The sequence below is a fragment of the Theobroma cacao genome, chromosome 5, assembly GCF_053813885.1.
Source record: "Theobroma cacao isolate CCN51 chromosome 5, ASM5381388v1, whole genome shotgun sequence".
Taxonomy (NCBI): Eukaryota; Viridiplantae; Streptophyta; class Magnoliopsida; order Malvales; family Malvaceae; genus Theobroma; species Theobroma cacao.
This window is the reverse complement of record NC_142643.1, coordinates 43,550,996-43,603,262: the sequence shown is the minus strand read 5'-3', so window position 1 is coordinate 43,603,262 and position 52,267 is coordinate 43,550,996. Positions and strand designations below refer to the sequence as shown.

The following is a 52,267-nucleotide window of genomic DNA, read 5'->3' as shown; positions in this document are numbered from 1 at the left end:
TTCCCCAAAACGACACCGTTTAGCTTTAAGCACTAATTATAAAACCCCCTTATTCTTTCTTTTCTTCCCATTTCTCTCTTTCATTTTCTCTCTCTACCTATAAACTCTCTGACTTCTCTCTACACTCTTCTTTCCGGCGACAGATCTGGTGGCGTCGATGGTCGGGGCCCCTTCTCGCGTCGGCGAACTCTTCCTTGCGGCGTGGGTCGAGTCGGCCCTCCCCAACCGGCGACAGATCTGGTGGCGCGACGGGTTCTCTTACGGTCGGCCTCCCCAACCGGTAGCGTCGCTCCTCGCCTGGGTCGGCTCTTCCTTCCGACGACAGATCTGGCGGCGTCGATGGTCGGGCTCCTTCTCGCGTCGGCGAACTCTTCCTTGCGGCGTGGGTCAAGTCGGCTCTCCCCAACCGGCGACAGATCTGGTGGCGTCGGGTTCTCTTATGGTCGGCCTCCCCAACCGGTGGTGTCGCTCCTCGCCTGGGTCGGCTCTTCCTTCCGGCGACAGATCTGGCGGCGTCGATCGGTCTTCTCTGGCCGGACTCCCTTTTTCCTTCTCCCTGCACACGCTTTCTTCTTTTCGGTTCTTTTTTCGGATATCTCTCTTCGATTTCTTTTGTGGAATTTTTGTGTGGCCGCTGGGAATTTTTTTTTTGCAGATTCCTGATTGTGGGTTTTTTGTTTTGGCTGTTAGACTAGGGATTTTCTTTGCAGGTGATCCCCCGAAATGCTACAGTGCCCCCTCTCCTTTATACCCGATTCTCGGGTTCTGGAGGGGGCACGCCCCATTGCCTTGTCCCTGGGCACCCAGGGGCAAGTTCCACTATCCTGCCAGACGCGAATTCTTCGCGTCTGGCAGGTGAGAGAGGTGCCTGGCAGGGTGCGTCCGCACCCTGTCAGTCGTACCTCTCTCCCCCTTTTTTTCATCATTTTTTGTTTATTATATTTTTAATTTAGTGTCTACACAAGTGTTGCATAAACTATCGAGTACTTAAGCAAAGAGGGCGTAGTTCGTGACAGCTAGGATCAGAGCATAGACGAGAAGTGCTGAGTGAAAGAGTAATCACAGTGACCACGTGAAGTTCACTAGAGGACCATTAGAGGATTGATGAGCTAGAGGCCACGAAAGCTCAGATGGCCTTGCTAGAGCGAATAGATGAAATGGAGATAACCTAGCAAAAACTGTGCGAGATGATTACTACCCTGAATGATGAGACCAAGGATGCGTTGCAAGCTTAGGTAAATCTTTTGGTTATTGCTGTAGGTAATACTAGTGCAAACATAGGAGATCGAGGTAAAAGGGTCAAAATGCTGGAGCCTAAGCAATACGAAGGGGCTAAAGATTCTAACGAGTTGAAGAACTTTTTTTTATATATAAAGTAGTATTTTTGAACTGTGCACGTAGAGTTGAATGAGGATAAAGTGGCAATGGCTTCAATATATCTTGCTAAATAAGCAAAGTTATGGTGGCATTCCAAATTCATTGATGGTTAATGTCGCATCAACACTTGGGCGGACCTCAAGCAAGAACTGAAGAACTAGTTTTTTCTGAGAATGTTGAGTACATGGAGCAATGGAAGCTACAGGAGTTGTCACAAACAGAATCAGTGCGAGAGTTCATAAAGAACTTATCTACTCTAATGCTAGATATCAAGGATACGACTGAACAGGATAGACTGCTCTATTTACTCGAGAGTTTGAAACCATGGGCGAGGACGGAGCTACAGCAACAAAAGGTATAGGATGTGACTTTTACTATAACGGCTATAAATAGCCTTATTGATTATAGTGAAAACTCTCCATCCATGACTAGTAGTTCTAGCTCAAACAGTAGGTCAAAATTTCTGAGAGTGAGTTGACCCACAAGTGGGGAAGGCGACAAGAGATCACTAACTAGAAACTCACCCCAATCGAAGACAAACAAACTGTGAAACTTTAAGCCATGACCATCGATACGTTGTTTTCTATGCAAGGAACCACACTAAGTAGCTGATTGTCCTCACCGAGCAGCTTTTAATGCGATATGCACTACCAATGTTGAGACACCAGCACCCCACACCATAGTCGAAGAAGCTGAGGAAGAATCGGTAGGAATAGGTTCCATTTGTTTCCTCAACGCCTTACAAGCATAATTAGAAAAAATGAAAAAAGATCCCCAATAGGTTCTAATGTATGTAGAGTCGTTGTTGAATGAAAAAAGAACCAAAGCCATGCTCAACACAAGGGCCTCAAACACCTATATCACCTCAGGAGAGGCAAAGAGGTGTGATCTAAAAGTTGAGAAAGACTTTGGACATGTGCAAGCAGTTAACTCACCAACCTCCGTTATTATGAGGACTTCTAAAAATGTGAAGATCAAGATCGACTCTTGGAAAAAGAGTGTAAATTTGACTATAGCTACTATAAATGACTTTGACAATCCTTGGTTTGGATTTCATGACAAAGGCACAAGCCATTCCATTTCTTACGGCTAGCTGCTTGATATTTTTTGGAGGACAACCATGTGTGGTACCAACTACAATTCTACTTAAGAGTGGGAAGAAGGTTATATCAGCCATTCAATTCAAAAAAGGTGATTAAAAGAAGAGAACTATCCTATGTGGCGGTGTCGATCTACAAAGGTGGAGAAAGCCATGATCCAGTACTTGTAGGAGTAAAGTTAGTTTTGGAAAAATTCAAAGATATGATGCCAGAACAATTACCTAAAACGCTACCACCTTGACTAGCAATTGATCATGGGATAAAACTACTTCCAAGAGTTAAGCCTCAGGCAAAGGGATCGTACAGGATGGCTCCCCCAGAGCTAGCAGAGCTAAGGAAGCAACTTGATGAGTTGACACAAACGGGATTTATTTGACCTTCAAAAGCACGTTTTAGGGCACTGGTACTATTTCAGAAGAAACAAAATGAAAGTTTACAATTGTACGTGGACTACTAGGCTCTGAACAAGGTCACAATACGAAACAAATATCCTATTCCTTTAACAGCAAATTTATTTGACAAGCTGAGTCATGTAAAGTATTTCTTCAAATTAGATCTTTAGTATAGCTATCATTAAGTTAGAATTACTGTTGGGGATGAACCAAACACCATTTGTGTCACACAGTATGGTGCATTTAAATTTCTTATTATGCCTTTCGGACTAACCAATTCTCTTGTCGTATTTTGTACATTGATGAATCAGGTCTTTCATGACTACTTAGATAAGTTTGTGGTAATCTACTTAGAAGACATCATAGTATATAGCTCAACACTGAAAGAGCATCAAAAACATTTGCGAAAGGTGTTTCAAAGGCTTCAAGACAATCAATTATATGTGAAGAAAGAGAAGTGTGCTTTTGCGCAAACCCAAATTCAATTTATAGGCCATATCGAGTACGGTCACATCTGAATAGACATGCAGAAGATGAAAGCCATTAAGAAGTGGGCAACCCTAAAGAATATGATTGAACTTCACTCATTCTTGGGGCTAGCTAATTATTATCAGAGATTTGTGAAAGGTTATTCAAAAAGGATTGTGGTACTCACAGAATTACTGAAGAGGGGGCAGAAGTGGAGTTAAACACCATAGTGCCAAGCAGTTTTCGAAGGCCTGAAAGAGGTAATGATGACAAACCTTGTTTTAGTCCTCCTAAAAATCAAAAAGCCTTTTGAGGTAAGATAGATGCATCAGACTTTACATTTAGAGGAGTATTGTTATAAGAAAGACACCTAGTTGCGTTTGAAAGTCAAAAACTAAACAAAGCTGAGAGTAAATACACGACACAAGAAAAAAAAACTACTAACAATGAATCATTGTCTATAGGCATGGCTTGTTAGGATCTCAATTCGTTGTTAAGACTGACAACACAGCTGTAAACCATTTTCTCACACAGCCAAAACTCATAGCTAAGCAAGTAAGATGGCAAGAGTTTCTAACTAAGTTTGATTTTTCCTTTGAGCACAAAACCAAAAGGACCAACTGTGTAGCAGATGCCCTCAGTAGAAAGGCTAAGTTCGTAACCCATAGAGTAATCACGCTAATGACAACTAGCAAAGTGACCACAAATATTTGTAATCTTATTGAAGAAAACTTGCATCGAAATCCCCAAGCAATCATCATTATGAAGTTGGTGGATAGTGGAAAGTCAAAATACTTTTGGGTGAAAAATGGACTCCTACTAATAAAAATACCACCCATATTAGTTTCAAGAGCGAGAGAGCTGAGATAAAAGTTGATGCGGGAATGTCACGACACCCCTTGGGCAGGACAGTCAGGTTAGTAGTAGACCATTGCACTACCAAAATAAGGTTACTATTGGCCTCATATATGGTAAGATTTGATGGATTACACTAAGACAAGCTTCATTTGCTAACAAGACAATGTGAACAGGCAAAAACTGACGAGAATGCTCGAACCTCTACCAATACCAACCAAACTGTGGGAAAGCATTTCTCTAGACTTCATAGTAGGTCTTCCTAAAGTAGGAGATATGACAGTGATCTTGGTAGTGGCAAATCGTTTCTCCAAGTACGCGACATTCATCCCAGTGCAAAAGTTTGGTTCCACAGAAGAAATGGCTCGTACAATTTTTAAACATGTGGTAAAATACTAGGGTGTTCCTATAAGCATTATCAGTGACAGGGATCCAAGATTTACTAGTTTCTTTTAGAGGAGCTTTTCAAGCTATTAGGGTCAGAAGTCAACATATCTTCCAGTTACCACCCGTAAACAGATGGCCAAACAAAATGCTTCAATGGGTTACTAGAAGAATATATGTTATACTTTATATAAGCGAAACAAAAGAATTGGCCCAACCTATTAAATATGGCCCAACTATGTTTCAATTCGCAAAAAAGCTCAACCACTAATAAAATCCCTTACGAAGTCATCACTAGATAGCAACCTAGACTTCCCCATACCTCAATGGAATCATATAACGGGAAGAGTCCTCAAGCGTTCAACTTTGCAAAGGATCAGAGATAAAATATTGAGATTGCCAAAGCTTATTTAGAGAAAGCCTTCAATCGCATGAATAAGTGGGTGGATAAAGGTTGAAGAGAGCAACACCTTAAGATGGGAGACTTAGTGCTAGTGAGGTTGGTACCTGAACAACTTCGATTCTTAAGGAAGAGAGACCGAAGACTAGTGCGCTAAAATGAAGTGTTAGGAATTTTGAAAATATGGTGCCCTAAAAAGCAAGTATATTCTCATGCTTAATTTCATTAAATTCATTTGTAATGAAAGTACATTTTGATAATAAGATGAAGAGTTTGTTTTAGTAAGCATTCATATCTAGTTATTAAGGTACCATGACTCTATTAAGATATTAAAATACATTTGTATAAAGAGTCATACATAGAAAACATATATTTTAATTGAATCTAAAAATTGTTCACAACTATATAATAAAACTAGTCACTTTATTGTGTTAAGGTTGTAGTGTCTATATTACTTCCAACGAAACGAATATGATTCATTTCAAGGGAATGATGAGTCTCAAATCATCGAAATGGTTGACTTTGAGTAATGACACTATAACATGAACTGGAATCATGTGAGAATCAAATTTAAGTTTTACCGTTACTTAAATCTTGATCTCACACTTATGCATTTGCTTATAGTAGAACCAAAATTCTGACAGATAGTGGACTCGTGTTTAATCTCCTTATAATATTAGATTTACCATGAGCATGATCATCATAAAGCTTTGATCAAGACTTCGTATTTTGAGATTATAATTGAGATGAACATCTAGGAACAGATATCCAAATAATAGAGTTCATAGTATTAACATCACTTCTAGTGATTTCAAGAAGATTGGTGATTAATCTAGACCCAGTAGATTGATGAATTAGTTACTCATCACATCTAGATACTCAAAAGATTAGATCTAAAGTATTAAATCACTAATTGGATGAAATTTGAGACAAGAGGACAAAGTTGACATAAAAGGTAAAATGGTAATTTCATCTTTTATCATTGGATGGTTATGAGGGTTCACAATTGGACAACTAATAATTAATATCAAGTATTGAATTGTTTCTTGTAATTATAGTTAATCCAAGAGTGCAACCATGAATCTATGGTGGAGCGATTTCATGGTTAATAAGCTTAAATTATTTTTAATGAGATTAAGAATAATTCTAAGTTTATTGGATCTTGGAATATCTATGTCCAAATAGATTCCCCACTTAACTTCGTAGAATTCAACTTGTTTAAGTTAGAATGCATGTTTTAATTTGATTAATTAAATTATATACAAAAATGGCAGTTTTAACATGTTTCTCTTAATTTAGACAATAAAACATGTTTAGTCTTAATTTAGACAAGAAAATATGTTTGTCTTAATTTAAGACAAGAAAAAAATTTTTATCTTAATCTAAACAAGAAAACATATTTGTCTCAATTTAAACAAGATAAAATATTTTTGTCTTAATTAAAGACAAGAGTTGTCTTAAATTAAGATAATGTTAGGAGGATTCTTGCAAAATGAATCTAGACATCCATGTTGTTAAAATGAGACTCCATGTTTGACTATGACTCTTTTATTTATTATTAATTCTTTTTAAATAAAGATAGGTAATAATAAAATAAGAGTTATTATTCAATAAAGAGTTTTATTTTATCAAGAACTTTAAATGATAATTAAAAAATTAAATTATTTATTTTTTAATTTTAATTTTGATAATTGTGGAGGATGTTTGATGCTTCCATAACTTTAAATGGATGGTCAAGATTGATTCAAAGGTGTTTCATTTTGATTAAACCTTTGAGGTAAGAATTTTAATAAAAAGAGAAAAGATTGAAAAAAAATAAAAAGAACATACTTTTTCTTTAAAAAGTTTCAGTTGTCACTTTTCTTCTCCCCCTTTAAATTTTTTGAAGAAAAGAGAGACAATTTCGGTTGCCATCTTGTAGTCATGCATTCCACACTTTGTCCACTCAAGGTTCAAGTTGAAAGTATTCTTGAAAAATAAGTGGTAAACTTGTTTGGTCGAAAAATCATTCATTGGTATGGTGGTGTCCAAAAATAAGAATCTCAAAATAAAAGGTATGGTTTTTCTTACTTAATAATTTCTTATTTTTTTTAAGATGTGAATATTTTACTTACAATAATAATTATGTGTGTTCCCGCTTGTGCAATTGGATTGCTTGCTTCATTTATAAAAGAAATTTTTAAAATTTATACTTTACACAATCACATTGATGTACTAAGATCCAACTCCAACATGAAGGCTTAGTACCAATTATGGCAAAAATAGGAAAGACTTCTTACAAGATTGATCCGCCCAAGTGGATGAAGGTACACCCAGTGTTTCACGTTAGCAACCTGAAGTCATTCCATGTAAATCCAACAAATGCAAGCAAAAGTCAAGCCACGAGAATCGCCATTAGAAACAAGCCACCATCACAGTTAGAGTAAAAGAGATTTTGGTAGGGAGGACAACGATAATGAACCGACGACTAACACAAGAGTTTCTAGTGAAATGGGAAGGTTTGGGGCCAGATGAAATCACTTGGGAAAATGAAGCCAACCTCTGTGCCTTCAAGCAAAAGATTAAAGAATTCTAAGCCACCCAGTCAATGAGGACATTGACAGATTGAGTGGGGGAGGATGTCATAAGCCAACTTTGTATAGGGCTATGACAAGGTAGAATTCCTTAAGAAAGTGAGTCTTTTGTACCTCTAAGGAAGATGTCCCCTTCTTTCAAATATTGTAATGGCTATTGGTGACATTTCTAGAAATACTTGTTAAGTCTTTAGAGAGTGAAACCCTTTAGGAAAGGAATGTCCCCATCTCAAGCATTATAATGGCTATAGTGAAATACTTGTAAAATCTTGTAAACTCTTTATAGGGGTAAGCAGTCAGTGAATTGTTGGAATGTCTCGCTAGTTTAAGTGCGTCTATGGCTAACCTTCTAAGGCTGCCTCTATGACTTGATGTTGGCCCATTCCTTCTGTTGGTCCCTTTGTACTTATTTGCAATATTAATAAAACATTTTCTTTTACATAACACCAATGGTTGCGTATATGGCATTCAGTATGCCCTTTGATTTTAATATTGCTTTCCATGACTTATCTTATGGTTATTATTTATGTTGGTTAGATATAATCGAGCAATTGGTTGGCTTGAGTGGAAGTGTCTACCCAAGTGTCGCATGGACTATCAAATACTTAAACGAAGGGTAGTTTGTGATACATGGCATCATCAAATCTAGTTGAAGGTCTCCCTAACATGATCAAGACAAGACAACTATGTGATACATGTAAGTATGGGAAACAAACCAAAAAAGCTTTTTCAAAACAGAGCACATGGAGAGCTGCTTACAAGTTGGAGTTAGTGCACTCAGATGTAGGACGTCCTTTCTTTGAGCAATCATTCAACGACAGTAAGTATTATCTCTCCTACATTGATGATAAATGTAGATTCAGCTGGGTTTATTTTCTTAAGCAAAAGTTTGAGGTGTTTAATTGCTTTATTAAGTTCATAGTGTTTAGTGAAAATCAAGCTGAAAAATCAATTAAGGCACATAAAACAGGCAATGAAAGTGAATACGTCTCTATTAAGTTTGAAAGATACTTTGTTAAGTGTGGCATAAACCACCAGCTCACAATTCCCTACAATCCACAACAAAATGGAGTTGCTGAAAGAAATAATAGGACTTTGTTTGAGATGGCTAGATGTTTAATTTTTCAAAAGAAACTACCAAAAATTTTCAAGGCAAAGGCAATTAACATTGTTAATGATCTATTAAATATCATTTGAACCAAAGCTCTTGCAAATGAGACTCCACATGAGTTGTTGTATGGTGTTAAACCATTGACGAGTAGTTGCAAGGTATTTAGATGTATAGCTTTCGCACATATTTCAAAATGAAAAAGATTAAAGCTTGATGACAAGTCTAGAGTCACCATCTATCTTAAACTCAGTGAATCAAGTAAAGGCTATCAACTCTTTGATGTAATAACAAGAAAAGTTTTTACTTGCAAAGATGAGGATTTTGCAGAAAACAAAATATGGAATTAGACCTCCAAGGAAATTAAGTTGTTAGATGACTTGAGAATTATTGATGAAAGTGAAACTGCTCCAACTAAATCAATAAAAGAAAAAGATGTGAATAACTTACCTGTTCGAGGAACAAGAAGCCTTCAAGAAATATATCAAAGATGTCATGTGGTCATGATGGAACCGTCATCATTTGACGAAGCCTTCAAATCTGATGATTGGAGAAAGGTAATGCGAATTGAGCAAAAGATGACAAAAAAGAATAGCACATGGCAACTTGCTTAAAAACCAACCACTCATAAAGTAATTAAGGTCAAGTAGGTCTTTAGGACCAAAGTAAATCCTGATGGCACTGTCAATAAGTTAAAGGTTCGATTAGTAGTTAAGGGCTTTGCTCAAGAGTATGGTGTTGATTATACTGATACTTTTGCCTTTATTGCAAGACATGACACTGTCAGATTATTAGTTGCACTCGCAGTTAAAGAAGGGTGGCAGCTATGGCACTTAGATGTTAAATCAGCTTTCTTAAATGGCATATTTGAAAAAGATGTTTATATTGAGCAACCGCAAGGCCTCACAGAACTCGAAAAGGAAGTCATGGTTTGTAAGTTAAACAAGGCACTCTATGGTTTGAAGCAAGCTTCTCGAGCTTGATATGGGTGAATCGATGCCTACTTGTGCAAAAAGGGTTTCATCCACAATGACAACGAACCAACATTGTACATAAGAGATTCTAGTTTCCAGTAGCAAATTGTAGTCTCCATTTATGTGGATGACGTACTTCTTATAGGCCCAGATAGCTCACTTATGGCCAGATTCAAACAAGAAATCATGAAAGAATTCAAGATGACAAATTTGAGGTTGATGACCTATTTTTTTAGAGTGGAAATTATTCAATCAAATGAGTGGATTTTTATCCATCAAAGGAAGCACACTTCCAATGTACTGAAGAAGTTCAGGATGAGTGAATGCAAGCTTGCATCCACTCCATTAGCTGCACATCCAAAGTTAACAAAATAAGATGGCTCAGGTGCTACAAATGCTACGTACTACAGAAGCATTATTGGTAGTTTACTATACTTAACAACTTTCAGGCCTAAAATAATGTTTAATGCTAGCTTAATGTCTAGATTCATGCAATCACCAACCATGAATCATCTATGTACAGCAAAAACGATAGTAAGGTACATCAAGGGAAGCATTGATTATTGAATCAATTTTTCCAAAACTTCAAGCAGTGAAATAAGAGGATATGTTGATAGTGACTGGGCAAGCAATATTGATAACTCAAAGAGCACCTCTGGTTTTGTATTCTCATTTGGAAGTGGAGTTTTTTCATGGCATTCTAAAAATTAAGAGGTGGTGGCACTATCATCTGCAAAAGCTAAGTCTATCTCGACATCATCAGTTGCCAGCCAAGCTATATGGTTAAGGAAGATACAACTTCATTTGGGAAAGCCACAACAAAATCCTACTGTTCTTTGGATTGACAATCAATCGACTATTGCATTAGCCAAAAATCCTATTCAGCATGCTCGCACTAAGCACATCAGAGTGAAATATCACTCAATCCAAGAAGTTGTGAAGAACTTGGATATTGAAGTCTACTACTACTGTTCAAATGAGAAATATGCTGATATCATGACTAAGAGTTTGTGTACGAGATCTAATTTAGGTACTACCAAATTAAATCTCAAGGAGGTGTGTTAGAATTAACTTGCATATTAGGAATACTTATTTAGGATTTTAAATTTGCATATAGTTATTGTTGGTTTTCTTTCTTTACATGTTGTTAGTGGCATTAGTTGTTAGTTTGAATTTCTTGTTCAATTATGGTTTTTCTCTCTTGTACTTGAGCTTTAAAAAGCCGAGATATCCTAAATGAAAAGATAACTCTATTAGCCTCTGTTTTGTTGATATTCTTATCCTAAGCCTTTCCTCAATTTTTATCCTTTTCTTTCTCAATTTGTTTACAAATCCAAAATTGAAAGACAAAGTTCCATGTCAAGGATGCAAGACAGATACCTTTTCTGGAGGGAAGAGAAACAGATTCTTTTTTCTTTTTTCCTTTTTTTTTTCTCCTTTTCCATTTTGATGTCCTTCTTCCCATGTGCTATTAAGTATTAATAGGGTACTGTAAAATAGACTGCCATCTGTATGGAAACAACTTATATTAATCAAATGGCTTCCTTATCAGGCAGCACCATCTATGTGGAATGTTTGTGAGAATTATAAGACATTAAATATGCAGAATGTCTCTCTCTAAAAGAAATTTTCTTTTGGATTATGGACATTCAATTTGGAAAACACCATATAAACCATCTACATAGACCCATAACCAAGCAATAATTAAGTTTTCATGACAGCCAAAAATATTGTAAAACTTGAGGACATGCAAATGAGTAATCAACATCTCAACTCCTTTACTGCTACTATATGAAATCAATGATATCAGCCTCCGGATTAACAGTAAGAAATTTTCGTTTGAGGAGTGCTGAAAAGACCGTTGATACTACTGAAGATTCTGATCTAAATATGTGCTTGGAGAATTGCACTGTTAGTCTACTGCACAAGGAACCAATTTTGTTGCTGATATTTGTGCTAGCTGCTGTAGTGACCAAGATTCTTTTACTATAATGCATCCTCAGGACTTCCCTTTCAAAGATGTCTGTATTGATTTAGAGTTGAGGGCTGGATTTGCTTCAGCTAATTTTTTATTCCTAATCTTAACTCATTGAAGATCTTATACTTTTCCAAGTTTGATAAGCTGTAATTGGAGTAGAAGAATGCTGATAATTTTAGATATAACAGTTTCACCCCTATCATCTTCTTTTGCCTCCTGTCCATCACGATCAGGTAGCAATATCCTATCAATCTTCTGATCATCTCTAGTTCCAGTCTGAACTACATTGGATCTTCAAAACAAAACATTGAAGCACTTAAAGACTTTCCTTTTTAAGTACTTTCTCAGAAACTTAGAACTAAAAGATCTGTGATCATTCAGGCAACAAAGAATAGATTTGGTTTCTTAAGCAGTGAGACACTTCTAAACAAGTATATATATTTTTGAAGAAGGATTACAGAATTTAATGACTTTATACAATATATTTCAAGAAGCCCACATAGGATATAATTCCAGAGGATGTGATAACTTCTGCCTCTTTGAGATCCACACTAGCTTGAAAACAAAGGTAAACTAACAATATAATCCCCTCCATCATTGAGATATTCACCAAAAATTGACAATTCTTAGTTCTACGTACTAAGGAAAAGAACTCTTTCTTCTTTCTGAATGAGATTTTGGATCTTCACTACCTCTCTGGACAGATAATCCCTATGTGCGCTTGATCACAAGGAGTGAAGCAGAACAATCACAGGGCTCTCCTCGATCACGACAGGTATGTGATGAATTAGCATGCCTAATTTTGATCTTTATTTTGTATTCAACACCACCCTTTACTCGTTTATATAACAACATATAAACAAGCATCCGATACCCTTGAAAACCAACATTGACCTGAAGTATATACGTCAAATTGAAATCAATTCCATGGACCTGGACTGGGGTGTTGCTGATGGACCAATCTCCTTCCCTGTTTTCTGCAGACAAAGAAATCATGAGAAGTTATCTACCATTTAACAGATAGAAGTTACATAAGCAGTAAATGCAAAAGTAATCAAACCATGTCAGCCACTGTGTTTTTCCAAGCCTTCTCCATCTCATCAAAAACAACATCAATTGTTGGCCTGCCTCTACTTGATTTGGCAACACAGAGAACTGCAATTTGTAGGATGGCTTCAAAATCTGTTCTATTGAGATTCCCACGTAGCCTTGGGTCTTCGAAATCTGTTAATGGACGTTTTCCCATGCTCACGTCCTTTGCCTACAGGAAAACTCAAATTAGTTACACAATGTTTTTACATTTTATTAATCAAATCTGAAGAATTGAGAAAAACTAAGTACTTTTCGTGTCAGTTGTTCACTGGCATCAAGATCCAGCTCAATAACTTTCTGTCCGGACAGAAGTTGCAAGGCAACAATTCCAAAGCTGTAGATATCACTGGCACAGGTCAGCTTTGCGTTGCTCATGTACTCTGGATCCATATAGCCTATAGTTCCTCTAACATCTGTGAATACTTTGCTCTCCTCCATTCCCAGCATCTTTGCCAACCCAAAATCCGAGAGCTTGGGCTCCAGCTCTTCAGTCAAGAGGATGTTTGTGAGCTATAGACAAACATTCAGTTGGAAAGAAAAAATTAAACAAGAATTAACTTTAAGAATTATAGACAAGGTCAATAGCATGTGATCTATGTTACCTTGATATCTCTATGAACAATGCATCCATCAATATAATTGTGAAGATACCTCAGCCCAAGTGCACAGTCTCTTAGGATTTTAACTCTTCTTTCCCATGGCAGGACGCAGTCTTTCCCTGCAAATGAAACATAGTATGCTGCTTAAAACAACTAGAATAGAAGATAAGGGGTGCTATTTTCATGCCCCAGGTGGCCAGGACACATCTCTGAACTGAAAAGTGAGCAACATGTAATGGCTCAGAAAAATTACTTAGGAGATGCTGAGAAAGATTTCCTGCAGAACAATATTCCAAGACCAAATACTGCTCGTCACCTTCAATACAGCAACCAAGCAGAGAAACAAGGTTTGGATGTCGAATCCTGGAAAGACCTGCAACTTCCCTGCTAAAAGAATCAGAGGAGTTGCCTTTATTTATCTGCTTGACGGCGACAACTTGTCCACTAGGCAGAACGCCTTGATAAACTTCACCAGCACTTCCTCTGCCTAAACTTTTTCTTTTATAGTTGACACTTATAGCATTCTCAATCTCAGCCTTGGAGAACCGGTAGAGACCGGACCATGTAGTGATGTCCTTGGATGGAATAGGTTTAGGAAGTTTTCTGTGGCTCTGGCTCTTTCGTAAGTTCCCAAATTTTACCAAGACAAGGATCAGAATTAGTACAATGATCACTACAAAGACAGCCAGTAGTGCATTTGCCAGGGGCCCTGATAAATGATTTCTGTGAGCATTTGAGGTTGTAAAGAAAAAAAAATGGAAAAGACAATAATTTTTCAATGGTAACATGCCTCAAACAGAATCAAATCAGCAGCAAGAGATGGAGATAAGCAATTCAACTTACTTTTCAGTTTGATGTAGTCTGAATCTGTTAGGCAAAGAAGAGAGATCAAGGTCAGGATAGGGAACCTGAACATAAGGCAGAAGAGGTTCTACTTAAGTTCTGGTCCTTACCAAAATCATCTAAAGAAGACATACAGCTAAACAAATTTGCACCAAAAGAGCTATCAGTAACATTTGCAGCTGCAACTGAAATAACAACTGCTAAATTACATATTGTTCTTTCAGTATCATTTTGTTGCCCTTGGATTAGCTGCAATAGATCCTCCACTACCATTGCTATGGCATCAGTGCAATTTTTGCAGGTATTCTCAAATGAAGAATTTAAGTTAGAACATAAGTCTGCTGCTTGTGGGTAAAATCGGTTGCGCTGAATTTGTGATAAAGATAGGCTTGAGCACTGGCTACTGCGAGAGTAGAACTGATCAAATCCACAAGAATGTATGGAAACTGATTCTTGGCTTGAAAAAGGAGAATCACATTTTCTCCAAGAATCTTGTTCAATGAAGATGCTACTCTCTTGTGTCTTCATAGCGCGAACTGCAAGAACTTCAGAGAAGGTATTGAGGGCGTTTTGACAGCAAAGAGTTGAGGGAATACTGCCCCATAAGTTGACCTTCCCGTTTCCATGAATGCAGTTGCCACTTGGTTGGTAAGGGTATGAAGTGAAATCCAAAACACAGTCTGCATCCAGAGGGGACTTTGTCAAAGCTAAGATAGAAACAATGGCTTTCACATAGTATGCAGAATTCAAAACGCAAAGCACTTTAATTCTCATTCTCTCAAATCATCTTAGTAAAACATTTGTCATTATCTTCAATTAATATTTGTTTGAGAAATAAAACCCATGTGTATAAAATGTCTAATTCAATCACAAGGTGCACTCAGGTGGGCCTAAACTATTATATAGAAGCTAGAGTGAAAGATAGCTCCAGAGTAAAAGAAAATGTGCACAACAGGCTCAAATCCAGGACTATAAGAAAAAGTGAATATTCATTTGAAACAAAAAGGACATGGATTAAATAGAATAGAAAAGAAAAAGGAACCTGCAGCATCTGGCGAAGGAGAACCAAAAACAAAGGCATAAAAAAAGAAGCTGCTAATGCAGAAGGCAGCAGGTTTCAGCCAAGGATCAAGTGTTTTCATGTCCTTTTCCTGCTATGCCAGACCCTATAAAGATTACGCCATGAAGAAGAAAGAGATATTTACAATCGTGAAAGCGAAAAGCTGAAATTTTCCGTTGGAGAAAACCCAACTGTTTATTTATAGAAATTGTTGTCCTTGTGTCTATCGTTTATAAAACTGGATATTCTTGTATGGTAGCTGGGTTCTTACAGCTAACTTAACAGCCTAGATATTGTCATCAATAAGTATTTTTTTGAGCATATATCTACAATGGCGTTCTTAACATACTTAAATAACAAGACAGCTGTGGTTTAAGGTGAAGTGATAACAAAATTTCCCTTGATATTCACTCCCATTTGAAGATTTTTATGTATGCAACACAGAGAATCCAATCCCTTGATATTCACTCCCATTTGAAGATTTTTATGTATGCAACACAGTGAATCCAATCATAGAATCTTAAATCACATCGCCGCATCCATTGATCAACCTGACGGTTATGGTACTACTTTATTATCAACTTCTTGAAATCCAAAAAACAAGGGTCCATAGTCAACATGATTTTACATAGTGTAGTAAAGTATTAATCCCTCATTCCTTAAACCTGATGTTTCAAAGATTGCAGCAAAAAATTGGCGTTTGCGAATTAAAGGCTTGTTAGTTAAAGGGATCATTGTGTATCACTTCAGGTTAGATATATATATATATATATATGGTTTTGGTTTGAATTGCTTATGCTGAGAATCAAATTCAGAAAATGTATAAATGCAAACACTTGTACATATTAAAACATTTTTTTATCATATATCTAACAATTAAATATAAAGATTTAAGAATTTCCTGGTAAAAGAAAAGGATCCGACTTCGTATTTTTTTCTTTTTTCTGATACGTATGATCTTAGACTATATAATGGAATCTAGCCGTCTCACATTTCATAAACCCCACCAGTCTCTCTAATTTTGTATATGTTGGATAATCTTGAAATCATGTACTTCTTCCTGCACTTGCTAGATTCATTTGTTTCAAAGATGGTAATGAGGCAATTGGAGGTTCTCTCTGTTTCTTTTTTTGACAGTTTAACGTTTGCTTATCTGACTTACTTTCTTTGACATCAACAAATGGAGGTATCAATAAGAATCTAGCATAACGAACCCAATGTGCTATTAATGTTTGAGTCCTTCCTGAATTGATTGCTCAAATTTTAAGTTCCATAAACAGAAAACAAACTGATCCCAGTAACAATCATCCCAGGCTGCATTTCAATGTCAAGACGTTGGGATATGGCATTCCTAGTTAATTTAATTCAGTAGAAATGATTGGACATCAGGGTTAACATGTTCAAATAGCGCAGAGACAATTGAAGGTGGTCTGGGTCTCTCTCTCTCTCTCTCTCTCTCTCTCTCTTTTATGTAGAGTTGTTTAGTAGTTAACAACATTAATTTCCATATTAATATCATTTATGTTCCCCCTTACTACTTCCATCTTTTTATTTTTTTGCTTTTCCCCTTTGAGTTTTCAAGGCAAAATCTAATGCAAATCCAACTCGATCCTCAAAGCTGATATGTCAAGCTGATATCATATCCAAAGATGCGGAGGTGGGTGTTTCTGATGAATGTACTCCATTCTTTGCTCCCTGCATATAATGGAAAACAGAACATTTCAAGCCTCTATGCAAGATACAATTATGTACAAATTTCAAAATTAAAAAAAAAAAAAAAGAGTGGCCCTTAGATGTGATAGTAACCAAACCATGTCAGCCAAAGTGTTTTGCCAAGCCCTTTCCATCTCTTCAAAGACAATATCAATGGTTGGCCGGCCTGTACTTGATTTAGCAATACAAAGGACTGCAATTTGCAAGATGGATTCAAAGTCCACCCTGTTGAGATTACCCTTTAGCCTGGGATCTTCAAAATCTTTTGATGGACGTTTTCCCATGCTCACATCTTTTGCCTACACAGAATCGACATCAGTTAGTAATAAATTCTTTTTGGTCAACTCTGAATAATTAGAAAATAGAAAGGCAAACGGCTGATGAGTACTTTTCTTGTGAGTTGATCACTGGCATCAAGATCCAATTCAAAGACCTTTTGTCCTGACAGAAGCTGCAAAGCCACAATACCAAAGCTGTAAATGTCACTGGCACAGGTTAGCTTGGCATTGGTCATGTATTCTGGATCCATGTAGCCTATGGTTCCTCTAACATCTGTAAACACTTGGCTCTCTTCTATTCCCAGCATCTTAGCCAGCCCAAAATCAGAGAGCTTGGGCTCAAAATCCTCAGTCAAGAGAATGTTAGTGAGCTGTGAAGCAAATATGCAGCATTGGAAGATTAAACAAGAATGGAGTTTATATACAGACATTCAATTGCTTTAATCTCTAATTTAAATAATCTATTTTTGATGTGTGTTCTTTGTCATGATATTAAATGAAGTATATGGTTTGCCAAAATTACAATAAGAAATTTTCTACTAGCACATCTATTCGCTCTTTCATAGGTTCATGAATGGTTCAAGAGTCATTGTACCTTAATATCTCTGTGAACAATGCATCCATCCATATAATGGTGGAGATACCTCAATGCAAAAGCACAGTCCCTTAGGATCTTAACTCGTTTTTCCCATGTCAAGCCACTGTCGTTTCCTGAACATGGATAAAATAAGTTGTTTTTCAAGACAATAAGAGAAGAAGGTAAAAAAGGAGCTATTTCTGCAAGCTGCACCCTAAATGTTTAGGGCTGCGCGCATCCTTTTCCCTAGTATGGTGAGGCTCACCATGTGTCAGGAGCGCAATCCTAGCCATCTGAGACATAGAAATGGCACTTTAACAATAGTCTAAGGCAATTAACCACTAGTGATCTTCTTGCAAACATGGGTTTTCACGCTTCTGAGAGGTAAAAGAATGATTCTAACCAAAAGTGTACAACAACTAATGATCAAGCAAGATTACTTAGGAGATGCTGAGCAAGATTCCCGGCAGGGCAATATTCCAACACCAGATACTGCTCATCATCTTCAATGCAGCAACCGAGCATAGAAACAAGGTTTGGATGTCGTATCCTCGAGAGACCTGCAACTTCCCGTTTAAAAGAATCAGGGGAATTCCTTTTGTTTATGTGCTTGACGGCCACAACCTGCCCACTAGGAAGAATGCCTTCAAAAACTTCACCAGCGCTTCCTTTGCCTAGACTCTTTCTTTTTCTGTTACAACTTATTGCATTCTCAATCTCAGCTTTGGAGAAACTGTAGAGGCCGGAACACCTATTAGACTCTTTTGATTTAATAGGTTTAGGAAGTTGTCTCTTGATCTTGCTCTTCCTCTTCTTCATGATCACGTATTTTACCAGAATAAGCATCAGCATTAGTATGATGATCACCATAACAACCGCGACTAGTGCTCTTGCCAGGGCATCTGACATATCATTTCTGTGAGTATTACAGGTTGTAAAGACTAAATAAAGAGAGTAACAAAGTCATATGTTTCAATTTGATTAATATGTCAAAAACAAATGCATATCAGTAGAACTAAATAGAGAAAAGTAGAGTCTGTACAGGTATATTAAAACTGTTAGATGTTCAAACCTCCGAAGAGAGAATGGGGTTTATGGAATGGAAAAGGGTTGTCTCCCACTATGTCAGGCCTAATAGGCCTCTATGTGTACTCAAAAATAAATGGGAGAAAAGTGGTTAAAACTTACATTTGAGTTTGATGTAGCCAAAATCTGTTAGGGAAAACAGAACAGTTTGCGGTCAGTAAAAAAAAGTTTAAAGAGCGGGGAGAAGAAATACTACCCGATTTCTGATTCTTACCTAAATCGTCTAAAGAAGACATACAGCTGAACAAATCAGCAACGAAAGAGTAATTATCAACTTTTGCAGCTGCAACTGAAATAACAACTGCTAATCCACATATTGCTCTTTCAGTATGATTTTTTTTCATTTGCAGCAGTTCCAATTGGTTCTCAACTGCATTTCCCATTGTATCAGTGCATATTTTGCATGAATCATCGAATGAGGAACCAAGATTTGTGCAAGCCTTTAATGCGTCTTGGTATGATGGCTCATTCTGAATCTTTGTCAGAGATAGACTTGAGCATTGGCTACTGCCGTAGTAAAAGTCATCAAAGCCACAGGAATGTATGGACACTGATTCTTGACTAAGAAAATGACCATCACATTTTCTCCATGCGCCTTGTTTGATAAAGATGTCACCATTTGTCCTATGTGCTTGCACTGCAAGGGCCTCGGCGAAGGCGGTGAGGGCATTTCGGCAGCAGAGAGTTGAAGAGATACTGCCCCAGAACTTGATCTTCTTGTTGTCGCCAATGCAGTCACCACTTGGTTGGTAAGGGTATGAAGTAAAGTTTAACAGACAGGCTGCAACCACTGGAACTTGTCAAGGCCAAGGTAAAATGACAAACCGCTTCCACATACTATGCTGAATTTAAACTGCTAAGCATTTTAATTCTCATGTCACTATAATGCATCTATCAAAAGTTGTTGAATATTTTGTGAAGAGCGCTGATACATGTGCGCTATGCATGGAAAGCATTCGAGTTCCGCTTTATGCATTGAGAGAAAAAACTTGGTAGGGTCTACTAGTGTACCTATTTTGTAGAACAACCATTATAATAAACTTGAATGTTGAATTCTTGCAATTTCAATGCTAATGCATACATCTAGAAAAAGAAAGAAAAAGGAACCTGATGGATCATCTGGAGAAGGAGAACCAAAAGAGAAGGCATAGATGAAGCAGCAGCCAAAGCAAAATAATGCAAGTTTCAACCAAGAATAAAGGGTTCTCATGTTCCTTTCTTGTAACACGTACTTATCCCTAGAAAGATTGTTGCATGAGCATGAACAAATGGATATATTCGGTAATGTGATGGTGAGAAATTAAACTGAAGATACTTTCATGGGAAACCACAATCCAACCAAAAATATATTTATAGACCATGGTTCCCTAGTGACTATCGATTAAAAACAGGATAAGATCGTTGAAACGGTCAAGGGTTTTCATGAATTTATAGGGTTTTAGGACCCGATTCATTTGGTGTTAAAAAATAACAGGAAAATTTGTCTTTTGAGAAAAGGACCCAAATCCTTTTCTCAACGTCTAGTCCCTTCAGCATTTACTCTACAACTTTGAAGATGTCGAGGCATGTTAAAAGCATGTCCATACCTTTGCTCCCATGAATTTGCATGGTTTTCAAGACCAGGTTAATTAGCTTTTTAGATATTCCAAAGATTATACTGAAAGACTTAAGAGCATGGATCTAATCGCCACCTTGTACATTTAGCATAGTAAGCTGTCCCATCATTCGATTTTGGAATTACAATCGAAAAGCAAAAGTGACAAACTAATAGAAAATGGTTAATGATCTTTTTCTGTAACTTAGATTGCATTAGGAAATGATGCAAGCCAAACTTTTTGATATTATTTTTTCTTGATGATTGAGATTAAAACATTTAATTTTGAATGATTCGACTTTTTTTATTTATCTGTAAAATTAAGAATTTGAATCTAATTTTTTCGATTAATGAACCATGTATTAGTCAATATAAATATTTTGGGTTATAACACATTAAAACATTTAGCAAATTAGAATTTGTTTTGGTGAAATGGGTGTTAGGTTTTTTATTTAAGGAGGAAAAGCAAGAAAAGCAAAGATATATATGGCGAAACGTAGGATACGTAAAAGGTCTAGTTTCCACACGTTGTCTTATCCTAAGTTCACTTACAGACGAACTTGCTCGCACATGCTGTTGGCTTGTTGCCGCTCTTTTCCTCCTTCTGTTTAGTTAGCAGCATCCCCTGCATCTCTTTCTTATAACCATAACTAACATTAAAATAACCAGAACCCACCATTTCTTTTTTCTGCTCCAATTGATTAAGGTCAGTTCTCTTCTCTCTTTCTCTTCAACAAAGTCACCTTTTTTTTATTTTTATTTGTATTTTTATTTTTGTTGTTGTATATATAGCTGTGGATTAATTAACTGTAAAAATCTTTATGTGCATTGTAAAAGTATTATCATTTTCTAGTTGTAAAATGCTGCAATGGTTCTTGCTGAATTGTATGAGGTCATTGCTTGGTAGAAGCTGGATAATTGACTTTTGAAAGTGCTAGCAGTTGGGTTACCTTTTCTTTTTACAGTTTTGCTCTTCCTTAGTTGTTATATGTGGTTCATACCTTGAAATGGATTAGTGCTTCCTCAATTTTCTTATGGAATTTGTTTGGTAGGAAAGTGGGTTCAGATTTCTTAGTTGATTATTTGTTTCAAATACGGTAAATTAGGCAATTGTGTGCTTTTCTTTTGACTGTTTTGCTCCTTGTGTTCATTCCTTTTTGTGATCCAGTGGAGTTAGCAGAGTGAGTCTAGTGTGGTTGTTGTGAACAAGTGTTAGTGGATGATTGTTCCTTTTAAATGCTCAAAAAGAAATTATTGCTGGAATTGGAAGTGCTTTTCAGATGCTTTTGTATGCTTTAGTAAAAACAGTTGGTTGCTTAAAGTGCATCTCAGTGGTATATTGTACAGAAAACTCATATTATTTCATCTCTTCCAATTGCTACATCCATGCCATGATTTAATTTGGAAATTCGTTAATCCGTGAGGCTTATAGCTGCAAGTAATAATAGATATGATGAAAAAATTATTTGGACTATTTGGATCAATCAGGCATCTTCATAGATGAAAAGTTGGATTCTACATGTCTACTGAAAGAAAGAACTATTTCTTTGATTACTGCTCAAATTATCAGAAGTACAACATACTGATTCTTTTGTCATAACCAGGTTGTATGTGGGAGTTGAGATACTGAAATATGGCACAAGCTGCACGTTCATTATGTTTTTCCCATGATAAAAGTGTCCAAGTTCCATGTAGAACATCAGGTCTTACTAGTAATGAAAGATTTCACAGGAGGCAAGTAGCACATTTTCATGGCATAATGCTAGTGAAAATTCAATCCAGTGGCAGAAAGGCAAGGTACTCCCAGTTAAATAAGTCAAATCCGAATTATTCTGCATCAGATTTAAGATGTTCAAATCAGCTGTCAAGAAGGAAAGATAGGAATTTCTCATCCTGTAGCTGCAATAGAAGAAGACCTAAGGTAGTATTGGTTATGCAGAGTTTCTTAGTAGTTAACAACATTCTTTGTCATGTTAATATTCATATTTTTCTACTTTTAATCTTCTTCTTCCTTTTCCCTTTTGTGTCATCTTTAAGGCAGAAGAGGCATTTGCATTTCTGGTGCCAACCATATCAAATGTCTTAAAAGAATGGAGCCAGTCAAAAATTGTGAAAGTAGTTGGACTGCTTGCATGTGCATACTTGGTGATTCCATCAGCTAGTGCTGTTGATGCTCTAAAAACATGCACTTGCTTATTGAAGGAGTGCAGGTATTAAATCAAACTAAGTGAAACTGTTTTCAAATTTAGGTAGTCGGTGTCTTACAGTTAACTGCACTAAAGTCCTGCTAATAGTGTTTCCGATGTACTTATTTCTACCCTGTCAAAAGCATTGGAAAGGAATAGCTTAGATATTGTCTTTATTGCATCAATTGTTTGCAGAAGTCTAAGTTATTTTTCTTAGTTCCTTTATTTTTGTTTCTTCTCTTTCTATTGGTTGGCTGTTGCTCCAGTTCATCTGATATGGTTCCCCACACTTTTACTTCCATTGTATTGTGATTGTAATCTATCCAACCAAACAATAGAGTGTGCAAACCACTGATTAGTAAGGAGATCTAACCTTAAACCACCCGCAGTGAGTGTAACTCCCAATGTTCATTATCTGCTGTTCATTATCTAACCTTATAGAACCGTACAACAGAATCCAATTTTTTCTTCATATCTGCTTTCTGCTTCATGGTGACCTCCTACATACCTGATTTCTGTAGACTCCAATTCTAAGTCTTTAAAAATAGAAGTTGTCTCTCATCTGACTTGACACATGATATTATTCTTATCAGGATAGAACTTGCTAAGTGCATTGCCAACCCATCATGTGCTGCAAATATTGCTTGCCTCCAGACCTGCAATGATCGGCCAGATGAGACTGAATGCCAGGTTAGTTCTGTATATTTCTTGCAAATCATTCATGGCTCACGATGCAGCATTTTACTCCTAAGGCATATATATTATGCTTTAAGGACTTCTTTGTGTCCACACTATTGCAGATTAAATGTGGGGACCTCTTTGAAAACAGTGTTGTAGATGAATTCAACGAGTGTGCTGTCTCACGCAAGAAGTGTGTACCTCAGAAATCTGATATAGGGGAATTTCCTGTCCCCAGCCCTGCTGTTCTTGTCAAAAACTTCAATATTGCTGATTTCAGCGGGAAATGGTTCATAAGTAGTGGCTTAAATCCTACCTTTGACACTTTTGACTGTCAATTACACGAATTTCATACAGAAGCTGGCAAACTCGTGGGGAATTTGTCTTGGAGAATAGGAACACCAGATGGTGGCTTTTTCACTCGATCTACTTTGCAGAGATTTGTGCAAGATCCAAACTACCCTGGGATTCTTTACAATCATGACAATGAGTACCTTCACTACCAAGATGACTGGTAAAGTCCGTACCTCTACCGTTTAAGTTAGTGCCATATCCTAAACTAGTAATCAAAATTTTCTTAAAGGGCACAAAGCTTGACCTCCTGGCTTGTAACTACTAACATCCACTAGTTAAGCATATCCCAAATATAGTTATGCAGTCATATATGAGGATAATATTTGAATCAAATATTAAGCACAAATGCTTGATTTGGACTGGTATCGCATTCATGCTCATGTGGGTCAATGTTTCTTGTTTTGATACCAGAAAATATTTCACATTTATGTCTACCCATTTGATGCCTCTGACACTATTGGATGACACCAAGGGAGAAGTTGATTGCAAGATTAAAAGATTAAATACTAACTTGACTGTGAAATTTTATTGAAGGATTTCTTTTCCTTTTGGGAACAATAAGCAGTGTCAGATGAATTGAGGACTAACTTTCACAATATTGATACTCAAAGGAAAACTGGAACTATGAACCGCAAGCATCATGTATTTGCAAAAGTCTCCTAGCCCTTTTCTATATTGTTGCTAAATAAAGAGGATGTGAAACACATGCTTAAAGTTATAATCTGATGTTATCAGATGGCAAAATATTTTTCATTAGAAAAAATGGCATAATGTGTCTGCTAGCTTGTTTTTTCTGAATTGCTAGGGGACATCAATATTTTACTTTGAAGAAAACAAAAATGATAAAGCAAGATGTTCAAATCATATTTTCTGGATTAAAGTATATAGAAAAAATGATTGGAGGACAAATTTGATGACAGCAAGAAAGGTCAGTGTTAACAAAGGCAGGATAGATGAGACAAATTATCAGCTTAGCAGTTTAATTTGGTCACTATGTCCTTATGTTTGCCCCTTAAGAGACAGATGCAGCACGAGATGCAGGTTTCATGCTTTCTAGTAGAGGATTTCTGCTGTTTTTTGTACATATAGTTGAGTGCTTATGGCAGCATTTATGGGGCTTACCTGATTCTTTGTATGTAAAGCTTATGTGCATAATATTAGCATTGTGCTTTTACTACAAGTAATAACTTGCAAAGGAGCCAATCCACTTTAGAATCTTAGCCTTTCATAGCTTCATTAACAGTAAAACCTTGTGTCAATTGGCTCTTCAGTCACATAAAAGTATATCAATACAGATTGAAATATCTTGAGCACCTCTGGCTGTGGTAACAGCCCTCTATGCACTGTGGTTTGCTCACAGTTGATTTAGCTTTTTTCATAACAACATTGCTTCTGAACTCACCATTTAAATTCAATATGCAGGTATATTATATCATCCAAAATAGAGAACAAACAGGATGATTATATATTTGTATATTACCAGGGTAGGAATGATGCATGGGATGGATATGGCGGTGCTGTTGTCTACACAAGAAGTGCCGTTTTGCCTGAAAGCATTGTACCTGAACTTGAAAAGGCAGCTAAAAACGTAGGGCGAGACTTCAACAAATTTATCAGAACAGATAATACTTGTGGGCCAGAGCCTCCCCTTGTAGAAAGACTTGAAAAGAAAGTAGAGGAAGGGGAGCAGACCCTCATAAGGGAAGTCAAAGAGATAGAAGGGGAGGTAGAGAAGGAGGTAAAGAGGGTTGAGAAGACTGAGATGACCTTGTTCCAGAAGTTGGCAGAAGGTTTCAAAGAGCTACAACAAGATGAAGAAAACTTCTTAAGAGGGCTAAGTAAAGAAGAGATGGGTCTGTTGAACGAGTTAAAAATGGAAGCAAGCGAGGTAGAGAAACTCTTCGGTGAAGCACTACCACTTAGGAAACTGAGATAGGTTTCACAAGTTCAACAGTTAGATTACAATTTTTGGGAAACTGTAAAGCTTATTTCGCAATAATTCACATGGATGCTGGTCGAGTTGAACAGAATATTTCTTTCAGCTTTTCTATTTCAACAATCACTTCTTTTTCGGCTGCAGATGTAATGTAAAGTCCTCTTTACGTTGTATGTCGTGTTTTCCTTTTATCTTTTATTTTCAGATATATGCAAAAACTAGGAGGGGATATTTTTTCATAGTGACTTGAGAGGATACCAAGAACTGAATCTGTCAGCTAGAAATTCCCTTTTGTTTTCCCCTTTTGGGGGTAGGGGATTTATTTTTTAAATGAAATTTGTTATGCTTTAACCATCCTCAAATTCTGCAACAAAAAGATAAAAGCAAAGAAGATTTGAAATTGAGGAACGCAATTGCAACAGCTATTAACTTTGGTAGACTTCCATTGCACATTGAATTTTAAGAATCTCAACAATAAAAGAATGAGAAAAAAAAAATCTCAACACTCCATCTAGCCAGTCCCAAACATAAGGACAGCAACTTGTGCAAACTCCAAATCTTACATTTTTCAAAGTGAAAAGAAACCAGAAGGAATAACTGGACATTAAATCCTCTGTAACAACATCCATTTCAGGAACTGCTTAAGCTAGTGGCAATTGGAATGATAATCACAAGAACGATCAGCAACAGAAGAATGATCCCAATACACATCCACTTCCTGCTGCTCCTCTGGTACTGCTTTGCTGTGTTGAGCTCTTTGGATCCATCCTTCACATAATGGCTTGCATTCATCACATGGTGCTCAATATCATCCATTTGCTCCCCTTGTGCCTCCACCATAACCGCCATGTCCAAAAACACCTGGTGCAGCTCCAATAAACTCTTCTCAATCTCTTGAGCAGCGTCATGCCTGTCCTGAATCTCAACCACCGTCTCTAACACCTTCCCTCGACCATGCTCTTGTATTGCACGCGTTAAGAACTCTTCGCCCCCATTACCATCAGAAATGATCTTCTCAATGATTTCCTCATCAGGGTTCTCTCCAGTCACTGTATAATACCTTCGCCCCACAGTTTCCTTGTACTCTGTCATCATCTTCTGCCTCAAACCTTGAAAATCCATCATGAGCTCCTTCAACTTATTGCGCAAGCCATTGGTGACAGCAATCCTAGTCCTGTAAGCAAGGGTGCCTTCCTTGCACCCTGAAAGGCGCTTATTAGCTGCATTGGCACGGTCCATTTCTTCAAGCTGTGACTTGATGGTCCTGGCCTTCTTTTGCACAGTGACAATGTCATTGTTGATTTTGTTCCGCAAAGCCTTCAAGGACTCCTGTTTGTGGAGTGACTTGCTTTCTTCATTGGATTCTTGGAGCTTGCCTAAGAGTTCGCGGATTACTGCCATCTCTTGCTTCACTTTCTCAGCTTCTTCAAGGAATAGGCCAAGGTTTTGGTCCATGGTGTTTGCTGTGGAGGACATTTCTAGATCATAGTCAGGTCCAGCTTCAAGATCTTTCATTGCCTCTTTCTTGAGGTCTACATAGCTCATAAAGGACTTGGTCATCAGATCATTCATCTTTGCTCTCTTGGAATTTTCCTTCAGGCCTAAAAAACCAACCAAAGGAGAAAAACAATCAGATAAATACATGAAATTGAACTCAAAGGGGAAGGGAATTAGATTTCCTTTGCAGTTAAAAATGTCACATGAGCGCTGCATCTAAGAATCTTTGATCATGTATTCACTACAAATGAACCCTAATTCATCAGAGAAGGGCATAAATTTTTGCAATTTGATGAAATGGGTTTTCTCAAAATGAACCCAAAAAAAAAAAAGGGTCAGCATCTCTTCTACAGAATCTAACAAAAACAAAATTGAACTGATGAAATAGGTGTTTCCATACCCTGAAATGTTGCAGCTGCTAGCTTCTTAGTATTAGCAGGCTCTAAAGGGAAAGATATATGGAAAGAATTTGATTAATGAGACTTTGACTATGAAAAATTGGAAAGAAATCTGAGATCTCAGGCGTTTGAATTTGATTGAGAGCTTGGAGACAGTACTTAAATGGAAGGGAAAAATCTCTCAGGAAAGAAAAGAAAAAAAAAATAGCCGTTACAGCTCTGAGCTCCAATGTCCCAACGGCTATAATTTGGATGCCCGTTGTTTCAATTTTTTATTTTTCCGTTTTAAAATTGGGGCAAATTTATAATTTGTTGGTTTTTGGTGACCGTCTAAGCAAATGTTGGACCCACGTCCTCAGATCCGAGGAAAATTATCTTTTTTATCGGGCCGGGTGAGGTCCGTTTGGCTTGATAAAAAAACGCAATGGGAAAAGGAGGAATGGATGCTTAGCTATTCAATAAACTTTGTTTGGACTTATTGAAAAAAGATGTTGGTAGAGTTTTTTAATTTCATGTTCGAGTTTATTTAATAATTAAATATTTTTAAATAAATATATATTTATTTTTTTAATTTATTTACAAATTCAAAAAAAATTTAGGCTCACCTTTATATCACAAGTTTGAAATTTTAACCAAGTTTCGAGCAGGGCTGTAATCTCATGTTCGTAAAATTAAGCAAGCCTAAACAAGGTTTATTGATGATTGGCGTAAAAACGTAAAGTCAGCAAATATGAAGAAAGAGATTGGAGCGAATAAATAAATATTTAAATACAAAGTAAATTGCTTGATTCGACAAATTTGATTTGATTGTCTTACAATAACTCCAAATGGTGCTATTTATAATAACCTACTTAATCTAAACTTGATGAGTAAGTAAAAGTAAATATAAAACTATCTAACCTAAATTAGAGAAGTAAAGTCTTAAAATTATACCTCCTAGATGAGTAAGTAATTAACAAGGAAAACTTTACTTTTAAAAGTATTCTAGTTGCCTTAGAATACTTTGTTTGGCTGCCAAGGCAACAGCTAATGGACCTCTGCATGTGGACAGATTTGTGAACCATGACACTTAACTTTTAGTCATAATTTTATATAAGTCTATTAGTTTTCAAAATGAACAGTCCACCTTAAAAGAATATTTTTTATAATTCACCGTTAATATTTTCGTTAGTTTAATAACCTGACAATATTTAAAAGATAATTTTACCTTTTATCAATTTTAAAAATTATCACACTATATAAATTATAATTTTTATTTTTTTATTATAATTTTAAAAGGATCGATTAGTAGTTTTTTTTCAAAAGAAAATATGTTTAAATTAAAAAAATAATATAAAAGATATTTATATCTTAAAACATTAATGTAATATTAGGTTTACTTTTTTTAACTGTTGACTAAGACTAACGGTATTAGCAATCAAGGATAAAAACAACATTTTGAAATAAGATAGACCAGAGTATCTTTATAAAATATTTTGAGGAAGTTTTTTTAATTTTATCCTCATTTTCTTTTAAATCATATCTAATATTTATATTTTTCGAAAAAAGTCAATCACGCAATAAATCCAATTATGATTCAAACTTTTAATTTACCATTAAACTGTTTAATTATTATTTATTCAAAAAAAAGATAAAATTCAACTTTTAAATAAGTAAAAACTCTTTAATTATTTTGTATGGTAAATATTTTTAATAAAAATTAAAGTAGGAGGTGATTGATGAATGTGTTTTAATTCGTTCCTTCAAGTTATATTATTTAATTTTAAAAATAATATATATAAATATGACGAAATTCATATAAAATAAATCTAATCAATTTCGGTATTTTCCTTTTAAAACTTTATTATAAAAAATAATGAAAACATATCCATATAGTGGGTGTCAAAATCAAGTAATAGTTTAAATTATCTCTTATTATCACAAATGAAAAAACAGTCGTAAACTTCGAATCCAGGCAACATATAAATGGAGTGTGATTATTTGATCCAATTCATTTGTAAGTATATGATTGGACTATGCTGCTCAATTATGAAAACCAATCAAGAGCATTTTTTTTACAAATTTGTAATTATTCAATTACAATAAAATATTATATAAGAGTACATCACCTATTAATTAATATAGATTTCATATAATATTTTGATTAGACTTTACACGATTTCTGATTATGAGTGATTAATTGTAATGTAATAATTGATGTTTAATTAATTTTAAAGGGTTTAAAGTAGCAATTCAAATAAAACAAATTGTCTTAACTTAGGTGGTAGAGTGTTCGGTATTGTTAAGAGGTTGTAGGTTTAATTTCCACAAATTGCATATTTTTTGGTAATTTAAAGTTCAGTTAATTGAAAAAAAAATCAAAATTAAAATCGACCGAATTAATCGATTTTGTATTTTTAGGTTTTGTTAAAGTTATATAAGATTATTAAGATTGTGTTGTCAAGTATACCGTGTACTCTGGACATGATTTTAAATTGAAAGCGGGAAAAGAATTTGGGGATAATGTTTCACAATTATTCTCATTTTGGGGTTAATATCACTCTTAATATTTATGATAAATATTATTACGAGGCATTATTTTAATTTAATGATTTCTATTGAGAAAATGAATCCTAAAACAAATCCTTTAATTTGGAGAAGGATAAAATAAAAGATTTTGCAACTATCCCATATCTCAGTTTTAAGTTGCCTAAATCCTATGGATAAAATGAAAATCTATGATTTGGCTGTTTTTTTTAAATATAAAAGAAAAAAAGTTTTTTAATATAATTATTTATTACCTTTTTCTTTTTCAAAATGAACAATCCATTACCTTATAAACGGCACTATAAAAAATACCTTATTTATAGATGCATTTAATGTATGTTTAGGGATGATAATGAGTATTTTATATTTTTTTTTATAATTAGGAGAGGGAATTCGAATTTTACTCTTTAGACAGAGAAATAATATACAAACTAATGAGTCAAATGCTCGAGTGCAATGAGTACTTTATAATTATATATCTTGCATTATAAGATTTGATTAAATAAGATTAAGGTATTTTATAATTGGGTTTGGATAAAATTTAGATATTACAATTTCCATAAATATAGGGTACTCACAATCCAAATTTGAAATAATAATTTTTAATATTAAAATTTATTTTTTGTTTGTAATATTTATGGAAATTGATTAATTATTTTAAATATGATTAAACTTTAATTTACTTTTAATTAGTAATCTTTATGAATAATATACATAAAAATTGATTTTATATTTTTTATTTTGACTTAAGGTTTGGGTTAGAATTTTTTGTGAGTATTAATAATCGGATTTAATGATTAAGTTTTGATTTTTACTAAAGTTTAAATAAGATATGAGTAACTAAATTTTAATCGAATGCGAGTTTAAATATATCAAAATTAAGGTGTATCCTTCCTTCAATCATTCTTATGTATGCTTACCGAGGACCATTACTAAAAGAAGCTCTTCTGATATAAAACTCCATATAAAATCTTATTAATTATATATATATATATGTTATAATATATAAAGGTTGTAAATCATATTAATTAATATATGAATTTAGCTTGAGACTGTGAAAGTGGACAATTATTTAATCTCAAAATGATTACATAGGAAACAGATAAGGGAAAATAAAGTAGTATCTAAAAAAAATTAAATCATTTTTTGCTTGTACATTTTGCAAATTTTACACCCTACAAATAAATTAATATGATTATTAAATGAATGTATGATAATCATATAAAACACCTTCATGTATTCAAAAAATTTCAATAATTTCAAAACCTTTGGATGATCAAAACATAAAGTTTTAATCTTAAATTTAAATTTCAAGAAGGTAGTTGAAACATGAAATTTAAAATATTTAACAGAATTATCTCTTAATAACGTAATTAAAGTTTGAAAAATATTTAGCAAAAACAAAAGAGCTTGTTGGCAAAAATATTTGTTGAGATTGTTTTGAGTTGTATTTGAATTAGTTTTAATTATTATTACTATTATTAATCAAATAACTGGAAAGCATTTGGGCTTAAGTGAGATCTAGAAAATGGATAATTAATTAGGATAAAGACAAATACTGAGCTGACTCACCAGGTATGGGCTGGAGGGCAGTAAAAGTTTAGAAGAAAAGAATAGAAAAGAAAACTACTTTACTAGCAACTGCGAAAGATTTGGAGACATCCGCCGGCATTGGCCAAAAAAATCCCAATCCTATCTCAACTCTACTTCTCCCCTCCGCAGAAACGAAAAAAGGTAAAACAACACATCAATCATTCTTTTGTAGCACGGCCCAATCCCCTTCCTCCTTCTATCTGCTTGTGGCTACAAAATTCTCAGAAAAGAACCCAGCAGAGCAAATACAAATTCTTCACCATGGGTCCGATAAAGATGGCAATCTGGGACATGTTGATTACTTTCATGTGGGTTTTTTTTGCATCGACGTTCGGTTTACTAACTTCCTTGATAGCCACTGCCATTGGTGTCCAAACCGTAACGTGGGCTCCTATTGTTATCACCACTGTCATCATTTTCGTTTTCGTTTTCATCTTTAATATTATCGGTGGATATCTTGGTGGGGCTAGCTTTAATCCCACTGGTACAGCCTCCTTCTACGCCGCCGGGGTCGGTGACGATAGCCTTATCTCCATGGCGCTCCGGTTCCCAGCTCAGGTAAAAATCAATTTGTCATCTTTTTGTGTTTTTCTATGTGGGGTTTTGGTTTTCTGATGGAATTCTATTTTATTCGACCTGGATTCTTCTGTTCTTTTTTTTTTCTTTTTACTTACATGTTTTCATTTTTTTTAAAACTTTTGGATCAAATCATATGATTCTTTTTATTTTGTTTGGGTTTAATCTTCTTTATCTTTTAAGCGTTTGATAGGTATTACTTAGTTGATTGATTCTGTAGTCATTTTTGTTCTTTGCTGGTCATGTCGAATATGCTTTTAAAAAAATAGGTTTATTCCAACGATTTGCCTTACCTGACACCACAGTAATTTACTAGTTCAATCGATTTTCTTTGTTTTACTTTCAAATATTCGGTATTTTTATTATTTTGTTGATTTTTTTGTGTGTGTGCCTTTTGCTCACATGGGTTTAACATTCCTTTTCTTCTTTTTTTCTTCCACTTTTGTTTTGTTTTTTCATTTGCATTTTTAAGTGCCTTTTAAACTTTATTGCTCTACAAAGCTGTAAATGTGAGATGTTTCCCTGTCTATTTCCTTTTCTCTTAAAGGTTTCTTCCCCCTCATTAAAGGAAATTTGAGTGTGCCAGGAAAAAAAGAATTGAAAGTCCAAATAAACAACGCAAATTTAGACTGCCCATTTGTACCACAAAGGTGGTTTCTGAACAGAATGATGCACTGCAAAGAAGGAATTATGTTAAAATTTTTGCCTTGTTTTTCCCCTTTAGCAGGGGAGAATAATGGCATCTTAAGCTGTTGAAAAACATACTGAACAATAATTTTATGTTATGATACATTACCAAAAATAAAATGTCTCACTGGCAGGCAGCTGGTGCCGTGGGCGGTGCCCTGGCAATCATGGAGGTGATACCGGAACAGTACAAGCACATGATAGGGGGACCATCTTTGCAAGTAGATACACACACTGGAGCCATTGCTGAGGGGGTGTTGACTTTTCTAATTACCTTTGCTGTTCTTCTAATCATTCTTAGAGGTCCACACAGTGAAATGTTCAAGGCATGGTTGCTTGCCATTGCAACTGTAGCATTAGTTCTGGCCGGTACCTCTTACACCGGACCTTCCATGAATCCTGCCAATGTAAGTCGCTGGTACTTTCTCTTTACCTATTCTACTTCCGTATGTTGTTCGGTTTTGAATTTTGTCAAAGCCAAGTAGTGCCGTGATAATACTAAGGTTTTTATACTTTTTTGTCTCATTGTTTCCTTTATGTAGTGTAAATAAATTGCTACTTAAGAGTTTATTCCTTTTTGAAGCACCTGAAGTATATGCAGTTGTTTAACTACTCTCCTGATTTGGGTTATGTCTGGCTTGCTTGTTACTGCTTCTTTGATTTGGAATATGATTGTAGCCTGCTTCTCCCTCTTTTTGTGATGCTTTTGTAATATTTGTTGGTATTGGACTGTCCTGGTGTGTATGTAGACTTAGTTTCTGCTATTTTCTGGTCATAGTGATTTAAGGTCCTTGTAACATTGATATTTGGCTTAAGTATATAGCAATTGCAATTGTTAATATGCTTTTTTGATCATTAGGATTAATGCATGCCAGTCTATTCGATGCAATTGCATGTTCTGGTCTATTTCCATAGAAGCAAGTAGCTTAGTGAAGAGTGAAGCAAGAACTCTTTTTGTTTCTTCCTTTAATGTTTAATTCTTTTTGTTGACCTTTTTCTGTTTCTTTCTTATTGCAATGTTTTCCTTGATTCCTGATTACACCTTCTATTCAATAAAGTTATTCTCTATGTAATTATATATCTTAGTAAGTATGTACTTCTTTTCTTTTTAATTCACTCCTTAAAAGTTCATAAGTTCGTAACTTTTGATTTCCTACTTTTCTTTTTGAAAAAGTTACCAGTTTTGACCGGTAAGGACGTTACTTAAAGCCTAAGAATTGCGTTACTAATCGTGAATCATCTTGCAGGCCTTTGGTTGGGCATATGTGAACAGCTGGCACAACACATGGGATCAGTTTTATGTTTATTGGATCTGTCCATTCATTGGAGCTATATTAGCTGCCTGGGTCTTCCGACTTTTCTTCCCTCCGTCACCGGTGAAGGTGAAGAAGGCCTAAGGTGACTTTATAAAGTTCGTGTTGCCATCAACAACAATAGATAAGCTCAATGTTTATGTAATAAGCAGTTCGTTTTTCAAATTTTCTAGTCAACTATTAATTTCTCCATCATTTGTGGATAATATGAATGAAACATTCATGCTGCGTGGCACCTTTTTCCGCCTTCTCTTGTTTGGTTTGCTTCAAATGTCGTGCGTATCTTACTGATATACTGCCTCGACTCTTTAATTTTATCGATATACTCATGTCAGACACATATCTGATATCGCGAAGATTGCGAAAAGACTTGAACATGCTTGAACCAGATGGTTACTCGTGTTTGTCATTTGCTGGCCTAGCAATGCAGGATGCAAGAAAACGGGGCTCAGCTTACACAAAATTTACCAGTTTTGCATGCATGAATTCAGTGGAGAATTCTCTTACATAAGTAGTAGTATGGCAAGTTTGAAGTGGTAAAAGTTTGATCTCTTCTGAATTACTGTGTTCTGTTTGAATGCTTAAAAGAAATGAATGTTCCCATCACTTAGGTTTTGTTGACTTCAATATTGGATTCAGCAGACATTGTCAAGAGTCAAGACCAAAGCAAAAAACGAATTCCAGTAAATAATTTGATAACATAAAACCATATCTACAAGAGAAGAATATGTATAAAGTCAGACTCTGTTTTGTTTCCAACTTTTGAAAGGAAAAATAATAAACTGTATTTATTAAATAAATATCATATTCACCATCACATATTAATTTTAACTAATATCGTTGATTTATTTTAAAATATAAAATATAAAATCTTAATTGAACATAATAAATTTAATTCTAACTATATTATAATTTTATAAAATATTTTAATGATGTTTATGTAAACAAAGCAAGCCCTTGCTTGGTAATTATCACCAAATCCTATTTTATATCCTCCGAAAAGACAATTTTTTTTGTAGGAAAAAACAATACTAATCGACTAATCGTTTCTCACCCAAAAAAAAAAAAGAGAAAACTTTCAATTTTCCAGTTTCCCTTTTTTCCTAAAAAAAGAAAAAAAATACGTTAAAAATTAGAACTTCAAGGAATTATAAATGCTCCACTTTACGTACAGTATAAAAAGAAATGAGAGAAAAAAAAAGAAAAAAAATGAATTTTCTCCCTCCCTAATCTAAGAACCCATCCTTTTCTCCCAAAATCCCTCCACATTCTTTTTATATGTACAGCACTTATTCCACTGCGTTTCTCTCTTTCTCTTCTTTTCTTTTTCACTCCCTTTCTCTTTATCGCATGATCAACATTTCCCTTCCTCTCCCAATCCTTTCAATATCACTTAATTTCACCATTTAGTTTCTCTTTTTTTTTTTTTTTTCATTAAGGTTACGTTTCCTATAAATTCGAAAATTCCGAAATTAAAAAACCTGGAAGATCTGGAGCCATTACCGACTACCACCGGCAACGGCCAGATCCGGTACCGAACGCCATCCTCAGCCGAGCTTCTCGAGTCTGGTCCAACCGGAGGCGCACAATCCCCCACCGGAAACGGCACCACCGATCACATTGAAAAGATGATGAAGCGGTCAATGGCGAGGCACGAGTCCATCTCTGACAAGATCCACAAGTACCGAGGCGTTTTACTGGTGATCTCCATCCCTATCGTGCTCATAACGTTCGTATTGTACGTGATGCCGGGGAAATCGGCGTCCAATGAGGCCGTGGTGCAGGGGGTCGAGTTAAATATTAGGAAAGTAGGGGCAAATTCGAGAGGGAATAGGAATTATGCTGTGATTTTCGATGCGGGGAGTTCCGGGAGTCGAGTTCATGTTTTTTGTTTTGATCAGAATTTGGATCTTGTTCCAATTGGCTCTGAATTAGAGCTTTTTGAACAGGTAAATTCTTTTTTACAATTTTTTAGTAATTCTTTCAGAGGCGAAATTTATATTTGCTTGGAATGTAGCTTTCAAATCGATTATTTGATTGGTAATTTAATAGTATATTTAGATAGATTTGCTACGAATTAGAGCTTTTAAAACAGGTAATTTTTTTATGTTCTTAATAACTTTTTGTTGATTTTTTAGAAGCGATATATATATATATATATAGCAGTATAATTTTTTTCCCAATTTTTATATTATGTCAGTGGCGTTTATTAGATATTTTCTTTTATTTTTTCCCTGATTTTTGTTGATTTTTAGAGGTAAAATTTAGATTGGTAGGAATTTGAATTTGAGGATATACTTGTAGTTTCAAATCTGGACTTTGTGTGAGAATTATGATTTAAAATGATAGTTTAAGTGGTAATTTTGTAAATCTTTGTCTTTTTTTTCCATCTTATTAAAACGAAAAGCTATATTAGTGGCCTTTATTTGATATTTGTGGCATGGTTTGGTTGAACTATTTTAAAGTAAGATTTTACTTTGAATGCTCTAAAAGAGAAGTTTACTTGAATTTGAACAAAAAGAGAAGGTTCTACCATCAATTGGCTGGTATTTTTTCAAGGTGCCATTTTATTTGCATACTGTGGAAGAAATTTTTACTTGAATTTGATGTGATTGTATTCCATGTATTAATTGGTTTTATGTGGTTTGTTTTGTTGTAGATCAAACCAGGTTTGAGCTTCTATGCTAAAGACCCACAGGCTGCAGCAAATTCATTACGTACTCTTCTTGACAAGGCAGAAAGTGTTGTGCCGCTAGATTTGCGATCAAAGACTCCTGTGAGAGTTGGGGTATGTATATCTAGATGCATTGGGCATACTTGTTTGTGAATTTTGAGTCTCTTAAATTTCTGAAGAATTGGACTTTGAATGTTTTGTAGGCAACTGCTGGTCTGAGGGCATTAGAAGGTGATGCATCTGATAGAATTTTGCATGCGGTAATTCTATTTTCGAAAGCATGTTGGTTTTGTTCACAGGCTCTATTTTGCCATTTTCTCATGCTAACGGTTTTTTTAATGAACTTATTTAGGTTAGTGAACTTCTGAAAGATAGAAGCACCCTCAAATATGAGGCAAATGGGGTCAGAATTCTGGATGGCTCTCAAGAAGGTGCTTATGAGTGGGTATGTTAAACTGAATTTCATGTACTTTTATACTATGCTTTTATTTTGGGCCTAAAGTGATCTTCCTTTTCAAGCTTGGTTATAGGGAAACTATGTCAAGCCTACAGCGGAACGCATTTTAATGCATTCTTCATCAGGGTCCTTTCGTTGTGGTAGATTGTCTTCAAATTTTACATTTTTCTTAAGATTCTGTACCTTGAGGACACTCTTTACATGCTGTAGCCAGTCAGCTTGATCAGTCTTACTCAAGATGATTTCAGGTTGATGGTCAATTGAAATGGGAAATCTTTGGGTCTTCTCTGGGGTAATGAAGGGAAATATTCTAAAGCTAGGGTCATATAGATAGACATATTTTGCCACAGAAGCAAGTATTTACATTTTGCAGTGAAGTTAACTTGGCTGCATTTATAGGGAGTAAAAGATACTGTCAAACACCAGGACCCATTCCAAGTTTTCCTACTGATTGGTCTAGTGGACCTAATTTGGATCTTTCTTAAATGCCATCTTGTTTTGCAGGTGACAATAAACTACCTATTAGGAAATTTGGGAAGGACATATGCAGACACAGTTGGCATAGTCGATCTTGGTGGTGGATCTGTTCAAATGGCATATGCCATCTCCGAGAATGCTGCTGCAAAGGCTCCAAGTGTACCAGCTGGAGAGGACAATTTTGTAAATGAAATGAATCTGATGGGATCAAAATATCACCTCTATGTTCACAGGTTTCCCTCTTTGATTTTGACAAATTGATTTTATGATTCTATTAGATATTAGAAATGGACCAAAAAGAGAAATTTTATGGCTTGTGATTCCTTCAGAAGTCAATTTTGTCAGAAGTGTCTATATTCAGTCATATGTTATAACTCTGTGGTCTCATGAAAATCCATCTATATTTATAATCATACGTTTTAGTTAATATACTTTCTTTTGCGTGCAGTTATTTGCACTATGGCTTACTGGCAGCTAGAGCTGAAATTTTGAAGGTCTCTGAAGATTCTGGCAACCCTTGCATCTTAGAGGGTTTTGATGGTATGTTTGGATTTGTTTGATAGCAACTTTTAACTCTTCAAAGTTGATTTTCTTTTGATAATTTGCGCAGCATATGACAATTTGCTTGACAGATTCAGTAGCTAAGGTTTTTTAATGCTCTGATCACTGAAAATGTGATCTTTGGCAGTACAGGCAATCAGCCTCCCACTGAAAATTGTAGTTTAATTCTCTAATTCATAATCTTTGAATTCTTGAATAATGGAATTATTTGAGTAGTTACAACATCCTTTGTTCTGTCTTTGGTTGGCAGAATTCGCCATTTAAGTACTTACATATTCCACATTTTATCTTTTTAAGGTACTTACAAATATGGAGGAGAAGAATTTAAAGCGTCAGCTTCTTCATCAGGCACAAGCATGGAAGAATGCAGGAGGGTGACTCTCAAGGCTCTTAAAATAAATGAAACATGTACACATATGAAGTGCACATTTGGTGGTGTATGGAACGGTGGAGGTGGAGATGGACAGAAGAATCTGTTTGTTGCTTCGTTTTTCTTTGACAGGGCTGCCGAGGTATTTCTCACCCAGAATTGTGTTGCATGAAATAAACTACAGAAGAAACTGATTAGCCATGCTAACTATATTGTTTATTCATGCAGGCCGGTTTTATTAAAGCCACTGATCCAGTTGCAAAAGTTCAGCCTCAATATTTTGCAGATGCTGCTAAGCGTGCTTGCGAAACTAAGTATGCGAATGCTAAAGCAACATATGAACATGTGGAGGAGAGTAACCTGGCATATGTATGCATGGATCTAGTTTACCAGTATACCCTGCTCGTCGATGGATTTGGTAAGCCTAAACTTTTATGGTTAATTTGGTTATGTAACTTCATAGCTTCAGATCGTATTCAAGAGGCGTAATAGGATTCTGAATCCACCCCCATTGTCTTCTTCCTGGACAGGCCTTGATCCCTACCAAGATATTACATTGGTAAAGCAAGTGAAATACCAAAATTCCCTTGTGGAAGCTGCTTGGCCACTGGGCAGTGCCATTGAAGCCGTATCATCATGAAGTAACCAAGTCATGCGGCTTTGATCACTCACCGGAAAATTTTACGTGGCTCGTGGTTCTTAAGCATCGGCGTTTCTTAATTAAATCCACAGTCAATAACGAGCAAGTAAGCATCAGCATGTGGTGCTGGAAATCAGATTTTGGTGGGAATAATCGAAGACTAGAGTCTCATTTTATCTTCATTTGTAATTACATTATTATTACCAGGTGTCCCCATTTTTTTATATAATTTTTGTGAGAGATTTAATTGAATTAGTGCATTTAGTTTGCCCTTTTGGAACAAACAGATTATGATACGATATTACCAATGTGTTCGTGTCCTTAATGTTTTTAATTTTTTGCTAGAAAAAAGCAATTTTCTCTAAATTTTCATCTCTGCGTATTTTGTTTGAGCCCCCTTTGTCTTTCTCCTCATTTAAGCTGGAGTTCACTACTTTTTTTGAAAAAAAATATTTTTTTGCATATAAAAAAACGTATTCAGAAAAGAGTAGGAAATATATTACTAATTAAATGGGAGGATAGACACTACTTAATAATAAATAAAGCTTGATTAATTGTCTTCTCCAAATAAAAAAAACACTTGTTTAATTGATTCAAGCCACGTGCGGGACATAAGAAGCACGGGGCTGTTTGGGAATTGGGAAAATTATCTCCCTCCTGTGTCCTGAGACTATATAAAGCACAGAGAGAAGAAAAACGAATGTGGCGGGCTTAGAAAAGCAAAGAAAGCTTGATTCAAAGCAAGAGAGCTTTATTCCACTCTCGAAGTTAAATGATCGAAACAGTAAGTATAAAACTATTGCTCTCCTCTTATAATCGCTTACTCGGCAGTTTTCTCTTTAGTCAGTCATTCTCTCAAACACTTTCTATACAATTGACATATGTGGGGAATCAGGTTTACAAGATCGAAAGTTTATGTTTTTTCAGTTTTTGCAAATACCCATTTAAGAACAATTCATTTAAAACCTACCCAGTATCGAAATCCCATCTTTGAAACAGTAGGAACAAGAAGAACAGTAGCTAATATCTACCCCATGAATTTTTGCTTCCCGTTTCAGTTATTTTCGTTTTGTACTTCAAATATTGGCTTCCCGAGTGGACCAAAGATTGAAACTTTTGATGAACATAGTGATAATGATAATGATGATGGTGAAGATAGTGAGAATTTTGATGGCAATAGTGTAAATGGATCAAGTTTAAGCGATGAGGCTGTTCAGGATGGGAAGGCAATTATGGACATAATCCGTGAAACAGGTAGTAATTATGTTGAAATGAAGAATAAGCTTGAGCACTGTAGAATAAGGGTTTCCTCTGAGTTGGTGGTGGAGATTCTCTCTCGAATTCGGAATGATTGGGAAGTAGCTTTTACGTTCTTTTTATGGGCTGGGAAACAGCCGGGTTATGCACATTCGCTGCGTGAATGCCATTCAATGATTTCTATTCTAGGGAAGATGAGGAAGTTTGATACTGCATGGGCATTGATTGATGAAATGAGAGGGGGGCGAGCAGGCCCTTGTCTTGTAACACCGCAGACTCTCTTGATCATGATAAGGCGTTACTGTGCTGTGCACGATGTGGGGAGGGCTATAAATACTTTTTATGCATATAAAAAGTTTAAATTTGATGTGGGGATTGAGGAGTTTCAAAGTCTGTTGTCTGCTCTTTGTCGATACAAAAATGTGCAGGATGCTGAGCATCTGATGTTTTGTAACAAGGATGTCTTCCCATTTAATATTAAGAGTTTTAATATTATACTGAACGGATGGTGTAATGCAATTGGTAGTCCACGTCAGGCAGAGAGGGTTTGGAGGGAGATGAGCAAGAGAGGTGTTCAACATGATGTTGTGTCATATGCAAGTGTCATGTCCTGCTACTCTAAAGCCTGTAATCTTCACAAGGTACTTAAGCTCTTCAGCCAGATGAAAAGAATGGGGATTGAACCAGATAGGAAGGTTTACAATGCAGTCATCCATGCTCTTGCAAAGGCTAGGCATGTAAAAGAGGCTATCAATCTTCTGAAAACTATGGAAGAAAAGGGTATTGCTCCAAATGTTGTTACTTATAATTCACTGATCAAGCCTTTATGCAAAGCCCAGAAGATAGATGAGGCTAGACAGGTCTTTGATGAGATGTTGCAAAGGGACCTCTCACCTACAATTCGGACCTACCATGCTTTCTTTCGTATTCTAAGAAATGGGGAAGAAGTGTTTGAGCTCTTGGAGAAGATGAGAAAAATGGGCTGTCAACCAACCAATGATACTTATATCATGCTGATAAGAAAGTTTAGTCGATGGTGCCAGTTTGATAATGTCTTCAAGCTGTGGAATGAGATGACTGAAGACGGGGTTGGTCATGACCGTAGCTCATATATTGTGTTGATTCATGGGCTATTTTTAAATGGAAAGCTGGATGAAGCATACAAATATTATACAGAGATGAAGGACAAGCAGTTATTGCCAGAACCAAAGATAGATGAGATGCTTCAGGCGTGGGTTTCTGGGAAGCAATTTGCAGAGCGCCAAATGGCTGATCTGAAGAATAATCAATTACTAGATAATCAGTTGGACGAACAGGTCAGAGTTGAGTCGAAGAAAATTGATCAGGAGAAAGATTTTCTCAGGCTACCTGAAACCAGAAGAGTTATCAGAGAAAGGGGCTTTTCATTTTGGGAGCAATCGGTTTCCATGTAACCATAAAACTTCACGATATGTGCTTTTTGTATGAGACTTTAGGCTTCAACACTGAGTTTCCTTTGGATACCATTCAGTGCTTGACATTCTCCATCACCAACATCAATTCAGGGTGCCTCATTGCCTTGCAACTATTTGATAATACTGTCTAATATTGTGGTTGAGAACTATTATTTTCGAATCATGAATAACTGGCTCTAAACATGCCCTGATTCAAATTAATTGGGTCTTACCCCATGAAGGGCATCTGTTTGTCTACATCAAATGCACATGATATGCTTTTGTGGATGGTAAGATGTTGCATGTTATTTTGCTGCTCATCATAACTGTTTCTGGATCTAAAAACTGTAGTTGGCCTGATTTGAACTATGATTTTTTATGAAGCTAACATACAAATTGTGGCTACTTAGTCTTATGGGCCTTGAGCAAGAGTGCTAGCACAACTTTTGGTCCTGGCAAAAGAAGAAATGGATACTGTTGGATAGATATCTATAACTCTACTTTTGCAATATCTTAGCCATGAATACCAAGTTTCTGGATTGTTGGCAGTTTCGTCGTTGCGAGCTCATCACTGTCTGTCATGCTGATCATACTGCTTCTAGTAGTACAACTTTCTGTAAGACATCCTTGGCACTAATTTTGAGTTGCATTCGTAAAATTTATTTTTGATGAGATACCATGATACAGTGAACTAAACCTTGTTTCATTGTGTCATCTTTTTGGCCTTGAAAGAAAATGTTTCAGAAAGCATTGGAAATGTGGAAATTAATTAGAATTGCTTCGAAACCCTAGGAAATACAATGAAAGGTTGCACAGCTATTTTAACTTGGATTTATGAATCATATAAACAATCTCCAGAACTCATGAAATGCTTTTGATACAAAGGTTTGCATAGTAGCCACTCCTTAGGATCACTGAGAAAACTACCATACATGCTTCAGTATTTCTGCAACATCTTTGGATAAATAAAGTTTCTGGCTTATTCCAGAAAAAGGGAAAATAGATGAAGAAACCTTTGTCAATGTGTAGAAATTGCTAATAGATGAGCTATTTAATGTTTAGTGGACCCTGTTGCCTTATGCATGATGTGCTAATCACACTAAGATTCATTTTTTAAGTGTAGAAGCAGTCATTACCAGAACATACCTAAATGTTCTCAAAACAAATGCTGTTTATACAAGACCTGGCTGAAACTTATGAAACAGTGATTCTATATTAGCTAATAGCTTTTCCATTAAAAGCTAGATACATGTCATCTTAACTTTACCAATCATTAGTGAGCCTTGATAGAAGTGAAAATTAAGATGACATGTTAAAAGAATGATCGTGTGTCAAATTTTGAATGGAAGTGATATTTACTAACGTAATACTCTCTCTTAATTTGGCACCTCAATTTGCATCTCATGTCTCTTGATTTTACTGAGTGTTTAAATATACCCTTTAAAAAGTCCATGGTAGCAGCATTGTAGGAGTAGGACATAGGAATAGACACTTGAAAGGAGATGCACGGACAGTGGTGATGAAAATTTTAAAAAATACTACAACATTTTTGTATCACCTGATTGACTTCTTGCTGGTTCTTGGTTTCTTTTTTGAATAAAGTGTCCTCGTCTCTTGCTTAACTACTTTAAAAAATTTGTAATTGAGTACCACTATCATGCTTTTGCTGAAGATGTTGCATTATGCTTAAGAAATTAAATATTTTTGGCCTGTGTCATTCTTTGCTGTTTATTCTGCATCTTGTTGCCAGGAAAGACTAATTTTAGTTTTTCTCATTCCTTTATTCCTCTTCTGGCTTTGACCTAGCATCATGTGTGTCATTTTGAAGTCTGAAATTTCCCAAGCTTTTTCATGTGTCTTACTATAAATCAGATTGTGCTTCTCTTCCCTCAACTACTCACTGCATTGAAGGAAAAATGATAGTGGTTGCACCCAATGTCCTCCAGCTCACTTTGCATCTCTACATTTAAGTAGTTGATTTAATGGAGAGTAAGGTTGAGATTGGTCTGTTAAAATCTTATTAACTAACTTGTACTTTCTTATGTGTGTATATACAGATGTATAATTCTACATATTGAGACAATAGTCATTATGCATATTCTCACACCATTGACTTTACTCAATATTGTCTCACAGCCCAATTTCTTCACATCCCGTTCAGACTTGTGTTTGCTCCTTCAGGGTCTCCATTTTCTTAATTTATCCACTTGCATTTTCTAAATGTGTTGTTTCTTGACTACAAGCATTCTTATACTGTAATAGCCACTGACCTTCTAGCCATTTAATCCTTAGTTTGAAAGGTCTTTCATCCAGCAAGGCATGTGCTAATGAAACTGATTAGTCAACCTTAATACTGTTTAATGCGTCATTATGTGTCATCCTAGTCTAAGCTGGCAGTCCCTCTTCTGTTATTGGGAATTTCCTTGAAATCTGGTCTGACAATGGATAGATTAAAAGTATGGATGTTGAAGTTTGATTTGAAATTAAGCTCTCAAGCAGCCTGTTGAGATCAAGTTGATCCAAGAAGCACTTGCTTTTGGTTTGTACTGCTGTTGAGCTTGGTAGTGAAATTAAATGCTCATCAAAGCTACTTTTGACATCTTTGTAGCTTCATCAACGGCAGAGTTACTTAGTTTTCCCTACATTCTTTCAGTTCAAAGTAAGTAATCTTTTCTTTTTCTAGTTTTCTTTGTCTTCTCAATTCCAGCAGCACATAAATTTAACTAGTGAATGTGAACAGGAGTGTGGATGAAGCAGCATCCCATGCTGCAAGGAAAATGGAAAAAATGAGAATGAAAAGTTGAAGAAGAAAACTCTAGATAGGATGTTTTTAATATTTAACATTATAGAAAACCGAAAACATTTATTCTGGTGAGGTACTTATGGCTGTGAGAGAGTAGATGATGGTCTGTGAGTTCTTGACTTTAGATTTTAGTTACAAGTTAGGCCTAACTCATTATGTGGTGCGGTGCCTCAGATGGGAAAGGCTGGTGCATTTCCATTTGACATGAGATAACTACTAGCCTGTAGATTAGGTGAACTACACGTGGAAAACTACAGGGGGTCATTTTCATGACTTTTTTCACACTTGGAACTTAGCTAGCTGATGCGTATACTTACATGCCATCCATGCCTTTGACTAGTCTAACTTGTATGTTTGTATGATTATCCCATTCTTAGTCAAAGATCCCTAACAACTTGATGTGATGACAGATTGCACGTTCATCTGGGGTAGGAATTAAAGCTACCCTGGGCCTATGTTAAGCTAAGGATGAACTTTGAAAAGGAGGGGATAACCATGTGATTGCTCATCTTCTTTTCCACCATTTGGTTGGTCTTAAATTTTTCCTCTCCCTACATGTAAATCAAAAGTCAAGGTTCTCACAACTAAGTAAAGAGATGCTATTGACCGTATTTATCAGCAATCAAGGAGGTAACACATTTGGTTTCTCATATTGGCTTGACTTAAAGTTTCCTACTTTTTATTTGATGTCTATCTGCAAGCTGAGAAAATAGAAACTTTGAAGAAAACCATTGGCTACATAATCAAGGGACGATATATATAATATATTCATTGACATTTTGACATGTGAGTATTTGAATTTCAGCTGAACAAGTTACCTAGTACATGGAGACTAAAGGAAGTTGAGGGCAAGAAAGCTTGAATTCCCAGGTACTTTTGTTTTACATCATATATGACATAAGATTCAAAGCATGAATCCTATTCTTTGCATGAGAACATACTGAACGTAAAGCTCATTAGCCAAACAAAAGCATCTTTGAAGGATAAATATCAGAGTCTCCAAAAAAAAAAAATTTGTGGATAATCATAAACTCCTTTTGTCATGCTTATTATTCTTTAGCATATGCTCCTATACCCCATCTCTCTTTCTCTTGTTTGTCTTATTCGTCCTCCTTTTGTCCCAATTTGGCACCGCTCCATTGAAGACCAACAACCTTTTGGCGTCATTATATCATAGAACCCTGCAAGTCTTCTCCCCAGACATAGGAAATTTTTTTTTGTTTTGTTGTTATATGTTCTTAGAACCCTGCCGTGCTAGGTTTGATTGCCAAGAAGTCTTAAGGAATAATTAATAGCGAGAGACCACCGTTCTATTATTAAAACCTTCTCCCAGGTCTTCTTTAGTAATCAAACAAAATAGATATACTTGTTTTTTAAACTTAGCCCCCTATAAAATTTTATTGCAGTTATTTCCTTAGTCCACAAATTACGCTATGTTTCCTCCTTTTGACATTAAAATTTCAGCTGGTTTGCATCGGGCAAGCAAAATGCTATAAGGCTACCTTATTAAGAAATGAGATTAGGTCCTACATAAGGAAACTATCCTAGGCTTTTGGAGCACGTGATTAACAAGAAACCACGTAATTTATTGAGTTTTCCACGTAAACGTTGTTTCATGTGTTCTTAGTGATGAATCTTCTGGTTAAAAAATACGTACGTGCTTAGATAATACACTGGTATACGACCGCCTTGTCCGGACTGAAGGAGTCATAACTTGCTATGACCTCTGCTAAATTTATCTGGTTAAGGACATTTGAAAATCTTGAGTTAGGGGGGGATTCTTGTTTGGTTTATGAAATTTGTGACTAAATCAAAAACTCACCCACCAAATTGTACGTCGTTTGCATCTCACGTGTGTAGGTAGATTATTCAAGGATTGACTTGGCTAATCTTTCTTTGTTTTTTCATTTTAAGTCATTGTCAATTTTAATTTATTGGATTTCCCTTTGATAAATATATAAATATGATGATCATGCTGTCACATTGTATAGGAAGAAAGATTGGACAACATAAGAAGAAAAACCAAGGTAGACTTAGCTATATATTGGTTGAAAATATTTGATGTCACAGAGAGATAACCCGTGCATGCCACACGCATTAATCACTAATTAACTCTGATTAAAAGCGTGCGCACCACAGGCTTAAATCACTAATTAACCTTGATTAGGATTTTGCTGACATAGCATTAAGAGAAAAAAGAGAATAAAAACAAGATAGGCTAAGCTTTTAGATATGGTCCAAGATTAGATATTTAAACAATAAATAAAACTAGTGGATACCGGTAGCCTTTGGGGAGCAAATTCTTTGGTAATTGCATCCTACAAATGAAGCATTGGGAATCATTAAAATAATCAGTGGAAGGGCCGGACGTCTCAATTGAGTTGCTATTTAAGCTCACAAAGGAATGCTTACATTTTTTTTAAGGATTTTTTTTTCTTTAAACATATCTACATGCATCCATTAACTTGACAGAGAATAAGCTGGAATGTCTCTTCGGATACATAATCCTCTCATGTTAATGCTTAAAAAGGTGTTGTGAAATTCAGTTCACTCATTATCCCAGTTTGGAAAAGCAATTTTTACTTTAAGAAAATCGAATCCAAATTGGGATTTTTCCTATTTATTTCATATGTGTGATATGTCACCTGTTACATATCTCTCAATAAACAAAGATTTCCCTAAATCCTCCATCAAAGAATCTGGGCCAGGGTGCATGCAGTTTCCTTCTTAGGGCATAGTCTATAAGTAGCGAATTAAATCTTGCATTGGGTTAATTTTATTATACTTATTAAATATAGGAGAGGCATGGTTGTGGATAAACATTGAAAAGTACTCTCTTATTCACCGGTTCATCTTCCAATCATTGCAAACGTATTAAACACTCAAATTCAATGGTCCATGCACCATTGAATTTTCAGTTCAACCAAAAGAAAGTTTTGTGATTAAGAAATGGTCTTTTGTTTCCTTTTGCTTTTACCAATAGTTTGTTTTCTTTTTTCCCTTTGATACATGAATTTACATGTATGATAATAAAAGATATCTGAATCAAGAATTTTTCAAAGTTGAGCTTTATTTTACTTGAATGTTTGATTCAATGGTACGACGTACATGTTTTATAGAAAAAATTGAATTTAAATTTTCTCTTATCGTGAATAAAATAAAATTTTTAATTGTTTTCTTAATTGAAAAAACAAGACTTTTGATTCACATGGGTGGGTTAATCATCTTTCCAAGATTATATTAGTATAAATTTACAAAACAAAATTCTTGCTCCAGAAACAACGCCTTGATGCCTTTTGTCTCTTAGGGAGCAGAGCTGGCCCGTATTAGCTAAGTAACAAACCAGCACTTAACTCATCAAAGTGACACTGTAAGCCACTAAACCCCATTTTTGACCAATCCTATCATCTCCAACTATCCCTTCCGACCCTTGTCTCTCTCTTTCTTTCTTTCCCCCACTGCCTTATCTCCAAACCTCTTTTTGTTTTTACCTTTCTTTGAAGCCCATGGAGGCCCCCCTTCCGGTCCTCACCAGCCAGCATACAAGGCATGCAAATTCCTTAAAAACAGAAAATGAAAGAAGAGGTCAAGAGGTCCACATATTTACGGCAGTGATGACTAGGACTGCCACAACGACAATTTTTTTCACTATGTATGAGAAATCATTACGCAAACGCGTATTAGATCAATGGAAATACGACAGATGATTAAGATTTTATCGAATCAGCGTATAAATAAATTTATATCTTTTATTGACGTAATAAAATTAGGGATATGAAATCTTAATGTATGATAACAGAAATTGGAGATATTTGGGATTCGGATTAGTTGGAGGGAGAGTGATGGGAAGGGAAGAGTGTAGTATGGAATACTTTGATGTCACACATAAAAGGCCAAAACATTGGAAAGGATGACACGTGGCAAGGGCATTCATGAAAGGACAAATGATGTCATTAGATTAAGCTCATCCATAGTTCAGCCGCCCGCCATCTTTTCCCATACGTGGGAGAAGGTGAAGACAAATTGAAAGAAACCAATAATCTCCAAAGGCCCCTCGCCCCCTACAGCTGGCACTCTGGGTGGGACCCTTTTGAAAACCAAAGTATGCAACTGATTTCTTCCTCCTTCGGCCTAATCCCCTCCTTTTTTATGTTTTTTTTTCTTCGGTTTTGTTTTTGAATTTCCACATAACGACAAAAATCCCACATCCATAAAATGCCTTCCCTTCCTCCCCTCCCAAAAATTTCAATCTTCTTCTCTCTTTGATTTGGTTTTGCTTCCAAAGCCAAACTTGGAGAGCTCTTACCCTTTCTTTTCCCTTTTCAAAGCTCTTTCTTCTTTTCTTTGTTATAGTTAACAACTTTGTTCAGCTTGAACCAAAAATCTTAATCCCCCAAGTCTTACTTAAGTTAGGTGCAAGTTAGTTTAGCGAAAACATGAAGCACCCACAATCAAGTTTGCCCCCAGGGTTTAGGTTCCACCCCACAGATGAAGAACTCATCCTTCATTACCTAAAGAAGAAACTGAGTTCCTCACCCTTCCCTGTTTCCATCATCGCCGATGTCGATATCTACAAGTTTGATCCCTGGGAATTACCAGGTGAGGCTTTTTCTTTAACAACCCTTTTTCCATGTTATCATCTTCGGGATCACATGGAGCATAGCTTCGTAGGGTCTTTTTTTTTTTTTTTTTTTTGTGTTTTTATGGTTATGTTTAAGGGTTGTTTTAACGTGGAAATGTTATGTTTTGTGTTGTTTCTGGATCAGCTAAAGCTGCCTTTGGTGAGAAAGAATGGTACTTTTTCAGTCCTAGAGACCGCAAGTACCCTAATGGTGCAAGGCCAAACAGGGCAGCTGCGTCCGGGTACTGGAAAGCAACCGGCACAGATAAGGTTATATTTACATCTTCGATGGTAGCTGGAGGGGGTGGAGTGCAAGAGAATATTGGTGTAAAGAAAGCTCTGGTGTTTTACAAAGGAAGGCCTCCAAAGGGGATTAAGACTAACTGGATCATGCATGAATATCGCCTTGCAGAGAACCCCAACTCCAACTACAACAATAGACCAGTGAAGTCTAAAGATTCCTCCATGAGGGTGAGCCTCATCTTTAAACAGTTGCATTTAATTTGCATTGATATTGATTTGTTATGTCCTGAAAGGAGACCTTTCATCTTGAGTTAGTAGGGTGTTACAGACATCACTAGAAAGGGAAGTGAAAATATAATATGATGACATTTTGTAGGACCTTGAAAATTCAACTTGGGTGTGATAATTGTGATAGTGACATTGATTTTTTCCCCATTTTTTTTCTATACTAAAGAAAAAAGAATCAATGATTGCATTTTGCATAGTGGATTTATAACTCACAAGACATTTAATGTGGTGCAACTCCAATTGAGCCATATTTTTTCATTTATTTATTTTTACTCTATGTTCCAATGTATCCTTCACATTTACATTTGCACACATTCATACTGTTATGATTAATGTTCTTAAAAATCATTTGTTCTTGTTAGGCTGGACATCATTGAATTACTTCTTGGATGGAATGAACATTTACAGAGTATTTTAAACAATGAAGTGATTGAAATTCTCTTGCAGGAATCTTGTGACTGACATAAGTTTTCTTTTCTCTGTTTTTTAATGTTCTTTTTCAGCTAGATGATTGGGTTCTTTGCCGGATCTACAAGAAGTCCCATGCTCTATCTTCAACATCAACAGCAGCAGCAAGTGATCAGGATCAAGAGGAAGAGGAAACAGAACAGTTCATTCACGATGCCCTTCTACCAGCCTTGAAAAGTCCTCCTAGCAACAACACCCTCCAGCCGCAGAAATCCTGTTCCTTCTCCAACCTGTTAGATGCCATGGACTACTCATTGCTGAGTAGTTTCCTGGCAGACAACCAGTGCAACACGACTGGGTACGAATCATCTTCATTCAGCTTTGGGAACCTTGAGCAGCCTCCGGTCAATAACTACACCAATAGCAGCAGCAGCAGCAGCATGTTGCTGCAAAAACTTCCCCAGTTGAACTCCTCCATTCCAAATATGGAAAACAAACTCAAGCGCCAATGCACAAGCATTGATGAGGATTACTTGCACCCATCAAAGAAACTTATCAGTTCTTGCAGTTACAGTAACAGCGCCAGCCAATCTGATATGACTCAATACAACTTTCTAAACCAGTCATTCTTCAACCAGAGTTTACTTCTAAGTCCTCACCTTCAATTCCAGGGTTAAAAGAAAGATTCTAAATAACAAAAAAAACACAAAAAAAGGGGGGGAGGGGAGAGAGAAATCAGGAGGAAAGATAAGAAGAATAACCAATGATTGAGCTTGTCTAGGCCTTCGTGAAGTTGTGTACAGAAGGAAGCGTGTGTGATTTTTCTGTTGGGAAAAATGACAAAATCTGGGTTAGAAACATTGAACTTGTTGGAATGGTATCGAAAAGCTGATACCATCACAAAGTCAAAAGATTATGGAAAAAAACTACAAAAGGTGTTGAAAGGAATCATACATGATTTTTGTAGAGAATTTATGTAGTGGTGCAAGTGCCAGATCAGAGTCACACTTTGTAAATAGTGTGTTGCTTGAATTTGATGATATGATTCTTTTTTATTTGAAGAAGAAGAAAAAAAGGAAAATGTTATTCTTCTCAAGCTAAGTTGTATTATTTTATCACCAACTTTCCAAGCCAACTGTTTGTGCCAAGGCAAATGGAATCAAGATTGTAATTTCCTTTTGAGTAAGAACACCAACAAGTTGAAGCATATTCGGATGGGAATTGGATACTCAGTTATTCTTTTCTTGAAAAAGAAATTAAGTGATATTTCCCAATAATTAAACCCATTTTTTTCTTATCAAAAAAGATACTAATATAAACAGGAATCTACAAGATTTCTCAGACCTGCAGCCACGTTAACAAGTAACTAGGTACACTCCCTGATGTTATTGCTTGGACTTAAAATTCCTTAATCCATTTGAAGCTTGGATAAGAGACAACTCAGATAGCTGCCTCTTTACTAAAATACAAATGGCAATAGGGGAAGAAAAAATAAAAAATGCAGTACCTACCAAGCATTGAAGATTGCAGGAATATCCTCTAATTCTTGTTTCTATATTTGCTGAACTTGTCATTAGTAGACACTTAAGAAATGACTTAAAGTGTCATATGATTGGTGCCTGACTGTAATTTATAGTAATCAGAGCAGAAATCTTGTCATAATCACTAATTGTTCACATTTAGCTTTGGTTTGAGAAGATTTAAGAGATCAATTATGCTTGTAACGTAAGAAATGTCTAAATTATTCATGGGGCCCTCCAGAATGGACACTGAAATTATTACTGTAAAAAGTTCACAGAGCTTACTGAACCCCAAAAACCCTTTGTGGTTCTATATTCAA

At 35.8% G+C, this 52,267-nt stretch overlaps 8 protein-coding genes across 8 annotated transcripts; 5 read left to right on the top strand and 3 right to left on the bottom strand.

Moving 5' to 3' along the window:
* Positions 1 to 12,164: 12,164 nt before the first annotated feature.
* LOC18599964 (putative serine/threonine-protein kinase PBL22) lies at positions 12,165 to 15,300 on the bottom strand. The gene is made up of 8 exons (XM_088806873.1): positions 15,186 to 15,300; positions 14,254 to 14,823; positions 14,144 to 14,167; positions 13,554 to 14,009; positions 13,304 to 13,419; positions 12,951 to 13,211; positions 12,670 to 12,870; positions 12,165 to 12,586 (listed from the first exon to the last, which is right to left on the bottom strand). The coding sequence occupies exons 1-8, from the start codon at positions 15,283 to 15,285 to the stop codon at positions 12,518 to 12,520; spliced, it is 1,797 nt and encodes a 598-aa protein (XP_088662999.1). The 5' UTR covers positions 15,286 to 15,300; the 3' UTR covers positions 12,165 to 12,517.
* A 1,435-nt stretch (positions 15,301 to 16,735) lies between these two features.
* Positions 16,736 to 20,067, bottom strand: LOC18599963 (uncharacterized). Its single transcript, XM_088806857.1, has 8 exons — positions 19,965 to 20,067; positions 19,072 to 19,647; positions 18,960 to 18,983; positions 18,212 to 18,673; positions 17,790 to 17,905; positions 17,305 to 17,565; positions 17,015 to 17,215; positions 16,736 to 16,898 (listed from the first exon to the last, which is right to left on the bottom strand). Exons 1-8 carry the CDS (start codon positions 20,065 to 20,067, stop codon positions 16,830 to 16,832), a joined length of 1,812 nt encoding a protein of 603 aa, XP_088662983.1. The 3' UTR covers positions 16,736 to 16,829.
* Positions 20,068 to 20,998: 931 nt separating this feature from the next.
* NPQ1 (non-photochemical quenching 1) lies at positions 20,999 to 25,778 on the top strand. The gene is made up of 6 exons (XM_007030173.3): positions 20,999 to 21,157; positions 22,056 to 22,372; positions 22,489 to 22,661; positions 23,231 to 23,327; positions 23,438 to 23,829; positions 25,092 to 25,778. Exons 2-6 carry the CDS (start codon positions 22,085 to 22,087, stop codon positions 25,603 to 25,605), a joined length of 1,464 nt encoding a protein of 487 aa, XP_007030235.3. The 5' UTR covers positions 20,999 to 21,157; positions 22,056 to 22,084; the 3' UTR covers positions 25,606 to 25,778.
* Positions 25,779 to 26,018: 240 nt separating this feature from the next.
* SYP111 (syntaxin of plants 111) lies at positions 26,019 to 27,644 on the bottom strand. Its single transcript, XM_007030172.3, has 2 exons — positions 27,503 to 27,644; positions 26,019 to 27,206 (listed from the first exon to the last, which is right to left on the bottom strand). Exon 2 carries the CDS (start codon positions 27,175 to 27,177, stop codon positions 26,236 to 26,238), a length of 942 nt encoding a protein of 313 aa, XP_007030234.2. The 5' UTR covers positions 27,178 to 27,206; positions 27,503 to 27,644; the 3' UTR covers positions 26,019 to 26,235.
* Positions 27,645 to 31,672: 4,028 nt separating this feature from the next.
* On the top strand, positions 31,673 to 34,442 carry LOC18599960 (aquaporin SIP1-1). The gene is made up of 3 exons (XM_007030171.3): positions 31,673 to 32,177; positions 33,017 to 33,289; positions 34,130 to 34,442. Exons 1-3 carry the CDS (start codon positions 31,881 to 31,883, stop codon positions 34,277 to 34,279), a joined length of 720 nt encoding a protein of 239 aa, XP_007030233.1. The 5' UTR covers positions 31,673 to 31,880; the 3' UTR covers positions 34,280 to 34,442.
* Positions 34,443 to 35,396: 954 nt separating this feature from the next.
* On the top strand, positions 35,397 to 39,740 carry LOC18599959 (apyrase 2-like). Its single transcript, XM_018122190.2, has 9 exons — positions 35,397 to 36,144; positions 36,855 to 36,983; positions 37,073 to 37,129; positions 37,222 to 37,314; positions 37,831 to 38,036; positions 38,252 to 38,343; positions 38,662 to 38,876; positions 38,963 to 39,152; positions 39,265 to 39,740. Exons 1-9 carry the CDS (start codon positions 35,824 to 35,826, stop codon positions 39,372 to 39,374), a joined length of 1,413 nt encoding a protein of 470 aa, XP_017977679.2. The 5' UTR covers positions 35,397 to 35,823; the 3' UTR covers positions 39,375 to 39,740.
* A 249-nt stretch (positions 39,741 to 39,989) lies between these two features.
* Positions 39,990 to 42,358, top strand: LOC18599958 (Tetratricopeptide repeat (TPR)-like superfamily protein). The gene is made up of 2 exons (XM_018120539.2): positions 39,990 to 40,158; positions 40,433 to 42,358. The coding sequence occupies exons 1-2, from the start codon at positions 40,147 to 40,149 to the stop codon at positions 42,062 to 42,064; spliced, it is 1,644 nt and encodes a 547-aa protein (XP_017976028.2). The 5' UTR covers positions 39,990 to 40,146; the 3' UTR covers positions 42,065 to 42,358.
* A 6,756-nt stretch (positions 42,359 to 49,114) lies between these two features.
* On the top strand, positions 49,115 to 51,338 carry NAC047 (NAC domain containing protein 47). Its single transcript, XM_007030168.3, has 3 exons — positions 49,115 to 49,466; positions 49,634 to 49,959; positions 50,523 to 51,338. The coding sequence occupies exons 1-3, from the start codon at positions 49,304 to 49,306 to the stop codon at positions 51,102 to 51,104; spliced, it is 1,071 nt and encodes a 356-aa protein (XP_007030230.1). The 5' UTR covers positions 49,115 to 49,303; the 3' UTR covers positions 51,105 to 51,338.
* Positions 51,339 to 52,267: the final 929 nt, after the last annotated feature.

Coding starts and splice junctions, on each gene's coding strand:
- NAC047 (XM_007030168.3), top strand. CDS start 49,304: ATGAAGCACCCACAATCAAGTTTGCCCCCAGGGTTTAGGTTCCACCCC. Junction 49,467..49,633: donor TGATCCCTGGGAATTACCAG/GTGAGGCTTTTT, acceptor TTTCTGGATCAG/CTAAAGCTGCCTTTGGTGAG. Junction 49,960..50,522: donor CTAAAGATTCCTCCATGAGG/GTGAGCCTCATC, acceptor GTTCTTTTTCAG/CTAGATGATTGGGTTCTTTG.
- LOC18599959 (XM_018122190.2), top strand. CDS start 35,824: ATGATGAAGCGGTCAATGGCGAGGCACGAGTCCATCTCTGACAAGATC. Junction 36,145..36,854: donor AATTAGAGCTTTTTGAACAG/GTAAATTCTTTT, acceptor GTTTTGTTGTAG/ATCAAACCAGGTTTGAGCTT. Junction 36,984..37,072: donor AGACTCCTGTGAGAGTTGGG/GTATGTATATCT, acceptor AATGTTTTGTAG/GCAACTGCTGGTCTGAGGGC.
- LOC18599964 (XM_088806873.1), bottom strand. CDS start 15,285: ATGAAAACACTTGATCCTTGGCTGAAACCTGCTGCCTTCTGCATTAGC. Junction 13,212..13,303: donor TTGTTCATAGAGATATCAAG/GTAACATAGATC, acceptor GTTTGTCTATAG/CTCACAAACATCCTCTTGAC. Junction 12,587..12,669: donor AAAACACAGTGGCTGACATG/GTTTGATTACTT, acceptor CTTTGTCTGCAG/AAAACAGGGAAGGAGATTGG.
- SYP111 (XM_007030172.3), bottom strand. CDS start 27,177: ATGAATGATCTGATGACCAAGTCCTTTATGAGCTATGTAGACCTCAAG.
- LOC18599963 (XM_088806857.1), bottom strand. CDS start 20,067: ATGAGAACCCTTTATTCTTGGTTGAAACTTGCATTATTTTGCTTTGGC. Junction 18,984..19,071: donor GTCTTCTTTAGACGATTTAG/GTAAGAATCAGA, acceptor TTTCCCTAACAG/ATTTTGGCTACATCAAACTC. Junction 18,674..18,959: donor TGGCTACATCAAACTCAAAT/GTAAGTTTTAAC, acceptor ATGATATGTCAG/ATGCCCTGGCAAGAGCACTA.
- LOC18599960 (XM_007030171.3), top strand. CDS start 31,881: ATGGGTCCGATAAAGATGGCAATCTGGGACATGTTGATTACTTTCATG. Junction 32,178..33,016: donor CGCTCCGGTTCCCAGCTCAG/GTAAAAATCAAT, acceptor TCTCACTGGCAG/GCAGCTGGTGCCGTGGGCGG. Junction 33,290..34,129: donor CTTCCATGAATCCTGCCAAT/GTAAGTCGCTGG, acceptor ATCATCTTGCAG/GCCTTTGGTTGGGCATATGT.
- NPQ1 (XM_007030173.3), top strand. CDS start 22,085: ATGGCACAAGCTGCACGTTCATTATGTTTTTCCCATGATAAAAGTGTC. Junction 22,373..22,488: donor GCAATAGAAGAAGACCTAAG/GTAGTATTGGTT, acceptor GTCATCTTTAAG/GCAGAAGAGGCATTTGCATT. Junction 23,830..25,091: donor CTTCACTACCAAGATGACTG/GTAAAGTCCGTA, acceptor TTCAATATGCAG/GTATATTATATCATCCAAAA.